The sequence below is a fragment of the Somniosus microcephalus genome, chromosome 9 (genome assembly GCF_052327205.1).
Source record: "Somniosus microcephalus isolate GS21.2 chromosome 9, FLI_Smic_1.0, whole genome shotgun sequence".
Lineage (NCBI taxonomy): Eukaryota > Metazoa > Chordata > Chondrichthyes > Squaliformes > Somniosidae > Somniosus > Somniosus microcephalus.
In genome coordinates this window covers 227,337,546-227,409,634 of record NC_140995.1, presented here as the reverse complement: position 1 = coordinate 227,409,634, position 72,089 = coordinate 227,337,546, and positions in this window count along the sequence as shown.

The window sequence follows — 72,089 nt, the reverse complement described above, 5'->3', positions numbered from 1 at the left end:
ACTAAGATGTCGCTTGGATTTGCTCAAACCAAACATAAGACGAGATGTTGAGAATAAGCAGTTCCAGCACATAAATGAGAAGCCAATCAGGAGCTTCAAGATAGGGCAACCAGTCTTGGCCCACGACTACCGAACAGAAAAATGGCAGCCTGGAACGATATGCACACAGCAGGGACCACTAATGTACACAGTGGACGTTGGAGAGAGCATCGTGAGACACCATGCTGACCAGATTCTAGAGTCACAGGAACAAGCCAAACCTATACCACAAGCAGGTGCACCTGGTAATGAGCCCGCAGTACAGATTGCGCCTACCTCAGAAGCAGGGGTATTGGAAGCTGACGAACCAACCGATGACAATGAGCCAGAATTGACTCCACCGCAAGAACAGGATACTCGAGAAAGGCGCTATCCAGTCAGGATCAGGAAACCTCCTTAAAGACTGAACTTATAAATGACTATTTCAGTTGATGTATATAGTACCGAGAAAATTGTAATTGTAATTAGTTATTATTTAGTTGTTAAATGAATGTTATGTACTGTTTATCTAAAAGGGGAGGAATTGTTGTGTATGTACCTTTAAGGGAATAACTGGTCTCAGACTGCAGTACCGGCAGTGACCACCCCTGTATAAAAGGCCCTAGCAGGCTTCTGTATTTCAGCCTGACGTTGCCTCCTGTTCAGTAAAGTACCTGTTAAACTGTTCTCCCAAAGTCCGTGTATTATTGAGGCGCGGACTTTACACGGGCCAACTAGTTGGACTTTGGTCTTTTATCATCCAGCAATTCCGATGTTCCTATATTTCTCTGAACCTTCTCCTCTTGTTCCTCCTAAGCTATAGATACTTGGACCTACATATATTTCCTCCCCCTTTATCCTCACAGAGCTGAAACCAAGGACCTTTGCATCATCTCCTACTCTAATTCGATTGTTCCTGGAACCTCAAATCTACATGAGCCTTTGTTCCTATCCTCCTACAATCTCCGTCCTTTTAAAGCCCAACCTTGATGTCAGTTAACCACAACTCATTCATTCTACTTTAACTTTCTTCCAACTCTGTGTGAGGAGATCAAAAAAGATATAAAGACATTTAAGATAGAAAGTGGGGAGATAATTGAAAACTAATCAGACATAGAGAGGATAAAACCCTGGTACATAGATACATAGATACATAGAAGATAGGAGCAGGAGTAGGCCATTCGGCCCTTCGTGCCTGCTCCGCCATTCGATGAGATCATGGCTGATCCTTTAATTCAGTATCCCGTCCCCGCCTTCTCTCCGTAACCCTTAACCCCTTTTGCCCGTAGAAATATATCTAATTCCCTCTTAAATATATTTAATGAGCTGGCGTACACTGCCCTCTGTGGCAATGAGTTCCACAGGTTCACCACTCTCTGAGTGAAGAAATTCCCCCTCATCTCTGTCCTAAATGGTTTAGCCCTTATCCTTAAATTATGTCCTCTAGTTCTGTTCTCACCCGCCAAGGGAAACATTCCTTCTGCATCCAGTCTGTCTAGACCTGTCAGAATTTTATACACTTCTATGAGGTCCCCTCTCAATCTTCTAAACTCCAGTGTGTACATCCCTAAACTACATAGTCTCTCCTCATAGGTCATTCCCGCCATTCCTGGTATCAGCCTGGTGAATCGCCGCTGCACCCCCTCCATGGCAAGAACATCCTTCCTCAGATGAGGCGACCAAAACTGTACACAGTACTCGAGGTGTGGTCTCACCAGTGCCCTGTACAGCTGCAGCAAGGTATCCCTGTTCCTGTATTCTAACCCTTTTGCTATGAAGGCCAGCATACCGTTTGCCTTCTTGACCGCCTGTTGCACCTGCATGCTCGCCTTCAGTGACTGGTGTACAAGAACACCCAGGTCTCTCTGTACTTCCCCCTCTCCCAATCTATTGCCATTTAAATAATAATTTGCCCTCCCGTTCCTGCACCCAAGGTGGATAACTTCGCACTTGTCCACATTATAGTGCATCTGCCATTTATCCGCCCAATCGCCCAGTCTGTCCAAATCGCTCTGGAGCTTCCTGGTCTCTTCCTCTGAGCCCACCCCCCCTCCTAGTTTAGTGTCGTCTGCAAATTTGGAAATGCTGCATCCGACTCCCTGATCCAGGTCATTAATGTAAATTGTGAACAGCTGGGGGCCCAGGACAGATCCCTGTGGTACCCCACTTGTTACTGCCTGCCATTCAGAAAATGAGCCGTTTATTCCAACTCTCTGTTTTCTATCTGACAGCCAGTTCCCTATCCACGCCAAAACTTTCCCCTTTATCCCATGAGCCTCAATTTTCCATGCTAATCTTTTATGTGGGACCTTATCGAAGGCCTTTTGGAAGTCCAGGTACACCACATCTACTGGCTCTCCCCCATCTATTCTACCAGTTACTCCCTCAAAAAATTCCAATAGATTAGTCAAGCACGATTTACCCTTTGTAAATCCATGTTGACTCTGTCCTATCCTGTCCCCATTTGCTAAGTGCTCCGCTATTTCATCCTTAATGATGGACTCCAGCATTTTGCCCACAACTGATGTAAGGCTTACAGGTCTGTAATTACCTGCTTTTTCCCTACCCCCCTTTTTGAATAGTGGGGTAACGTTAGCTACCCTCCAATCCATCGGCACTGTTCCCGAGTCTAATGAATTCTGAAAAATCATCCTTAGTGCATCCGCTATCTCTAGGGCCACCTCCTTCAGTACCCTAGGATGCATGTTATCAGGCCCTGGGGATTTGTCCACCTTCAATCCCTTTAGCTTCCTTAACACCATATCCTTAGAGATAGGTCTGGCACATATTAAAAGAAGTTAGGGAAGAGATAGCAGAGGCACTATTACATATATAGAAAATGTCATTAGAAAAGGGAATAGTGCCAGAGGGCCGATGAACAGCGAATGTGATTCTTGGATATAAAAATTGAGATGGAGCAAGTGCAGGGAACTATCAACCAATTAGCTTAACATTGGTGGTAAGAAAGATATTGGAATCCTTACTCAAAGATAAATAGAAAAACAGAAAATATAATAAAGAGTAGTCAGCACTGATTCCAAAAGGAAAGGTTATGATTGACCCACCTTATTGAATTATTTGAAGAAGTAACAGAAAGGGTAGATAAAGGTAATGCAGTAGATGTAATATATTTGGATTTCCAAAAAGCCATCGATAAGGTACCACATAGTAGACTCATGACTAAAGTCAGAACATGTGGAGTCAGGGGGCAAGTAGCAGAATGGATAGCAAGCTGCCTATAAAACAGAAAACAGAGAGTAGGGGTTAAAGGTAGTTACTCATATTGGCAACTGGTGGGAAGTGGTGTTCCACAAGGATCAGTGCTGGGACCACTGTTGTTCACCATTTACATAAACAATTTGGACTCAGGAATTGGAAGTACAATTTCAAAATTTGTGGATGACACCATATTGGGAGGCATAGTTAATACAGAGGAGGACTGCAACAAAATACATGCAGACAATAATAGACTTGCACAATGGATGTGTAATTGGAAAATTAACTTCAATATAGATAAGTGAGAGGTAGTACATTTTGATAGGAAGAATAAGAAGGCTGTGGTGGAGCCACTGAATGACTCTGGGCAACTGTATATAATTCCCTTTAACGATGTTCTAACACCAGCCTAAGCCGGTACCATTGTGTTAGACATTACTGTGTTTTGTATACAATGTTTGTATGTACGGGGCGTGGCCCCTTTAAGAGCGCGGGAAAACGCAGCAAACGCGATGACGTCACGTCGCAAACCACGTGACTGCCGAGGCAGTCCTCGTGGAATCTCCATCTTGTTAAGACCTGTTTTCGTGGTTCTCCTGTATCGATCTCAACAAACGGTTCGAACTCGTTTAGTCTTACATTAAAGACCTGTTTGTTTGATCTCCTGAGTCGACCTCAGTTATTAGTTAGGAATTCGACGATTCCTACATTGGTGACCCCGTTTTTTGTGAATGTTTTTTGCAAAAAGAACACAACATGGAGGCCAACGCCGTTTCGCTGAAGCTACCGCAGTTCTGGGAGCAGCAAGCGACCTCGTGGTTCATTCAGGTCAAGGCCCAGTTCGCCCTGAGGGACATCGTTGCGGATCAGACCAAATATCTCGATGTGGTCTCCGCACTCGACAGCTCTACCGCCTTGCGGATCATCAGCCTCCTCGAGAACCCTCCAACAGAAAAAAAATATGAAACCCTCAAGGCGCGGTTGCTGCAAGTTTTCGGGCTCACTAAATTGGAGCGTGCCCGTCGATTGCTCGCTATGCCTGGGCTCGGGGACTCCAAGCCTTCGGAGTTGATGAGCCAAATGCTCACACTCCTGGGCTCAGAACCGGAATGCTTCCTTTTCCGTGAACTATTCCTCAGCCAGCTGCCTGAGCAGGTGCAAGCTGCCCTGGCCAGATCCGAGGTGGAAGACTGCGCGGCACTCGCGGCAGAGGCGGACAAAATTTTCGCGGTAACGCAGCAGGACTGCACCGCCACTAGGCGCCCATCCCCCACAGACGCCGCCCCAGCTCATCAGCCTGCTGGGCTGTGTTTCTACCACGCGCAGTTCAGCACGAAGGCGAGACGTTGCCGCGCTCCCTGCAGCTTTCCCCAAACAAAAAAACAACCGCGACTACTGAGAAACGGATCCAACGGGCGCCCCGCGGCCGCCATGGCGATTGGCAACGCGGGCAAGTTGCTTTTCATCACCGATACGCTCTCCGGTCGTCGCTTTCTGTACGACACCAGAGCGCAGTGCAACATTTTACCTGCGTCCGCCCTCGATGTGCAGGCAGGGAATCACGGCCTCGCCCGTGAAGCGGCCAAGGGCGGAGCAATTCAGACCTTCGGCAGACGGCGAGTGGAGGTGTGCTTCAGGGGGCAACGTTTTCACTGGGAGTTTGTTACGGCCAAGGTTTCTCAACCCATTCTCGGCGCGGATTTCCTGTGTGCCAACAGCCTCCTGGTCGACGTGAAGAACCGGCGGTTGATCAACGTGGCAACTTTCAATTCTACCGCTTGTTACCGCAGTAACACTACGTCGCGCACCGTCACCTGTGCTTTCCCGACTCCTGACGAGTTCGCTCGTCTGCTCGCCGAATTTCCCGACCTGACAAGATCCAAGTTCTCCTCCACAGTCACGAAACATGGTGTTGAGCACCACATCACCACCAACGGCCCCCCCGGTCTACGCGCGAGCCCGGCACCTGGAACCTGGCAAGCTGGCGGTCGCTAAGGCGGAGTTCGCGACCATGAAATGGTTAGGGATTATTCGCCGGTCGAATAGTCCCTGGTCTTCACCCCTCCATATCGTCCTGAAGCCTGGTGGTGGATGGCGACCATGCGGCGACTATCGACGCCTAAATGACGCCACCACTCCTGATCGGTACCTGATCCCCCACATCCAGGATTTCACCACCCATTTGGCAGGGAGCATCGTCTTCTCGAAAGTCGACCTCGTACGGGCTACCACCGGGTCCCAGTGCACCCACAGGACGTCCAGAAGACCGCAGTCATCAACCCATTCGGCCTCTTTGAGTTTTTGCGAATGCCGTTTGGGTTAAAGAACGCCGCCCAGGCTTTCCAACGCCTGATGGACTCCGTGCTGTGGGACCTCAAGTTCCTCTTCATCTACCTGGACGATATTCTCATTGCCAGTCCTACTAAAGAGGAACATATCTGTCACCTACGCACCCTTTTTCGACGCCTCAGCCAACACGGCCCGATTATCAACCCGGCCAAGTGTCAGTTTGGCCTGCACCAAATTGATTTCCTGGGGCATCGCATCACCGCAGAGGGAGCGGTTCCTTTACAAGCGAAGGTAGCGGCAGTGATATCGTTTCCACGCCCGCAAAACATTAAGGCCCTGCAGGAATTCTTAGGCATGGTAAACTTTTACCACCGTTTCGAGCCTAAGGCAGCACTACTCATGCAGCCCCTGTACGAGGCCCTCAAGGGCAAGACTGGCAAGAACCCGGTAGACTGGACGGATGACATGGCCCGAGTGTTCGCCGACACCAAAAGCGCCTTAACCAGCACGACCATGCTGGCGCACCCGCTGCCAGGAGCCACCATCGCCCTCACCACCGACGTGTCAGGCTACGCAATCGGCGCTGTGCAAGAGCAGTGGGTGAACGGGACATGGCAGCCATTGGCATTCTTCAGCCGTCAACTACGGCGGAACAAGAGAGCATATAGCACGTTCGACTGGAAGTTGCTCGCTCTTATTCTGGCCATCCACCATTTTCGCTTCCTCCTGGAAGGACGTCCTTTCACCGCCTTTGTGGACCATAAGCCATTAACTTATGCCATGGCCAAGACCGCCGAACCGTGGTCATCCCGACAGCAACGTCAACTGACCTACATATCCGAATTCACCACGGATATGCAGCACGTGGCCGGTAAGGACAACCTGGTGGCAGACTGCCTCTCCCGCGCGATCGTCAATACGGTTCATTTGCGCATTGATTACGCCCTCATGGCAGCGGACCAAGCCTCAGACCCAGAAGTCCAAGCCTGCAGAACGGCCGTCACTGGCCTCCGGTTGGCTGATGTCAAGTTCCATTCGGCAGGTACCACGCTGTTGTGTGACGTCTCCGTACAGGACCCTCGCCCGGTCGTGCCGGTCGTCTGGCGCCGTAAAGTGTTCAACGCCATACACGGGTTGTCACACCCAGGAATGAAGGCCTCTCAGAAGCTGATGTCAGTGAAATTCGTATGCCATGGCATGCACAAGGATGTCCGTGACTGGGCCAAAACCTGCGTGGTCTGCCAAAAGGCCAAAGTACAGCGCCACGTCAAAGCTCCGTTGGCCACCTTCACAGTTCCGGAGCGACGTTTTGACCATGTCAATGTGGACCTGGTAGGACCACTCCTACCCTCCCACGGTTTTTCACACATCCTGACCACGGTTGACCGCACCACCAGATGGACGGAGGCGGTTCCCCTGTCCTCCACTACTTCGGCGGACGTGGCCAGGGCGTTCATTTCCACCTGGGTCGCCAGTTTCGGAGTGCCAGCAGATATTTCTTCCGACAGAGGTGTTGTGTATGCACCTTTAAGGGAATAACTGGTCGTAGGCTGCAGTACCGGCAGTGACCACCCCTGTACAAAAGGCCCTAGCAGGCTTCTGTAGTTTCAGTTTCAAGCTGCCTCTTGTTCAGTAAAGTACCTGTTAAACTGTTCTCCCGAAGTCCGTGTATTATTGAGGCGCGGACTTTACAGTGGCGACGAGTAAGTTCGAACTCACCTGCAGTGTGGCATCATCTCACGGGGATCTCGCCTGAAAGGAAGGTCCTGGAAGGTCGTAGTCTGAGCAACGGGCGTCGACCAAGGGCAACCGCCCAAAGAATCCATCGGTGTTTGGAGAATTGCGGGAGAGACTGTGGTTCCAGTGAATCGTGCTGGTAGCAGGTAGCGCGCTGACCCTTCCGGACTGCGGCGGGCTCAAGCTCGATCGAGCGGCTCTACAAATCGGGCCACGCAGCGTCGCCGGGAAAAGAAAACAAGAGAGAGAGGGTGGAGCGCACAGGGCGCGGTTGGTGCTCGAGTACAGGACAGCGGAGAGAAACTAAACGGGGGGGAAGGAAAGCGAGACGCGCCGAAGCTGCGGGTCGCCGCCATTACCCCGTAGAACGCTAGGAGCAGCGTGGCAGTACGGGGAAGAAGCAAAAGCGCGGGAGGCGCCGTTTTATCCCGTTGGGGAAGAAGCAAAAGCGCGGGAGGCGCCATTTTATTCTGTTGGGGAAGAAGCAAAAGCGCGGCAGGCGCCATTTTAAATCGCCCAAGATGCCGAAAAGTGGCAGTATCACTGCTTTCGACAACGAGGTAGAAGACTGGACCACGTATGTAGAAAGAATTGAAATGTACTGCAAGGCAAATGAGGTGGCTGATGGAAAGAGGGCGTCGGTATTATTAAATCTGATGGGTGCGAATACGTACGGCCTATTGCGGAATTTAATTACCCCAGCTAAACCAATGGAGAAAAGTTTTGAGGAGATTGTTCATATCTTACAGGAACACCTAAGCCCGACACCACAGCTGATAGCAGAAAGATTCAAGTTCCATAAAAGAAACCAGCACAAAGATGAGAGCAATGCTGACTATCTTACGGAACTACGCAAGTTATCGAAGCACTGCCAGTTCAGAGCAGGACTGGCAGACACCTTACGGGATAAGTTTGTCTGCGGGCTCCAGAATGAAGGAACCCAGAAACGACTACTTTCAAAAAAGAACCTGACGCTAGAACAGGCTTTCAGCGTGGCAGTATCCTACGAAGCAGCAGCACGGGGAGCTGCGGAAATACAACAGAAACCACAAGAATACAGCGCTAACGAAATGGCGTATGGAGCCGAAAAGTGCTATCGCTGCGGCAGAACAACCCATGAGCAGAAGGACTGCTGGTTTAAAGACAAAATATGCAGGCAATGCGGGAAGGTGGGACATATAGCAAGAGTCTGCAGGTCGGGAAAGAAGACCAACACGACAAGGACTACTAAGGAACAGTACAGGAAAGTAAAGAAACTGACACATAGTAGTTCAGAAGATCAGGAGAGTGATAAGGACTCCGGGAGCAGGCGATTAAGTTGTTTAAAGCTACACAACGTGATCGCAAAAGAGGATCACCGAACCATTTGGTTCACCCTCATGATAGCAGGGTCCCCAGTGAAGACGGAATTGGACACAGGATCAGCCCTAACTGTCATGAATCGACGAGACTATGAGCAGCTATTCTCACACATACCCTTAAAGGACACGTCCATTGTATTGAAGACATACACGGGGCAAAAGGTCTACCCCAGAGGAAAAATAAGGGTGCCAGTTGAATATAACGGAAAGGAAACACAGAAACTATACATGTATATACTACGAGATGGAGGAGCACCATTATTGGGACGTGAATGGATCCGAAGACTACAATTGGATTGGCATTCCGTTCTGGCACTAACTGTGACTGACAAAAAAGATGATGACGTCGCACCTGGACGTTTGTCACAAATTCTATCTGACGCGGAACAGGTGTTCCAACAAGGACTTGGGACTCTAAAAGGAGTAAAGGCAACCATAAAGATGGAGGATAACGCAACCCCAAAATTTTTCAAGGCCAGACCGGTGCCATACGCGATACGCCCAGCTGTGGAAGCTGAAATGGAGAGTCTGGAGCATTCGGGGGCGCTGTCTAAGGTGGACTGGAGCGAGTGGGCCACACCCATCATTCCTGTAATGAAGAAAGCATTGAGCAGCACGCCTGGGAGCCAAGGAAGGTTCGCATCTGTGGGGACTTCAAGGTGACTGTGAACCCAGTCCTGCACTGTGGTAAACCACTGTTTGTATTCCTGTTTGTCCTGTTTGTATTCCACTGTGTACATGCCTGGACATGCCTCGGCTGACTCCTCCCACAGGTCCTAGTATAAAGGTGACTGCTCCCCAGCCCTTGTATCCTGGACTGGTCGACCACTCGAGGCAGACCTCCATTCTGTTGTTAATAAAAGCCTTTGGTTACTCTTCTAACTCTCAGTCTTTTATGAGTAATTGATAGCGCATCAATTTTATTAACAACATTTTTATAATGGAGAAGATCCTCACACCAGCATGCCTGGACTTAGATCATCGGGAGGCGGACTCATCCACCAAGTTTACTCACTGGCTTAAGTGTTTCGAAAAATTCCTGACCGCCTCCGAAGCAATCAAATCGGACGAGGACAAACTGGATGTCCTGACCTCCAAAGTGAACCACCGAGTGTACTCGGTCATCCAAGACGCGACCTCGTACGCGGATGCTATCAAGCTCCTCAAGGACCAGTACACGCGCCCAGTGAACGAAGTGTACGCCAGGCACCTCCTGGGGAGTCGTAAACAACAACCTGGGGAATCGACCGTGGAATACCTTCAGGCACTGTCTGTGCTTGGCCGGGCCTGTGGTTGTAAGGATGTAAAGGCCGCCGTGTACACAGAGGAACTTATCCGGGACGCTTTTGTAGCGGGCCACAGATCCAATTACACACGACAGCGACTGTTGGAGCAGAGCAACCTCGACCTCAACAAGGCCTCTGAACTCGCACTATCGTTGGATGCAGCCTACCAGGGCATGGATGCCTACTCCTCTGCACCGTGGACGCCGCGGGGAATGACAGCCTGGGACACGGTAGGACCGCCTCATAGCGCCGTGCCACCCCAGCCACACCCCAACAACGGCCCAACTACCGCAGCAGTGTCCCAAGGCCAGACAGCAGTGCCCCAAGGCCAGAAATGCTACTTCTGTGGCCAGGCAAAACACCCCAGAGCGCGCTGCCCGGCGAAAAACGCGATCTGCTCGGGCTGCGGGAAGAAGGGACACTACGCTAGCGTCTGCAGGGCCAAAGCCACCCCGAACCCCAGCAGCGCCGCGTGTGGGCCATGCGGGCCGCCATTTTGGACCTCCCCGGCCGTGTGCGAATCACCGGTACAGCAGCCATTTTGGACGCCTCCAGCCACATGGGGATAATGGACGCCGCCATCTTGGACGACAGCCGGGACGCAGCAGGCCCCCGACACCGCCTCATCTGATACCCGCAGCGACACACCGACCCCTACGCTGGCATCCGTTACACTGGACCAAGCAAGACCGCACCAACTGGCCAGTTCCACAATGGACATTAAGGTAAATGGTCACGATACAATCTGCCTTTTTGACTCTGGGAGCACGGAGAGCTTCATCCACCCCGACATGGTGCGGCGTTGCTCTCTCCCAGTCCTGCCTGCGCAACAGCGGATTTCTATGGCCTCCGAGTCCCAGTCGGCGGACATCGGCGGCTACTGCGTGGTGACACTCGTAGTAGACGGGACCGTGTACGATCATTTTAAACTTCTGGTCCTGCCTGACCTCTGCGCTGCCGTCCTGCTGGGGTTAGATTTTCAGTGCCACCTTAAAAGTGTTACGATGGCGTACGGTGGACCCCTACCCCCACTCACAGTCCGCAGCCAGCAGCTTCCAAATTGCCCGCCGCGCACCAGGTGCAACCTCTCCACACTCAGAGTCACCCCCCCGCACTGTTTGCTAACCTCACCCCCGACTGTAAGCCCATCGCCACAAAGAGCAGGCGATACAGTGCCGGGGACAGGGTTTTCATTAAAACCGAAGTGGAGCGGCTCCTGAAAGAAGGGATTATTGAGGGCAGCACCAGCCCCTGGCGAGCCCAGGTTGTGGTCGTTAAGACCGGCGAGAAGCAGCGCCTGGTCATCGACTACAGCCAGACAATAAATCGCTACACCCTGCTGGACGCCTACCCACTCCCCCGTATAGCTGATATGGTCAACCAGATCGCGCAGTACCGCGTCTTCTCGACCATTGACCTGAAATCAGCGTACCACCAGCTCCCCATCCGCCCTGAGGACCGCCAGTACACTGCCTTTGAGGCAAACGGCCGCCTCTATCACTTCCTTAGGGTTCCCTTTGGCGTCACCAACGGGGTCTCCGTCTTCCAAAGGGAGATGGACCGGATGGTAGATCAAAATGCGTTGCAGGCCACTTTCCCATATCTGGACAATGTGACCATCTGCGGCCGTGACTTGCAGGACCATGACGCAAACCTCGAAAAATTCCTCCGCACCGCCCAACTCCTAAACCTGACATATAACAAGGAGAAGTGCATATTCCGCACAAACCGCCTCGCCATCCTTGGCTGTGTTGTGGAACACGGAGTCATCGGCCCCGACCCCGACCGGATGCGTCCCCTTATGGAACTTCCACTGCCCCACTGCCTCAAGGCCCTGAAGAGGTGCCTAGGGTTTTTCTCCTATTACGCCCAGTGGGTCCCCTACTATGCGGACAAGGCCCGTCCGCTGATCAAGTCCACCTCTTTTCCCTTGACGGCAGAGGCCCGCTTAGCCTTCCACCGTATCAAGGAGGACATTGCCAAAGCCACCATGCACGCAGTGGACGAATCCATCCCCTTCCAGGTGGAAAGCGACGCGTCCGACTTTGCCCTGGCCGCTACCCTCAATCAGGCGGGGAGACCCGTGGCCTTCTTTTCACGAACCCTCCAAGGCCCGGAGACCAGACACTCCGCTGTTGAGAAGGAGGCCCAGGCGATTGTGGAGGCTGTGCGTCATTGGAGGCACTACCTGGCCGGAAAACGATTTACCCTGCTCACTGACCAGCGTTCAGTTGCTTTTATGTTTAACAACAAGCAGAGGGGCAAAATCAAAAATGACAAGATCTTGAGGTGGAGAATCGAACTTTCCACCTACAACTACGAGATCTTGTACCGGCCCGGGAAGCTAAATGAACCCCCGGATGCGCTATCGCGTGGCACCTGCGCCAGCGCGCAGATCGATAGACTACGGGTCCTCCACAATGACCTCTGCCACCCGGGGGTCACCAGGTTCTTCCACCTCATCAAGGCCCGCAACCTGCCTTACTCTATTGAGGAGGTCAGGACCATGACCAGGAACTGCCAAGTCTGCGCTGAGTGCAAACCACACTTTTATAGACCAGACAGGGCCCACCTGATAAAAGCCACTCGCCCCTTCGAGCGCCTGAGCGTTGATTTTAAAGGGCCTCTCCCCTCCTCCGACCGCAATGTGTACTTCCTCAATATTATTGATGAGTACTCCCGTTTCCCGTTCGCCTTCCCCTGCCCGGACATGACCAGTGCCACGGTCATTAAATGTCTGAACAACCTCTTCACCCTGTTCGGCTTCCCCAGCTATATCCATAGCGACCGGGGCTCATCGTTTATGAGCGACGAACTCCGTCAATACCTGCTAACTAGGGGTATTGCCACAAGCAGGACCACCAGTTACAACCCCCGGGGGAACGGACAGGTGGAAAGAGAAAATGCGACAGTTTGGAAGGCCGTCCTGCTAGCCTTAAAGTCTAGGGGCCTTCCAACCTCCCGCTGGCAGGATGTGCTCCCCGATGCGCTCCACTCTATTCGGTCACTGCTCTGCACTGCCACTAACGCCACCCCTCATGAGAAAATGTTTGTCTTCCCAAGGAAGTCCACATCAGGGACGTCGCTACCGCCATGGCTGACGTCCCCAGGGCCGGTCCTACTGAGAAGACACGTGAGGACCCATAAAACGGACCCCCTGGTCGAGAGGGTCGACCTCCTCCACGCCAACCCCCAGTATGCTTACATCGCATACCCGGACGGGCGGGAGGACACAGTCTCCATAAGAGACCTTGCACCCTCGGGGACCACAGTAACCCACTACCCACTACCACCCCCCCCCACGATCCGATATCCAGCCCCAGCAGACGGCAGGCCTGGGCCCCGCGACCCGCTCGACATCTACGAGGACGACACGCCTGTGCCACAGCCTACGCTGGACTCGACGCCGGAAGCTTCACTACCCCTGCCGTCGCCACGCCGATCACAGCGGCAGACAAGACCTCCGGAGAGACTCCAATACACTAACTTTTAATACACTTCACCCCGCCGGACTCAATTTTAAACAAGGGGTGAATGTGGTAAACCACTGTTTGTATTCCTGTTTGTCCTGTTTGTATTCCACTGTGTACATGCCTGGACATGCCTCGGCTGACTCCTCCCACAGGTCCTAGTATAAAGGTGACTGCTCCCCAGCCCTTGTATCCTGGACCGGTCGACCACTCGAGGCAGACCTCCATTCTGTTGTTAATAAAAGCCTTTGGTTACTCTTCTAACTCTCAGTCTTTTATGAGTAATTGATAGCGCATCAATACTCCCGTTTCCCGTTCGCCATCACCTGCCCGGACAGGACCAGTGCCACGGTCATTAAATGTCTGAACAACCTCTTCACCCTGTTCGGCTTCCCCAGCTATATCCATAGCGACCGGGGCTCATCGTTTATGAGCGACGAACTCCGTCAGTACCTGCTAACTAGGGGTATTGCCACAAGCAGGACCACCAGTTACAACCCCCGGGGGAACGGACAGGTGGAAAGAGAAAATGCGACAGTTTGGAAGGCCGTCCTGCTAGCCTTAAAGTCTAGGGGCTTTCCAACCTCCCGCTGGCAGGATGTGCTCCCCGATGCGCTCCACTCTATTCGGTCACTGCTCTGCACTGCCACTAACGCCACCCCTCATGAGAAAATGTTTGTCTTCCCAAGGAAGTCCACATCGGGGACATCGCTACCGCCATGGCTGACGTCCCCAGGGCCGGTCCTACTGAGAAGACACGTGAGGACCCATAAAACGGACCCCCAGTGGGCCACACCCATCATTCCTGTAATGAAGAAAGCATTGAGCAGCACGCCTGGGAGCCAAGGAAGGTTCGCATCTGTGGGGACTTCAAGGTGACTGTGAACCCAGTCCTGCACACAGTACAGTATCCGCTTCCGCGGATAGAAGATATTTTCGCCTCACTATCTGGAGGGAAACGTTTTACAAAGATTGACCTGGCTCAAGCGTATCTACAAATGGAGGTGGAAGAAGCATCTAGGAAATACCTCACGATAAACACTCACAAAGGCCTTTACCAGTACAATCGACTGGTATTTGGGGTAGCATCGGCCCCGGCTATGTGGCAGAGGGCAATGGAACAAGTCCTGCAAGGGATCCCGGGGACCCAGTGTTATTTGGACGACATCCTGGTTACTGGCGAAAATGACAATGAACGCCTTGCCAACCTGGAACAGGTGCTCACGAGATTGCAGGAATATGGGCTACTAGCCAACCGTCCCAAATGCGAGTTCTTCAGGAGACAAATCTTGTATTGTGGCCACATGATTGATGAGGAAGGGTTGCATAAGTCGCTGGACAAGATTGAGGCTGTAGTCAAGGCTCCAGCACCAGAAAATGTGTTGCAACTGAGGTCGTTCCTCGGGTTGGTGAACTACTACCATAAGTTCTTGCCGAATTTAACTACAATTCTGCACCCACTGAACGCCCTCCTTCAAACTGGTGTAACATGGAAATGGAGTGATGAGTGTAAGCGTGCCTTTCAGGAATGTAAATGCCAAATCACTTCAAAAGAATTATTGGGCCACTACAATCCAACACTACCGATTCGGTTGGCATGTGATGCGTCACCTTACGGCATTGGAGCGGTGCTGTCACACAAATTCCGTGACGGTTCAGAGAGGCCAATAGCCTTTGCATCACACTCGCTAACCTCAGCCAAGCGTAACTACGCCCAGATTGACAGGGAGGCCCTCAGCCTGGTGTGGGGGGTGAAGAAGTTCAATCACTATCTGCACGGGCAGAAATTCGCCCTACTGACTGATCATCAACCCCTGGTCTCAATTTTTAACCCAAAGAAGGGCGTTCCGGTGATGACGGCGCAACGGCTGCAAAGATGGTCACTTTTTCTAGGGGCACATCAGTATGACATAGAGTACAAAGATACGAAACAACATGGAAACGCTGTTGGGCTGTCGCGCCTACCATTGCCTACGGCGGAAGAAGCACCTGTAGTGGACCCTGTGGAGATATTCCATGCGACCATAGTCGAATGTTTGCCTGTTACAAACGCAAGTATTGAGAAGGAAACTCGAAATGACCCGACACTCTCTTGGGTCTATGATTTGACGGTGAAGGGAAAGGACCAGCATATGGCGACTCACTGTTGCCAGCATTCTCGCCAAGGAGGGAACAGCTGTCAGTGTGCCGGGGAACCTTGATGTGTGGATCCCGAGTGGTAATTCCACCCAAGTTGAGAGATAGAGTACTGAATGAGCTTCACGAGGGTCATCTGGGAGGGGTAAAAATGAAGAGCCTAGCCAGGGCGTTTGTGTGGTGGCCAGGAATCGATAAAGAAATCGAGGATATGACCAAGAGATGCACAGGATGCCAGAAGGTCCAAAACGCTCCACCACAGGCCCTGCTGCATCCATGGGAGTGGCCCTCATCTCCATGGCAACGGGTACACATTGATTTCGCCTGTCCATTTATGGACTCAATGTTTCTAATCGCTGTGGACGCCCATTCGAAATGGCCAGAGGTCATTAAAATGTCCTCCACCACCACGGAGAAAACTATTGCAGCCCTAAGGACCATCTTCGCCAGGAATGGGTTGCCAGAACAGATCTGTTCCGACAATGGCCCACAGTTTGTGTCTGAGGATTTCCGGAGGTTCCTGAAGAATAATGGGGTGAAACATTACACATCTGCCCCATATCATCCAGCCACAAATGGATTGGCTGAGAGGTTTGTTCAGACCTTTAAAAAGGCCATAAAGGCAATGTATAATGACGACATACCACTGCAACACAAGGTGGATAACTTTCTGTTTGCTTACCGGAATGCGACACATGCAGTCACCAACCAAACTCCAGCCGTACTGTTTTTCAACCGAAGACTAAGATGTCGCTTGGATTTGCTCAAACCAAACATAAGACGAGATGTTGAGGATAAGCAGTTCCAGCACATAAATGAGAAGCCAACCAGGAGCTTCAAGATAGGGCAACCAGTCTTGGCCTGCGACTACCGAACAGAAAAATGGCAGCCAGGCACGATATGCACACAGCAGGGACCACTAATGTACACAGTGGACGTTGGAGAGAGCATCGTGAGACGCCATGCTGACCAGATTCTAGAGTCACAGGAACAAGCCAAACCTGTACCACAAGCATGTGCACCTGGTAATGAGCCCAAAGTACAGATTGCGTCTACCTCAGAAGCAGGGGTGTTGGAAGCTGACGAACCAAACAATGACAATGAGCCAGAATTGACTCCACCGCCAGAGCAGGATATTCGAGAAAGGCGCTATCCAGTCCGGATCAGGAAGCCTCCTCAAAGACTGAACTTATAAATGACTATTTCAGTTGATATATATATTACTGAGAAAATTGTAATTGTAATTAGTTATTATTTGGTTGTTAAATGAATGTTATGTACTGTTTATCTAAAAGGGGAGGAATTGCTGTGTATGTACCTTTAAGGGAATAACTGGTCGTAGGCTGCAGTACCGGCAGTGACCACCCCTGTATAAAAGGCCCTAGCAGGCTTCTGTAGTTTCAGTTTCAAGCTGCCTCTTGTTCAGTAAAGTACCTGTTAAACTGTTCTCCCGAAGTCCGTGTATTATTGAGGTGCGGACTTTACAAGAGGACCGCAGTTTTCCTCCGAACTCTGGAATGCAGTGGCCCAAGGATTCAGTGTTAAATTGCACCGCACCACAGCCTACCACCCACAGGCGAATGGCCTCTGTGAACGCTTCCACCGATCACTGAAAGCCGCCCTGAGGGCCAGCCTCCAGGACGCTGGATGGGCAGACAAGCTACCGTGGGTCCTGTTGGGCCTTCGCATGGCCCCCAAGGAAGACCTTCACTCTTCATCAGTGGAGCTGGTGTACGGTCAGCCACTGCGAGTCCCGGGGGATTTCCTGCCAGCATCGACGAAGCCATAGCCTCGTCTGACCAGCTTACTAGTCACCAGGAGGCGGCCAGATGCTTCGCACCGGTGCCCACTTCGCATCATGGGCTGCAGAGTTCGCACGTTCCCCCCGGAGCTTCACAAGGCTGAGTACGTTTTTATTCACCACGATGCTCAAAGGGATCCACTCAAGGCCCCATATACTGGTCCCTTCCGCGTGTTGGAGGCAGGGGACAAAACCTTCACGGTAGATGTCGGTGGTAAACCGGACCACATTTCGGTCGATCGTTTAAAGCCAGCACATCTGGACCTCGACCGCCCCATCGAGGCAGCACAACCGCCGAGACGAGATCGGCCACCCATCGCCGTTACAGCACACCAAGTGCAACCGCCCGCCAGACCGCCAGCCGCCCAGCAGCCTCCACCTCAGGAGTACAGGAGTCGTTCCGACAGGCTCATCAGACCACCTCACCGTTTGACTTTGTCCGTTAAAGCGAATTCTGGGGGGGCGCATGTGGCGGAGCCACTGAATGACTCTAGGCTACTGTATATAATTCCCTTTAACGATGTTCTAACACCAGCCTAAGCCTGTACCATTTGTGGTAAACCACTGTTATTGTTATTCACTGTTGTTGTTGTTGTTACACACTGTTGTACCTATGCATGCCTCAACACGTCTCAGCATCACCATTGTGTTAGACATTACTGTGTTTTGTATATAGTGTTTGTATGTACGAGGCGTGGCCCCTTTAAGAGCACGGGAAAACGTGGGCAAACGTGATGACGTCACGTCGCAAACCACGTGACTGCTGAGGCAGTCCTCGTCGAATCTCCATCTTGTTAAGACCTGTTTTCTTGGTTCTCCTGTATCGATCTCAACAAACGGTTCGAACTCGTTAAGTCTTACATTAAAGACCTGTTTGTTTGATCTCCTGAGTCGACCTCAGTTATTAGTTAGGAATTCGACGATTCCTACAAGGCTATATAGTCCTTGGAAAATAAGAGTCTAAACAGGGTAGAGGTACAGGTACACAAATCAGTAAAAGTAGCAACATAGGTTAATACTAGCATAAAAAAGCAAACAAAACACTGGGGTTTATTTCTAGAGGGATAGAATTGAAAAGTAGGGAAATTATGCTAAACTTGTATAGAACGTAGTTAGACCACACTTGGAGCACTGTAAACAGTTCCATATTATAATAAGGATATAACAAAAACAAATTACATTTATAGAGCTCATTTAACATAGCAAAACATCCCAAGGCGTTTAACAAGAGTGATATTAATAAAAACATTTTTGACACTGAGTCACAGAAGGAGATATCAGGACAGATGGTCAAAAGCTTGGTCAAAGAGGTAGGTTTTGAGGAGCATCTTAAAGGAGGAGAGAGAGGGAGAGAGGCGGAGAGATTTAGGGAGGGAATTCCAGAGCTTAGGGCCAAGGCAGCTGAAGGCACAACTGCCAATGGTGGAGCAATTAAAGTCAGGGATGCGCAAGAGGCCAGAAATGGAGGAGTGCAGATATCTCGGGCGGGGTGGGGGGTGCATTACAGAGATAGGGAGGGGTGAGGCCATGGAGCGATGTCAAAACAAAGATGAGAATTTTATAATTGAGGTATTGCCAGACTCGGAGCCAAGGTAGGTCAGCGAGCACAGGGGCCACTCTGGCTTCAATGTATTGACCAGCATTCCAGCTCCCGTCCTTCTAAACGTAGCAGTTGGCGTCGACTCCATCATGACTTTTGCAAAGGGATTGCGAATCAGATCACTGCTGGCTAAGAAAAGTACCTCATATACAAAGCAGGACATCCCATTGGTTAGCCATGATGTCATCTTCTGGAATAGCCTCCCGTGCGACGTTGGCCTTTATTTTAATAATGCGCTGGACTTACTGAAAATGCAACACCATATCGGGGAAGTATTCTCAGAGTGCAGTACTGCTTAAAAGGAAGCCTTGTTCTTCTAAGAATGTTAGAAATTATTGCAAATAGTCCAGTGGGCAACTGATGCATCCTGACCAGTTGCTGCTGGGTTTGTGGCTGAATTTTGATGGTTTTCTGATGTGTTTTTAAGGATCAATGGTATATTTTTGGTGGTTTGCTGTTGTTTTCTTTTATTTGTTCATGGGATGTGGGTGTCGCTGGCAAGGCCACCATTTATTGCCCATCCCTACTTGCCCTTGAGAAGGTGGTGGTGAGCCACCTTCTTGAACCGCTGCAGTCCGTGTTGTTGCAGTTTGGTACAACTGAGTGGCTTGCTAGGCCATTTAAGAGGGCAGTTAAGAGTCAACCACATTGCTGTGGGTCTGGAGTCGCATATAGGCCAGACCAGGTAAGGATGGCAGATTTCCTTCCCTAAAGGACATTAGTAAACCAGATGGTTTTTTAATGACAATCTGGTAGTTTTATGGTTGTGTTATGGTTCATGGTATAAGACCGTGGTTAAGCTTCATCTAGAACACTGTGGTCCAGTTTTGGTCCCCTCACATGGTGAGGCCCTTGGAAAAGGCTCAGAAGAGTGGCATTAGATTGATAACTAGTTTAAAAACCCTTACTTGCCATGATATGCTTAAAGAGATATTCTAGGAAAGTGTTGATTTTGAGGAGATTTGACTGAGGCCTTTAAAATAATGAATGGATTTTAGACTCTGCCCATTTGAATTCAATGAGTTAGAGAGGACCAGGGGACATGCATATAAATTACATAGGTTAGATGTTAGAAGATCTTTCTTTTCACAGAGGGACTTCCAACTTGGCTGGCTTATGCAGGTAGTGCGAATTCACTGCAAATGTTCAGAAGGGGGCTGGGTGAGTTCCTAACTGTGGCTGACTTCACCAGATATAAGGAGCCTTAGTCAAACTGAAATCCATGGCGACCATGGGGTAAACTCTCCAGTGGCTGGGGTCGTTCCTGGCACAAAGGAAGATGGTTGTGGTCACTGGAGGCCGGTCATCTCAGCCCCAGGTTATCACTACAGGAGTTACTAAACTTCAGCTGCTTTATCAATGACCTTCCCTCCATCATAAGGTAAGAAGCGGGGCTGTTCACCGATGATTGCACAGTGTTCAGCTCCATTCACTATTCCTCAGATAATGAAGCAGTCCGTGCCCGTCTGCAGCAAGTCCTGGACAATATCCAGGCTTGGGCTGATAAGTAGCAAGTAAAATTACTTAAGAATTACATAGAATATACAGCACAGAAACAGGCCATTCGGTCCAAACTGTCCATGCTGGCTTTTATGCTTCACTCGAGCCTCCTCCTTATCTAACTTTTTCAGCATAACCCTCTATTCCCTTCTCCCTCATGCTTATCTAGCCTCCTCTTAAATGAATCTATACTATTCACTTCAACTACTCCCCGTGGTAGCGAGTTTCACATTCTCACCACTCTTTACCCAAAGAAGTTTCTGCTGAATTCCCTATTTGATTTCTTGGTGACTGTCTTATATTGATGGCCTCTAGTTTTTTTCTTCCCCGCAAGTGGAAACACTCTCTCTGTGTCTACTCTATCAAAACCTTTCATAATTTTAAAGACGTCTATTAGGTCACCCCTCAGCCTTCTGTTTTCAAGGGAAAAGAAACCCAACCTGTTCATCCTTTTTTGACAGTTATAACCTCACAGTTCTGGTATCAGTGTCAGCTGTGGCTCAGTTGGCAGCACCCTCTAGGTGGGAGGGGCTAGGAGTGAACAGGTGTTACTGGTTGCCTGATTGCAGCAGGGAGTTGGAGTGAGTTTGTAAAAAGTTGGTGGTGGTTTTTGTTTTCAGGTTTTAGGGCCTTTTTGGCCCATAAAAAACAGCCAGATGGCTGCTGAGGGGTCCGGAGCGCCGGGCCCCTCAGAGGACAGTGTTCGCAAGATTAATTTAATTAGGGAAGAAACTGTGGTTGGAAGGGAAAGAAAAAGGCCCAAAGATTTGGGCCGGGACCCCAGGAGGTTTGGAAAAGAAAACACGGTGGTGGTTCAGTGCGAGGATAAGGAGATACGAGCTTGGGATATTATCCAAGCGGTACACGAGGACTGTGCCATATTTATTCCAATGTTGGGAGGACTCGTAAAAATCAACATTTCATTGTGCAGTACACACGTCTGCTGCATATATGACAAATAAAAAATTGAATTGAATTGAGGGAAGCTGCTTTGCCTGCTGACCAAAGCCGAATGTTGGGTTCGAGGTGACAGTCAGTGGCCGAGAGGAGGTGGAAAGACTTTTACTCAGACTGAAAGTTGGCGATAAGTTCTTGGAGGTATCTCTGCTATATTCGGAAGAGGTGATGGTCTCATTCTTAAACTTGCCAGTTTATATTGAGGACGATGTGCTAATCAAAAAGTTGGAGTTGTGGGACATTAAAATTTGCTCAGCAATAGAGGAGGTACTATCCAGGAACACGGGTAGCAGATGGAACCTGTTATGTAAAGGTGCGGTTCCCAGAGGGGGTGAAGTCATTACCGTACAGCATGAAATTCGAGACACTGGAAGGAGTGCAGTACTTTCGAGTACTGCATGATAACCAAATTAAGGTTTGTTATTATTGTCTTGGACACGACCATCTTGTAAAAAACTGTCCAGACTTGTACTGTTATAATTGCGGCGAGTCTGGACACATCACTCAGAGCTGCACGGCAGCGAGCTGTGGGGTGTGTCACAAAGGCCCCACCCGCTGTGAGCGTGAAGCAGAAGGAAGCTCTATGAGTGACGAGGAGATGGGAGAAGAAGCAGGAGGTGTGAGTGGAATGACTGGAGGAGCGGAGGAGTTGGAGGACACAGCTGGTAAATTGAAGGAGAAAAGAGCACAGGAAGAGGCAGAAAATTGCGGAGCAGGGAACAGGATGGAGATGGTGGAAAACACACCAAGTACAGTGGAAAAGAACAAAGACAGCAGCGGGCAGCAAGGGTCGAGTGCAGACTCGAGCCTTAATATGGTTCAGCTCTCCCTAAAGAATCTGGTGTCCGCGGGGGAGAGGAGGCGGGAGCGGGGTGCGTGGTAAATGTAAGTACTCCAAAGAAAGACGGGGAGTCGGGCATCTCGGTGAGCAGGAGGGGGCAAGACAAGGAGAGGGTGCAAGACGCAGGAGCCTTAAAGGGGCAGCAGGACGGGATCAGCGAGACAAAGACGCCAGAAGGTAACAATATAGGTGCACCATTGTCCCAGAGAGAGAAGGATCAGGGAGCAAGGGTCAGAGGTGGAGATGAGGTCGAAGGGAGTGGCACTGTTGGAGAAACCATGATAGCAGGAAGACTCTCTATGGGAGATGACGTATCTGAAGGGGAGCAGGATTACGTATCTGACGGGGAGCAGGCACAGAGGGTTACAGAAGAGCTTGAGAGTGAGGAATTAGAGGGGGACAGAGACATGGAAGTGGGGGGTGGGGTGGCATCATGTGGAAAAGGAAAGGTTAGTGAGGGGCAGAAGGAGGGAGAAAGGGCAGTTCCCGGGCCCAAACTTAATGCAAGGAAGAGGCTGAAACAGCAGGGAGGGGTCAAACAGGAGGTGAAAAAGAGTCAGAGGCTGCAGGAAAAAGCAACAGCTGGCCGAAAAGTTGTGAAGAAGCATCTGAGGAGGGAAGGGCCAGAGATTAAATGATGGGGAGATTATCAGGCATACTTCCCTTCTTTGGAGCCATGATTACATTGGTCTCGATTAATGTGAACGGACTGAGGGGTGAGAAGAAATTGCAGCAGTTGTTGCAGGGTTTTAAAGGTGTGGACTTGTTGTGTCTGCAAGAAACCTTTTGGGATGAGGATATCCTAGAAAGAGTTCAGAAGGTTTGGAAGGGAGAGGTGTTTGCAAGTTGTGCAAACAATAACCGTAGAGGGGTGGCTGTTTTGTTGAGTCCATCCATAAAAGAGAACGTTGCCTTGGTGGACAAGGACACTGAGGGGAGATTTTTACGGCTAAGGGTAAAAATGGAGGAATTTAATTGCTATCTCTTTAATATCTATGCACCGAACAACCATTGCAAGCGTCGCGAGTTTTTTCGGGGGTTATTCACTGAAGCGGCAGAGATGGAAAATCCTTGTATAGTGGGGAATTTTAATGTATTTTTATCTCGGATGGACATTTCAGCCCAAATGACCTTTAAGGATAACTCCAGAGGGATGATTGTAAAAATGATGGCAAATTTAAACTTGAGAGACTTATGCAGGGACCGGAACCCCATAAAAAGGGATTTCTCCAGATCAGGTTGGGTGGGTGATGTTTTAAAACAGAGCCGAATAGATTTTGTGTTAATGCGGGAAGGGTTAAGTTCTGAGGTGATGGAGATTTATTATAAAAAAGTATGTTTTAGTGATCACTCGGCTTTGGTTCTTAGAATTAGGAACAGCAGAGTTAAGATCGGTTCAGGGGTGTGGATTTTAAACAATCAATACCTGAAAGAAATTGCTTATAAAGAAGGGATTTTAAATATAATAAATAATACTCAGAAGGAACCTTTGTTCTTGAAAGAAAGAAGAGTTTGGTGGGACAATTTCAAATATGAGGTAAAAGTTTTTTCGGTACGTTATGTGAAAAAGAGAGCGGCAGCTAACCGGCATCGAGAAAAGAATATAAACAAAAGGTTTACGGATGTCTGTAAAGCAGTTGACAGAGGGGATAAGGGAGCTGAGACTAAGTTCTGGGTGCTAAAGGAAGAGTGGGAATTATTGCAAGCTGAAAAATGCAAGGGGGCCATTCGCCGTGCAAAGGCTAGAGATGCATTGGAGGGCGAAAGATGCACTCGATATTTTCTAAAGCAAGAGAAGCTGCGACAGGGATTATCATTAATTGAAGAGTTGAAAGTTGGGGAGAAGATCATTCATGAAAGTGGGCAGATTTTAGAGGCGGCTAGCAGCTTTTATCAAGAGTTATATACAAAAGAAGACATTTCCAATTTGAAGGTTTTGGAAGCATTTGGTTTCAGGGAAAATTTCATTCAGTGGATAAGGATTTTTTATTCAAACATATTTAGCTGTGTTAAATGTAATGGTTTTTTATCCAAGTATTTTCCGATACAGAGATCAGTGAGACAGGGTTGTCCCCTGTCCCCATTGTTGTACACATTGGTAGCAGAACCATTAGGTTACATGATGCGAAAGAAACAAGGTGTAGTTGGGATTGTGGTTCCCAGTTCTGGGCTGGTGTCGGTGATACACCAATATGCAGATGACACAACCTTAACATTGAGAAATGGGGAGTCAGTGAGGAAAGCTATGGATGTCGTGGAGGAATATTGTAGAGCTTCAGGAGCCAGAGTGAATTATCGTAAGTCCCAATGCCTGGTTGCAGGAAGGGGTAGGGGGGAATGGTTGGGGGAAAGTCCCTTTAAGGTGGTGGAGGTTTTGGAAGTTCTGGGGGTGCATATGGCGTATATACCCACAGCTGGACTTCAACATGATTTGGAAGGAATGTGGGCGAATTTTAAATGTCCAGAATGGATTGAACTGGATTTCAAATTGGCTCATAGCCGGATCTTTACCGCGACGGTCTTGTGCAAGATTGGACGAGTGGAGGGGGCAACTTGCCCAGTGTGTGGGACACGGGATGAGACTCTGTCCCATTTACTGGTGTTATGTCCGCAGTTATATGATTTTAAGTACTATGTTCGACAGTTGTGTGAAGCATTTTTGCTGGGTGGGGACCGAAGAGCGAGAATGGGAATCCCGTGGGACTCAATTTTGAGATGGGGATTGCAGGAGAGTCTGCCCGAGTCTAGCGGAGCAGCAATTAATTTAATGTTCAGTTTGGCTAGATTTGTGATTGTGCAAAGAAGGAATGCTCTGTTTTTTAAGGGGAGGAGAATCAATCTAAAAGAGTATTTTAAATATAAGCTAAAAGATCATTATAAGGCTCTGTGGATGTTTTATTCAGAAAGGAATTTAAAGATAGTATTTTACAACCAATTTTTAAAGTACAATCGACTAATATATGTTACAGGAGACAAATTAAACTTCAGGTTTTGATGTTAAAATGTGGTGGCGGAATGGCTGTGCAGAGCGGCAAAATTGATTTGCATCATACAATGAAATGATCACGATGTTGTAAATGTTCTTAATGTTCAATAAAGTATATTAATTTAAAAAAAAGTGGGTAGCACTCTCGCCTCTGGAGTCCAAAGGTTGTGGATTCAAGTCTCACTCTAGGGTCTTGAGCACATAAATCTAGGCTGACACTCCAGCGGAGTGCTGCACTGTCGGAGGTGCCGTCTTTTGGATAAGACATTAAGCTGAGGCCTCGTCTGCTCTCTCAGATGGGTGTAAAAGATCCCAAGGCACTATTTTGAAGAATAGCAGGGGAGTTATCCCCAGTGTCCTGGCCAATATTTATCCCTCAATCAACATAACAAAAAACAGATTATCTGGTCATTAACACATTGCTGTTTGTGGGAGCTTGCTGTGTGCAAATTGGCTGCCGCGTTTCAATAGTGACTACACTCCAAAATTACTTCATTGGCTGTATAGTACTTTGAGATGTCCAGTGGTCGTGAAAGGCACTATATAAATGTAAGTCTTTCCCTCTTTATCATCCTTATAAATCTTTTTTGTACCTTCTCCAGTGCCTCTATATCCTTTTTATAATATGGCGACCAGAACTGCACACAGTACTCCAAGTGTGGTCTGACCAAGTTTAGCATAACTTCTCTACTTTTTAATTCTATCCCTCTAGAAATAAAACCTAGTGCTTGGTTTGCATTTGTTATGGCCTTATTAACCTACCTCGCAACTTTTAGTGATTTGTGTATTTGTACTCCCAGATCCCTTTGCTCCTTTACCCCATTTAGATTCTTATTTTTTCCAATATGTAACCTCCTTATTTTTCTTACCAAAATTTAATACCTCACCCATATCTATATTGAAATTAATTTGCCAATTATGTGCCAATTCTTCAAGTTTATTAATATCTTGTAATTTGTTACATTTCTCCTCAATGTTGACTATCCCTCCCAATTTGTTGTCGTCCGCAAATTTAGAAATTGTGTTTTTGATTCCAAAGTCTAAATTGTTAATATAAATTGTGAACAACAGTGGTCCCAGCATTGGTCCTTGTGGGACCCCACGTTCCACCTTCTGCCACTCTGAATAGTAACCCTTTATCCTTACTCCCTGCTTTCTGTCTTGAAGCCAGCTAGCTATCCATTCTGCTAATTGTCCCCTGACTGCATGCTCTGACCTTATTCATAAGTCTATTATGTGGTGCCTAGAAGGTGTTTGTAAATCTAGATACATTGGGTTCGATTTTGTTACTGGGGCGGGCTGGAGTCGTGTAATCCGCTTTTCATGTTAGCCACCCGATTCTAAATCGATGTGGGAGAATGATGCGATTTTAACTTAAGTGGGCAATTGAGTTCCAGCGTGTGGGAACCCATGGCCCAATTAGTTTTTTCAGTCTGAAACTTGCCTCCGATGATGTCATCATTGCTGCTGCATTTAAGGTCTGCAACAAGCCTTGCTTCTTCTGCAGACTGCCAACATTTTGGCCTTTCATATTAGAGGGACCTGGAGGCAGAATGACCAGCGAGGGACCTAGGTCTGCACCCAGGTTGGGTGGCGTCGCCCTGCAAGCTTTAGTGGAGGGAGCAAGAGCTAATAAAGAGGTGCTCTTCCCTTCTTCAGGGAGGAAGAAGCCTCCCCAGCAGACCAAGGCTGTGTGGGTCCAAGTGGCCCAGGAGGTCAACTCTTTGTCGATAACCCGCAGAACCTGGCTTCAGTGCAGGGAGAGGGTTCATGACCGTCTGCGCACTGGAAAAGTGAGTATGACTTTCCCATCACCCTCAATCTGATCTCCATTGCCTCTCCTCACCAGCACTCAGCTTTAGCAATCTCTTCCACCACATCCCACTTGACACTGACATCGATGCACCCTTACCCATTCCCTCTCTCTCTATGGTCACATTCACCTAACTATTCGACTATGCAGCCCTCACACTCCCTATCACTGTGACGCTATGAAAGCAACTTACAAAACACAGGGAGGGCCCTTGGTCTTGCCACCTCACTCCATCTTTGTCTCCTTCTAAGCATCTATGCTATGGATTCTCTACACTCAATCCTTCATTCTCACTCAAACTCCACTTGTCTCCCTCATTGCAGGAAAAGACAGCTCACAATAAGAGGGAAAGAGCGAGGACAGGAGGAGGGCCACCCTCAGTAGCCCAGCTCACCCCCTGGGAGGAGGCGGTCCTGGAGATCGTGGGAGTGGAGGACGATGCACAAGTGGGGGACAGACAGACGGGTGCATCACAGCAAGCTGGTGACAGAATAGTTTTCCATCTCTCTCATTGACATTGCATGAGTCGCTGATAATGATTTTGAAGCTCTAACAGAACGACTTATGATCATCTGCAATATGCAATGTGCATGTAACCTTGGCATCACATCTCTGACTCTTTCCTTTACTCCCCCACAGGACCATCGACAGCACCCATCCCCACTAGCCAGGAGGAAGAGGCTGAGCCCCACCAAAGTCCACACCCAACTGAGATCGGCGTCTCAACCCCTGCACAGCCGCAGGAGTAGCAGACTGTTGGTGAGCCCTCACAGGTTCGCAACCCCAGAGGACGCCTGCCAAAGGTGTCGAGACAGGAGCAGCAAGAAAGTGAGCAAGGGGCCTCCACATCTGCTGAAGCCACAGGGGAAGCACCACGTAGGAGCACGCATAAGAGAAAGATACTGCACAAATAGTCACAAGGGTAGTCACTTGGGTGAAATTTGATGTTTAATATTAAAAAGCCATCAGATGGTTGCTGTAAATAAAAAATCTGATGGCTACTGCTGCAGTTGTGGCGTGTGTCATTTTACTAATGGGACTTCCACATTGAGGGCTTAGGATTACTTGGTATATGCCTCAGTTGAGGAAGCGCTCAGTGAAGGTGGTGAGAGGGGTTTCCCAGGAGATCACACTGGAGATGGGTGTCAGGCTCCAAAGTTCCACAGCTGTGGTTATGCCTTCTAAAAGTTCCCCCAGACCTGAGACAACAAAGTCCTGCCGCCTGCAAATGATGGCTGATCAAATATCCTATTTAATGGTGGAGCTGCAGCTAATAGTCAGCAATCCAATTGTGCTCCCGCCAGGTTTCACCATCGTGTTTCAGAGCAGGCGTGCTTCACATCGGAAAAGGGTTAAAATCACCAAGGCCTTTCAAAATGGGATAATAGAGGCAATTTAGTGCTTGTTAAGGGACTTAAGGGCCTATCCCGCCTCTTGGAGGTGGGACGGAGAAGGGAGCAGTAAACACAAATTCTTGAAAATTGCTTGGAGGCGGGGTTGGGCCCACCCGCCACTCCCGCCACTTTTTGCAATTTTAACACCCCACACGCCTCCATTCCCGCCTCCATGGCCCTGTGAAATTCAAGCCCATTATGCCTACCGCATTACCCTTGTCTACTGTCTCTGTTACCTCTTCAAAAAATTCAATGATGTTGGTCAAGGAAGACTTTCCCTTTTGAAATCCATGTTGACTATTTATTACTATATTTTTGGTTTCTAGATATCTTTCTATTTTCTCCTTTTGTAAGGATTCCATTATTTTTCCTACTACCGATGTTAAACTGACTGGTCTATAGTTCCCTGGAGATGTTCTTTCTCCCTTCTTAAATATAGGTATAATGTTAGCTACCCACCAGTCCTCTGGCACTACACCTTTTTCTAACAAATTATTAAATATGTGTAATAATGCCTTTGCTATCTCTTCCCTAAATTCTTTTAAAATCCGTGGATGTAATCCGTCCAGACCAGGGGTTTTATCCTCTTTGTGTTTGATTAGTTTATTTAATATTTCTCCTCTGTTTATTTTAAATGCGGTTATATCATTTCTAATTTCATCTTCCAATGTCATGCCCACCTGATCTGATTCCCTGGTAAATACTGAAGCATAATAATTAACTAATATTTTTGCCATTTCGCTATTGCTGCCTGTGATATTATACTGATCGTCCCTTAGTGGCCCTATTCCCATCCCAACTTTCCTTTTTTTTAATGATGTGCCTGTAAAATATTTTACTATTTTGTTTTATGTTCCTTGATCATTTAATTTCATAGTTCCTCTTTTCCTTCCTAATTGTTTTTTTGACTTCTCTTCTACTCTCTTCATATTCTCCCTTATCATGCTCTCCCCTGCTGTCCATGTACTTAGTGCATGCCTCTTTCCTTCACCTCGATTTTTCCCTTAAGTCTTTATTCATCCATGGAGCCTCATTAGTGTTTAGTTTGTTCTTGTTTTATGGCGGAATATATTTTTCCTGGGCTCTGTTGAACACCGTTCCTGGGACTAGGGACAGGGTCACTGGCTAAGGCTTGGAAGCTAAGCAGAGCCAGGTCCTGGTTAGTACCTGGAGGGGTGACCATCAGGGAAGACCAGGTGCAGAAGGTCACGGAAGGAGCCCCGAGGAGGGGCGGTTGGTGAGAAGGTCATGGAAGGAGCCACGGGAGGAGCGGCTGGTGAGCAGGCCCGGGCGGTGGGCTGAAGATTGTCGGACAGGAGGAATGGTGGAAATGGAATGGCGGCGCGCACCGACGCAGCGGCTTTGCTTCTCCCAGTCATGGGAGCTTGCAAGATCACATTTCATTGTTCATGTACTTGTGCAATGACAATAAAGTTGAATTATTATTATTATTATTATGTTTCCCATTGTTATTCTACGTCATTGTTTGTCAATATTGTTCTCCATTTTATTTACCCAAGTTCTATTCTCACCTGCTCAAAATTAGCTTTTCTCCAATCTATTGCCCTGGCCTTTGTCATGCGTATGCACTTCACAGTTATTATCCTAAACCATGCATGGTGTATTTTGGTGGTTTGCTGGTGTAATTTGGTGGTTTGCTGGTATATTTTGGTGTTCTTTTTGTGGTAGTTTTTTCTGGTCTACTTTAAAAGCATAACTTGAACTGCTGTCCTACCACATGGTTGCAGCTGCACTGCGGTCTGGCTTGCTTTTAGTTCACGTTACAGGGTTAGCAAGCACACCCTTTGTATGTAATACCTGCCCGTTCCTGAGCAGAATTAATGGAAACCCGCTTCTCCACTTGACATTCCCTCGCTTATAGGAACTCTGCAGGGGTCACTGCAACACTAGTCAATACCAGCTGGCCAAACGCTCCTCTCCACAGGCTCCACAAGATGCTTCTGAAAGTTTAGACGCATCAGCGCATGGGCGGGTAAGTCCATCTCAAATTCTCTCATTACTAACGCAACGCTGGCTTACCTCCACCCCACCCCACCCCCACAGCCGAGGGTGGCCTCACTGTCTCTGTTTAAACCTATCTGTCTGTGTCCCATTACAACATCTCAGGGGATTACTTGGCGCCTTTTATCCAAACAGTGGGAGCTTGATCTCGCTAATTGCCCGTCGTGTTTGCCAAGGGATGGTTTTGCTGAGGGGGGTCAATATTTCTGTAAGCTGAAGGGAGGAATCAGCTCATTTTAATTTTCATTCTTTGTTGTGTCCTCAAGTGGACCATCTGTTTCAATCATTCGTTCAGCCATTGCCCAAAATTCAAAGACGCAATGCATCTCTTGCTGCAGTTGTTCACCTCTTGATTCCTGAAGGCAATGTCTCAACAGCAACAACTTGCATTTATTTCACACTTTTTAATGTCCCAAGGCGTTTCCTGCTTCATTACAGTGCCACGTGCGATGCCAGCACCTCGCCTAAGTGTTCATTATTCATACATGAGTCCAGGCAGTGACCGTCAGCCGGCTGTTCAACTGTGGGCAGCAGCAACTCCTCGATTTTACAATTCTCATCCTTGTTTTCAAATCCCTTCATGGCCTCGCCCCTCTCTAGCGCTGCAACCTCCTCCAGCCCCACATCTCTCTGAGATCTCCGTGTTCCTCTAACTCTGACCTGTCGTGCATCCCCGGTTTTCATCACTCCACCATTGCCGGCCGTGCCTTCAGCCATCTAGGTCCTAAGCTCTGGAATTCCCTCCCTAAATCCCTCCGCCTCTCTCTCCTCCTTTAAAACTGTCCCTAAAACCTACCTCTTTGACAAAACTTTTGGTCATCTATCCGAATGCCTCCTTCTTTGGCTCGGTGTCGTGTTATGTCTGATATACGCTCCTGTGAAGCACTTTGGGACATTTTACTACGTTAAAAGGCGCTATATAAATGCAAGTTGTTGCTGTCATGGCCAAGCCCAGTCCTCTCCGATTATCCATACAGGGGTATGTTCCAGCAGTGATCAGGGGAGGAAATCCCTGGCTGATGTTTCTCCTCCCCTGGGCTACTGAGGCCAATTGTAGAGGCTCCATCCACTGCCCCAGCTGAGAATAGCTAACTCAGCCTGGGCTGTGGATGCTTTCCAGGGCGCTCCTAGTTTCTGTAGCTCGGTTCCACACCAGGCCACACCATGTACCATCCGAGCCACTATGTGAGGGCCCCTCGTGAGGGCCCCGTTCATCCTCCCACCCTCCCAATCTATTAATCCGTGGCTCAGTTGATAGCACCCTCGCCCCTGAGTCATAAAGGTTGTGGGTTCAAGTCCCACTCCAGGGATTTGAGCACATAATCCAGGCTGACACTCCAGTGCAGTGCTGAGGGAGTGCCGCACTGTCGGAGATGCCGTCTTTCGGATAAGAAAGTTAAATGGGGACCCTGTCTGCCCTCTCCGTTGGACGTAAAAGATCCCATGGCATTACGTCTCAGGGGCGTTCTACCCAGTGTCCTAGCCAATATTTATCTCTCAACCAACATCACCAAAACAGATTACAGTGAACTCTTTCTTATCCGGCACCTATGAGACCAGGATGGTGCCGGTTGATGAAAAATTCTGGATAACAGAGAGGTATACCTACCAAGGCAATTTTTAACACAAACAAAAATAAAAAACCACTGACAAACTCGGCCACCGTGGGAGACTCGGACTCGGCAAAACGAGTGCTGGATGGATTCGGCAAGATTACCGCTTATCTATTTTGCCGGTTATTAAAGTATTCCGGATGATTAAGTGTCGTTTAAACAAGAGTTTACTGTATTTGGTCATTATCTCATTGTTGTTTGTGGAAGTTTGCTGTGCATAAATTGGATGTCGCGTTTCTGTAGTTACAACAGTGTCTATGCTTCTGAAGTATTTCCTTGTCTGTAAAGCGCTTTGGAACATCCTGAGGTTGTGACAGGTGCTATAAAACCAACAACAACAACAACTTGCATTTATATAGTGCCTTTAATATGGTAAAACATCCCAGGCAGCTTCACAGGAACGTTATAAAACAAAATTTGACACCGAGCCACATAAGGAGATATTAGGACAGGTGACCAAAAGTTTGGTCAAAGAGGTAGGTTTTAAGGAGCATCTTAACAGGAGGAAAGAGAGGTAGCGAGGCGGAGAGGTGCAAATCAATCTTTCTCTCTTTCTGTCTTGCTTTCTATCTTTGTCTCTTCTGTCGTTTTCTTTCTTTCTTTCTTACTTTTTCTCTCTCTCTCTTTCATAACCAAAATTTAAAATTTCAAAACAGAATTCTTGCAGGAGCCAGCATTGTCCCTTTAAGGTGCCCTGCTTCGGGTTGATAAACATCTCCCATTCACGGACAAGGAGCCGGTCATTAGCTGCTCAATATTTTTTCCATCAGCGTGAAACTGATCCGTTAGAAAGGGGAGGCCTGTCTCAAATGTCACCCGCACTGGACTAACACACAAGGACTGAACGAACCTCTGAGACAGACGCATGTAGTTAACAAGCTGAAAGAATTTATGAGGAGGGGGGGGCGGCGGGGGAAGCTGAATTCTCTGCTGCTCTCTAAAGATAAGATTGTTTAATAAATAGGGCTGTTTTTAATCTAATTACCAGGTGAAAGGTGAGATGATGCGAGGTTGGTTTGACTCTTGTCGCATTATTTGCCCAGGAGCCTGGGGGCAGGGTCAGGATGGTGGTCTTCGAGTCCCTCTATTGTGTGTCTATCAGCGACTCCGACCACCGAGGTCGGGTCAAGGCAACTGGAGCCAATTGCAGTTTCTATTTTATCAGTCCCCTGGGCCATCAATCTGTCACTGCGCTGGTCCGAACAAGTGCACATATGTTTTGAAAGAGTGAATGAAAAAAGTATATGGAAGACCCCCCTCATTCAAAGGAATGGGACTGGGAGGTGGAGTGTGGGTGTGGGGTGGGGGGAGAGGGTTAGAGTATACTCCAGCAGTCTCCACGGTCAACTGTAACCTTTCAGTCACTTGCTTGCCTTGGGTACACACCTTGCCTTAAAACTCTTTAAACATTTTCTTGTAGAGTGTCCGATATCTGAATCTAGAATGGGGGAGGTGGGGGTTGGTAGTGGAGGGGTGGGGGGGGGGGGAGGCTGGCAGGTAGGGAGTGAGACCCAGGACGCAGTGTTTCAAGGGTCACTGAGCCCAATATTTCTGACAACCTTGCACCAGAGCCACCTTTGTGCTGAGGCATTTTTTATTTACTTGTGAGGGCTGTGAGGGTCAAAGAAACAGAAGGGAAGGGGGTCGAACAGGATGAAGGCTGTGTTTTGGAGGATCTCACATGTGACGGTGGATTGCTGGTTGCAGAGGGGGTGCAGTGATTCAGGCCCTCCCGCGCCCCGCCAACCCACGCTTCCTTCGACTGAGTACAAGCCAGTTCCTCCTGTATTGTCAGGAGGTTATCAGATAATTCAAATTGGCTTCAACAGTGAGCTAGACTCTCCCCCGCTCCATTTACAGAATCAATTGGCAGTGATTATGATGGCATTTAACATCCTCTTTTTGGGGGGAGGTGCAGGGAGTTTTTATGTTCTTTGTGAATTTTGTTTTTGACCCAGCCTGGATAGTTCTGCAGCTGAGACTATAAGCAGACATCGACGTACAGTAAACACTTTCTTATCCGGCACCTAGGGGACCAGGATGGTGCCGGTTGATGAAAAATTCTGGATAACAGAGAGGTAGGCTATTTTTAACACAAACAAAAATAAAAACCACTGACTAATTCAACTCGGCCACCGCGGGAGACTCCGACTCGGCAAAACGAGTGCTGAATGGATTCGGCAAGATTATCGGTTATCTATTTTGCCAGTTATTAAAGAATTCTGGATGGTTAAGTGCCGTTTCAGGACAACAGGAGGTAATAAAGACTCCTCAAGGTTATGTTACGAGATGAGTAATCCAGAGAACCCAGTGAGTTCACATCCCACCATGGCAATCTGAGAATGTAAATTCAAGTTAAAACAAAATGTGGAAATAAAAAGCTAGCATCAGTGAAAGTGAGCATGAAGCTCCTCCAACCCTCCGAGATCTCTGCGCTCCTCCAAATTTGGCCTCTTGCGCATCCCTGATTTTAATCGTTCCACCATTGGTGGCCGTGCCTTCAGCAACCAAGGCCCTAAGCTCTGGAATTCCCTCCATAAACCTCTCCACCTCACTACCTCTCTCTCCTCCTTTCAGATGCTCCTTAAAACCTAGCTCTTTGACCAAGCTTTTGGTCATCTGTCTCATTATCTCCTTATGTGGCTCAGTGTCCAGCTTTGTCTGATTATGCTCCTGTGAAGTCCTATTACAACATCTCAGGGGATTACTTGGCACCTTTTATCCAAACAGTGGGAGCTTGATCTCGCTAATTGCCCGCCGTGTTTGCCAAAGGATGTTTTGCTGGGGGGGTGAAAGGATTCGCAAATTTCATGTCTCCCCCGAAGATTTACTTTTGGCTTATTGAAGAAACCCTGGCTGGACTGAGTTTAAAATCCAGGGCTCCAGGGCTCAACAAGATGGCTGCGGTCAACCTCATGGCCAAGGCCTGTAAGTTTCAGTTTGGGCTGACTGTGAGAAGGAACTTTCCAGAAATTCCAATGCAGGCAGACCTTCTGCATTTATGCATGAGGAGCAAACCCTGTGGCATTCGGGCCTCTGATTAAAGCCCATCAAGGTCGTTTGCACAGACAGTCAATATGTAATAGCTGCATTCAGACCTTCGTTAGAGGACATCAACACTGTGGGCAAACGATCAACGGGGCATTCAAACTGGAATGGCCCCATCACGAAACCAGTTACACAAAGGGGAACACTGGTGAGACGTTTAAAACCGATTAACCGGCCATCCAGGTCAATGGGCCCAGATCGGTTTCCTTTGTATGAGCTTCAACACGTCCAGGTCAGACAAAGAAATAAGCTGATCTGGCGGGAGATAAGGGCTACCAGGAAGGGTATAACTAGTCCCATCTCTCTCTCTCTCCCGCCTCGACTCCGGTGCCCTGCCTTACCATCAAGAGGATCATCGACGAGGAGCCCGTCCAGGGAAGCAGGATACCCGCAGTTACATTTAAATCACTGGGGTATCTCTGCTTTGGGGCGGTGAAAACCATAAAGACATCAGCAGGCAACGGGGCATGGAGCAGGTGTTTCAACATCCTAGACTGGTGAGCATCAATTTTCTGATCCATCACAAGATAACCTAGATAGGTGTAAAGGGTGGGAGCTAAGGGGATTGCTAAAATTGTCATTTTAGTCATTTTCCCTCGATGTGTCCGTTTCTCCTCCCCCGCTAAGTGTAATTGTGTTGCATCCATAGTGATTTTCTCTGTATAGTAATTGTTTCTCTATTTTAATAAACATTGGTTTTCTTTGCACCGAACCACTGGTCTCGTTTGTCTATATCGCTACTTGTAAATAAGTCCGGTGCTCAGAACTAAAAGGGGGAAGCAATTCGAACCGCATGGGGCTGGAGCAGCTCAGACATGACTGACTGGCCAGACACAAACCCAAAACCAAAACCCCCTACAGAAATGGCGAGCCAGGTAGGAGCATCGGCGACAGTATGCGATATGACAGATAGTGGTGCGGAGGGAGAAACCGCAATGGAAGAGAGGTTGTCCACTTATGTGTGCAGAAAGGTCAATATTGCCAAGAAATGGGTGGGTGCCATGTTAAAGGCCAAGCGTCCCATAGACGCCGCCGCCCAGTGGACGGCGAGTAAACAGCATAAGAGGGCAATTGAAAAGGCAGTCTGGTTAATGTGTTATAAGAAACAAGTCCTAGTGCTGGACAGTGTTGTAGCAGCGCAGGTTGCCAAGCTCAAGAAATTGGCCCTAGAAATGCAGGATAAGGTTTTAGCGGAAGAGAAGGTGCTAGTGGCGCTTCAGGCATTAAGCCAAGAAAGAGCGCAGACGGCCAAGGAACACCAGGCAAAGATAGAGCGCCTGGAGGCCCGGGCCATCGAGGTGCAATAGGAACATCAGGCAAGGGTAGAGCACCTGGAATACCAGACCGCTGAAAGTAAAGCCAGCGCTAGGCACAAGATGGAGCACTTAGAATACCAGGTCAGAGAGGCAAGGGGCAGCGAGGTAAGGCTGCAGGACACGATTTGCGACCTCACCCAAAAATTAAAAGAGCAGGAGGAGAAAGTAAGGGAGGTAAAGGCAGCATATAAGCTAGCCTGCGACCGGGGGTTCGAGGAGGCAGATCACAGGCCCTGTAGGGAGGAGATAGAAAGCTTGGGCATGGCCTTATCGAGGGCGAAGGGGGTGATATGCCTTATCAGCCCAAAGGCAGGCCAGTTGGACTTTACCGGCAACCCAAACAGAACCGTCCCACAGGCAGGACCCAGAACAAAGTTGGCTAGGGAATCAGAGGTCCCACGGCCGCCACCCATAGCTCCGAGCTTTCAGGAGTTCTGGCAGCAAGGGGGGGTGGAGGATGAAGTGGTAGGGGAAGCACAGCAGGCCCCGCTAGATAGGCCGGGACCAGGACCGGTGTACCCCCTCCGACAACGGCGGTACGGCCCGCCCGTTGACGACGAGGACCCAGGGGCCATCCAAAATCAGTTTGTGGTGCCGCATGGCACCCAACAGCTCAGGGCCATGGTTAACCACATTCCCAAGCTCACCGAAAAGGGAGACCCCTCTCTGCACTTCAGGGAGATAGAACAGGCAGCGTGCGTTAATGACTGCGATTACGCAGAGCAAGCTAAGATGCTGCTGTTTTCTCTGGGGAGTGATCTCCTCCAGACCCTATCTGATGAATGTAAGAAGGGGCAGAAAAATTATGAGGATTTGAGGAACGAGATATTGGAGGCCATGGGACTCAATGACGGTAGTCCGTTCGCCCGGGTGGAAAAAACGGTACAGCTCCCAGGGGAGTCCCCGCAGGCGTTCGCAGACAGGCTGTGGCCAGTCTACTGGAGCGCATGCCCGGGAATGCCAGCGCGGACATTACTGAACCAAGTCCAATTGACCCACTGGCTCCATTGTCTAATGACAAACTGCCTGCCCCAAATCCGAGCCCAGGCTGCGGCCTGGTTTGACCCCAGTAGCCCCCAGACCACCGAGGAAACGGTGATCCACCAGCTCACGATAACATTAAAAAATATAAGTGGTATCGAGACGCCCCAACCCAAGGGGAAAGTCCATGAGGTTAAACCTGGGGGCCAGAATAAGAAAGAATGGCACCAGGAGGGGAACCGTCCCTCCCAGACTAAGTTAAGCTGTTACGGGTGCGGGAAGGACGGCCACTGGTGCAGGGATTGTAAAAATCCATGGAAAGACAATAAAGTAAAGAACTCCACAGCCCCAGCCCAGAAGGCAGAGCCAGGTATCCCTTCCGCTGCGATCGAGCCACTCTTGGAGTCGATACGATCTCTCCTCCTGACCAGCCAGGGGAGAATAGCAGCCACCACCAGTGCTTTGACCCCGTCTGCCCCATCCCACGCCCAGCAATGACTAGAACCAACGCAGCCTGTCGGCCTGTGTCCCCACAAAAATGCTGAGGGGAGCAGGCCCTATGTTAAGATGGGGGTGAAGATGGTGCAGGGGAGATATTCAGTGGACACTGGAGCTTCCATCACGGTGGTCCATTCAGAAGAGCTGACCAATTCACCCCGGTCTAACAAGGTCCCATTTAGCTTAATGGGATCCACAGGGAACGAGCAGGCTGGGGAAAGGTCAAAACCTTTGGCCATAGGTTTAGGATCCCTCCATACCACGTGGGAGGGTAACCAAAAGACCGACAAGGTGGCCAAGCAGGGGGACAGGGATGGAGAGTTCTGGGACCCCTGTAGAGCAGGCCCGGTAGCAGCAATCCGGGACAAGGGAGGCACACAGGGGATAGCTTTGGCCCCGGACCAAAAGCAGGTCCAAGCCCAAGATTCCGCCTTTAAGGCCGCCCTGGTAAGGAGAAAGAATTTAGAACAGGGTTACTGGCAGGCTGCTAGTTATATTAAACGATGTAAGTTGTTTAAACCCGAAAAGAAAGGGCAGACAGTTGGGACAAGGTCTGAGGATAGCGATCCTCAGCCCGCAGCGGGTACAAGCTCACAGGCTGCACAGGCAGGCGCTGTGGCTTGTGTCATGGGAGGAGCCATTCCGCCCACCGTTCAGGACACTCCCCCAATCCTCTGGGATTCAGATGGGGAGGAGTCCGAGCACGAGAATCCCGACACCGACCCAGGTTTGGAAGCTGGGGGCGGAGACTCACAGCCTGCTGCAACAGGCGGCGAAAGGTTACCTGCCCTCAGCCCAAGTTTGGGAGAGGTGAAACCTGAGGGAGAGGACCCCCAGCCAGCGGTCGTGGAAAACCCACAGACCGCGCTAGCAAAGGCTGCGGTCCGAGCCAAAGGTCCACCCGCCAAGAAAACCTAGATAGGTGTAAAGGGTGGGAGTTAAGGGGATTGCTAAAATTGTCATTTTAGTCATTTTCCCTTGATGTGTCCATTTCTCCCCCACTAAGTGTAATTGTGTTGCATCCATAGTGATTTTCTCTGTATAGTAATTGTTTCTCTATTTTAATAAACATTGGTTTTCTTTGCACCGAACCACTGGTCTCGTTTGTCTATATCGCTACTCGTAATTAAGTCCGGTGCTCAGAACTAAAACGGGGAAGCGATTCGAACCGCACGGGGCTGGAGCAGCTCAGACACGACTGACTGGCCAGACACAAACCGCAAACCAAAACCCCCGACAGGGTCAATATTTGTGGAAACTGAAGGTAGGAATCAGTCAATTTTAATTTTCATTCTTTGTTGTTTCCTCAAGTGGACCATCTGTTTCAATCATCTGTTCAGCCATTGCCCAAAATTCAAAGACAAAATGCATCGGTTGCTGTAGTTGTTCACCTCTTGACTCCTGAAGGCAATGCCCCAACAACAACAGCAACTTGCATTTTTATAGTGCCTTTTAATGTCCCAAGGCGTTTCCTGCTTCATTACAGTCCCATGTGCAATGCCAGCACCTCGCCTAAGTGCCCATTATTCATATGTGAGTCCAGGCAGTGACGGTTAGCCGGCTGTTCAACTGTGGGCAGCAGCAACACCTCTACTTTACAATTCTCATCCTTGTATTCAAATCCCTCCCTGGCCTCGCGCCTCCCTATATCTGTAACCTCCTCCAGTCCTACAACCCTCCGAGATCTCTGCGATCCTCCAACTCTGACCTCTTACGCATCCCAGATTTTAAATGTTCCACCATTGGCGGCCGTGCCTTCTGCTAGGCCCAAAGTTCTGGAATTCCCTCCCTAAGAATCTCCGCCTCTCTACCTCTCTCTCCTCATTTAAGATGCTCCTTGAAGCCTACTATTACGTCCGTGTAATAATAAGAAAAGGACTGCAGAGAACGGTACAACAGGTGTTTACTCAATGTGGTTCAAACTGCAACTGAAACAACAGATTACTACTCAGCGTTATATACAGGTGTGGTCACTGCCGGTACTACAGTATACATGAGCTGTAGAAAGTAGTTCCCCCCTTAAAGGTACATACATTACAATTCCTCCCCTTTTAGATTAACAGTACCATAACACTCATTTAACAATTAAATATCAAACTAATTACAATTAACACTTTTAACATGCAACATTAGCTGAAAATAGTCTATTTATAAATTCAGTCTTTGGGGAGGCTTCCTGATCCTTTCTGCATAGCGCCTTTCCCGAGTGTCTTGCTCTTGGTGCGGAGGCGATTCTGGCCCCCTGTCGTCGGTTGGTTCATCAGCTTCCGATGCTACTGTTTCTGGGGTAGATGCTACCTGTACGTCGGGTTCATCACCAGGTACGTATGGGCGAGGCATGGGGTTGACTCGTTCCTGTGACTCTCGGATCTGGTCAGCATGGCGTCTCACGATGCTCTCCCCAACGTCCACTGTGTACATTAGTGGTCCCTGCCGTGTGCATATCGTTCCTGGTTGCCATTTCTCTGTTCGGTAGTCGCGGGCCAAGACTGGTTGCCCTACATTGAAGCTCCTTGTCGGCTTCTCATTGATGTGCTGGAATTGCTTACTCACAACATCTCTTCGTACATTTGGTCTGAGCAAATCCAGACGAGATCTCAACCTTCGGTTAAAGAACATCATGGCTGGGGCCTGTTTGGTGACTGCATGTGTCGCATTTTTGTAGGCTAACAGGAAATTGTCCACCTTATGCTGCAGTGGAATTTTGTCATTGCACATGGCCTTTACTGCTTTTTTAAAGGTTTGTACGAACCTCTCAGCCAATCCGTTTGTGGCTGCATGATACGGGGCGGATGTGTAATGCCTTACCCCATTCCTTTTCATAAATCTTCTAAACTCTTCGGACACAAACTGTGGTCCGTTATCAGAGCAAATCTGCTCTGGCAAGCCGTTCCTGGCAAAAATGGTCCGTAGGACTGCAATAGTTTTCTCCGTGGTGGTGGAGGACATTTTGATCACCTCAGGCCATTTCGAGTGTGCATCCACGGCTATTAAAAATATTGAGTCCATGAATGGACCAGCAAAATCAATATGCACCCATTGCCATGGAGATGAGGGCCACTCCCATGGGTGTAGAGGGGCATGTGGTGGTGCATTTTGGACCTTCTGGCATCCTGAGCAGCTCTTTGTCAGGTCCTCGATTTGCTGATCGATCCCCGGCCACCACACATAAGCCCTAGCAAGGCGTTTCATTTTTACCCCTCCCAGATGACCTTCGTGAAGCTCATTGAGCACTCTCTCCCTTAACTTGGGTGGAATTACCACTCGGGATCCACACATCAAGGTCCCCTGGCATACTGACAGCTGTTCTCTTCTGGATGAGAATGCTGGCAACAGTGAGTCGCCATGTGCTGGCCATCCCTTCATCGTCAAATCATATACCCGAGACAGTGTCGGGTCATTTCGGGTCTCTTTCTCTATACCAGCGGTAGTTACTGGCAAGCATTCAATTATAGTCGAATGAAATATTTCGACAGGATCCACTGCTGGTGCTTCCTCCGCAGTAGGCAGTGGCAGGCGTGATAGCCCATCAGCGTTTCCATGCTGTTTCGTGCCCTTATACTCGATTTCATATTGGTGCGCCCCTAGAAAAAGGGACCATCTTTGTAGCCGTTGCGCAGTCATCACCGGAACGCTCTTCTTTGGATTAAAGATGGAGACAAGTGGTTGGTGGTCAGCCAGCAAGGTGAACTTCTGCCCGTGCAGATAGTGATTGAACTTTTTCACTCCCCACACTAGGCTGAGGGCCTCCCTGTCAATCTGGGCGTAGTTACGCTCGGCTGAGGTTAGTGACCGAGACGCAAAGGCTACTGGCCTCTCCGAGCCGTCCGGGGATTTGTGCGACAGCACCGCTCCAATGCCATAGGATGATGCATCACACGCCAACCGAATTGATAGTGCTGGGTTGAAATGAGCCAACACCTCTTTTGATGTGACCAATGCTTTGCTCTTCTGGAAAGCTCGTTTCGTCACTCCACTTCCATGGTACCTCCGTTTGCAGTAGGGTGTTCAGTGGGTGTAGTACGGTAGACAAATTCGGCAAGAACTTATGGTAGTAGTTCACCAGCCCGACGAACGACCTCAGTTGTGACACATTTTCCGGTGCTGGAGCCTTGACTACTGCCTCAATCTTTTCAGGGGACTTATGTAACCCCTCTTTATCAATAACGTGGCCACAATACGAGATCTGCTTCGTGAAAAACTCGCATTTGTGGCGATTAGCTCGGAGCCCATATTCCTTCAATCTAGTGAGCACCTGCTCCAGGTTGGCGAGGTGATCACTGTCATTTTTGCCCGTGACCAGGATGTCGTCCAAATAACACTGGGTCCCTGGAATCCCTTGCAGGACTTGTTCCATTGCCCTTTGCCAAATAGCCGGAGCTGATGCTACCCCGAACACCAGCCGGTTGCATTGGTAGAGACCTTAATGAGTGTTGATCGTGAGGTACTGTTTCGAGGCTTCTTCTACCTCCATTTGCAGGTACGGCTGGGCCAGATCAATCTTAGTGAAGCGTTTCCCTCCAGATAGCGAGGCGAAAATATCTTCAATCCGCAGAAGCGGATATTGTACAGTGTGAAGGACTGGGTTCACTGTCACCTGAAATTCCCCACAGATGCGAACCTTCTTTGGTTCCCCAGGCGTATTACTCAACGACCTCTTCATTACAGGAACGATGGGTGTAGCCCACTTGCTCCAGTCCACTTTGGACAGTACTCCTGAACGTTCTAAACCTTCCAGCTCTGCTTCGACGGCTGGGTGGATCGCATAAGGTACCGGTCTGGCCTTAAAAAACTTTGGGCTTGCATTTTCCTCTATTTTGATCGTCGCTGTTATGCCTTTTAGTGTTCCGAGTCCCTGCTGGAACACTTCTTGTGCATCAGTTAGCATTTTTTGACAGTCGTCCAGGTGTGACGTCATCATCCTTTTTGGCATCTACAGTCAGTGCTTGTATGGAATGCCAATCTAGCTGTATCTTCCAGATCCATTCACGTCCTAGTAGTGGTGGTCCTCCATCTGGCAATACATATAGGTCCATTTTTGGTGTTTCCTTGCCGTTATATGTAACGTTCACCCTTATTTTTCCTTTGGGGTAGACTGTTTGCCCCATGTACGTCTTCAAGACAATCTTTGTATCTCTCAAGGGTATATGTGAGAATAGCCGCTTGTAGCCCCTTCGGTTTATGACTGTTAGGGCTGATCCTGTGTCCAATTCCATTTTAACTTGGACTCCTGCTATCTTGAGCGTGACCCAGATAGTTTGGTGATCCTCCATTTTGATCACATTATGTCGTTTCAGACAACCCAGCTCCTTGCTTCCGGAGTCTGTATCACTCTTCTGTTCGTCTGAACTACTCTCCGTCACCTTATGTACCTTCTTGTACTTCTCCTGTGGAGATTTCTTGCTGCTGGTTTTCTTTGCAAACCTGCAGACTCTTGCTATGTGTCCTACTTTTCCACACTGTCTGCACACTTTGTCCTTGAACCAGCAATCATTATGGTCGTGTGTTGTTCTGCCGCAGCGATAGCACTTCACTGTTCCGTATGACATTTCATTGGTGCCATATTCTTGTGGTCTCCGTTGTATCTCTGCAGCGCCCCGTGCTGCTGCTTCGTGTGATACTGCAATGCTGAAAGCCTTGTCCAGCGTAAGATCCTTTTCTGATAGAAGCCATTTCTGGGTTCCTTCACTTTGAAGCCCACACACAAACTTGTCCCTTAAGGTATCTGCTAATCCTGTTCCAAACTGGCAGTGTTTTGATAGCTTTCGCAGTTCCGTTAAATACTCAGCATTACTTTCATCTTTATGCTGGTTCCTTTTGTGAAACTTAAATCTTTCTGCTATGAGCAGCGGTGTGGGGTTTAAGTGGTCCTGTAGGATTGACACTATGTTTCCAAAATCCTTTTCTACTGGCTTCTCTGTGGTTACTATGTTTCGTAGTAAGCCATACGTTTTTGCACCCATTGAATTCAACAATACCAGTGCTTTCTTGTCATCTGGCACTTCATTCGCCTTGCAGTATACTTCTATGCGTTCGACATATGTCGTCCAATCTTCGACTTCATTGTCGAACGCTGTGATACTGCCACTTGTAGTGATCAATAGCATGTCATTCTACAGTGGACACTAGGTGGAGCTGTGTAGAGCTGTATATAGCTGTATGTTTAAGACTACATTACCCATGAGGCACTAGGCTACCCAGAAGGCAACAGTCAAGATGGCAGCCTGCACACAGGAGCACACATGGAAGCCTCTACAGATACTGTACCTAGAGAACGTGTACTGAATAAATAACTAGCTAGAAGCTAGCTGTGTTCATAATAAGAATGTCTAGTTATTGGTGAACATAACATGGTACCAGGGTGGTGAAGATCTGCTGAAAATTGTGAAAAGCGACATGGAGAATTTGAAGCCACCACGAGGTTTGAATCTCGAGGGAAATGTCGACTACAATTGACGGATTTTTAAACAACAATTTGAACTCTACATTGCAGCCATCGGATTCGGTACGAAGCCAGACCCAAGGAAGATAGCGTTGCTGCTTACGGTTGCAGGCCCACAGGTGATAGAGGTATTTAATACATTTGTATTTAATCCAGCAGAGAACAGAGAAAAATTAGAGGATGTGCTAAAAAAAATTTGATGCACATTGCTCTCCCAAAAAGAATGAGACGTATGAAAGATACATCTTCCGTTCTCAGACACAGCAACAAAATGAGACTTTTGTTAGCTTTATAACTGATCTGAAACTGAAAGCACAGACATGTAATTTCTCTGAGCTCAAAGCATCCATGATTCGTGACCAGATTGTGTTTGGTATTCATGTTAAAAAAGTCAGGGAACGTCTGTTGAGAGAAACCGAACTAAATTTGGAAAATGCAGTGAAAATATGCAAAGCCAGCGAGCTAGCTCGAAATCACGCGAAGACTTTCAGTGAAATCAATAATGATGCGAATGTAATGAGTGATAATGCTGCTGTCGGTGCTGTGTCCTACAAGGGGAAGAAATGTGGGCAGGGCAGAAATGAAAAGCATTCGGAGGATGAAATTTTTAATTGTAAACGCTATGGTTACAAACACCAGTTAAGACAATGCCCAGCGTTTGGGAAAATGTGCACAAAGTGTAATGGAAAGAATCACTTTGCCAGACAATGCTTTTCAAAAGTAAAAACGACGAAAGGGCAACGAGTTAATGTGATTGAGGACACTGATGTAAGTGAGACATTTTTTGTAGGAATGGTGTCATGTGACGATATCAAAAAAGATACAGAAAATGTGCAGCCCTCAGAAATAGACAATGCTGAACATAAAGTTAATGCAGTAAAAGAGGCCAAATGGATGATCCCACTGCAGATAAATGGAGCATTAGTTACATTAAATCTGGACACTGGAGCAAAAGCAAACTTAATCAGTATGAGTGACATTAACAATATGAAAGAAAAGCCCAAAATACAGAAAAAGTCAGTACTACTGAAGGACTATAATGGACAGAAAATAGATAGCTTAGGTGTATGCAGACTTAAAGTGACAGTCAAAGACAAAGTGCATCATCTCATGTTTTCTGTTGTGGCTGAAAGGCTTGATTCACTACTGGGTGACAAAGCTTGTGAGGACTTAGAACTGGTCAAAAGAGTCTACCGTATAAACTGTGCCATAAGCAGACCAGATGACTCGGTGGATTCTGTAGTGAATAATTTCCAGGATGTGTTCAAAGGATTTGGAGTTCTACCATTCACTTACAAGATCCAGCTAAAGCAAGATGCTCAGCCAGTGGTACATGCTCCATGAAGGGTTCCAGCACCCCTGCGTGACCGGCTCAAGAATGAACTGGATAGAATGACCACACTAGGAGTCATCAGGAAAGTCGAAGAGCCAACAGACTGGGTTAACTCCATGGTATGTGTAAAGAAAAAGAACAATGATCTAAGAATATGCATGGATCCAAAGGACTTAAATGCAAACATAAAACGTGAACACTACCAGATTCCCAAGCGAGAAGAAATCACCAGTGAAATGTCAGGTGCCAGATACTTTGAAAATGTGTTGACTGTTTTGAAAATGTTTATGTTTATAGAGCACTAACAAAAGTGTTACTGATATTATCTTTATTGTTTTCTTGGAAGTTGATTGATATTGATTTTTTTAAACCTCAAAGAAAGGGGGATGTAGTGATCAATAGCATGTCATTCTATAGTGGACACTAGGTGGAGCTGTGTAGAGCTGTATGTTTAAGACTACATTACCCATGAGGCACTAGGCTACCCAGAAGGCAACAGTCAAGATGGCAGCCTGCACACAGGAGCATACATGGAAGCCTCTACAGATACTGTACCTAGAGAACGTGTACTGAATAAATAACTAGCTAGAAGCTAGCTGTGTTCATAATAAGAATGTCTAGTTATTAGTGAACATAACACCACTCTTCGGCATTTTTGGGTGTGGTTAGACTGGCTTAAAATGGCGTCTCCCGCGCTTTCCTTTCTTCCCCGCTGCGGCTTAAAATTGCGTCTCCTGCGCTGCTACCAACGCTGCTCTCGGCGGTCCTCGTGGCAAATGGCGACGCCCTGTGGGTTTTGTGTGCTGCTCCTGCGCTGCTGCCAACGCCGCTCTCTGCGGTCCTCGTAGCAATGGCAGTGCCTCGCGTTTTCATGCGCGCCTCTCTCCCCCGTTGATGCTGCTCGGCCCTTGACCACCGGCTGCGCTCTGCTCTCTCTCGCCTCTCTCTCCCGTTGATGCTGCTCGGTCCTGAATACCGGCTGCGCCCTGTGCGCTCTGCCCTCTCTCTCTCCCCCGTCGACGCTGCTCGGCCTTTTCTGTGCCGCTCGGTCGGGCTCTAGCCCGTCGCTGTCCGGGAAGGGTCTGCACAGTACTTGTTGCCAGCCCGTTTCGCTGGACCACCATGACTGGAAAGCCAAGCCTGGCTCTCGACAGCCTCCCCTGCGATGCTCAAATCTCCGCTGGATGACTGGGCGGTTGCCCGTGGTCGACATCCGTGCTTCTGGACTCGACCTTCTTCCACTGTTCCCCAGGAGCGAATCCCTGGGAGGTGATGCAGAGTTGCGGGTAGGTTCGAACTTGCTCATCGCCACTGTTACGTCCGTGTAATAATAAGAAAAGGACTGCAGAGAGCGGTACAACAGGTGTTTACTCAACGTGGTTCAAACTGCAACTGAAACAACAGATTACTACTCAGCGTTATATACAGGTGTGGTCACTGCCGGTACTACAGTATACATAAGCTGTAGAAAGTAGTTCCCCCCTTAAAGGTACATGCATTACAAAGCTTTTGGTCACCTGTTCCAATGTCTCCTTATGTGGCTCAGTGTCAAATTATGTCTGATTTATGCTCGTGTGAAGCGCCTTGGGACATTTTACTACATTGAAGGCTCTATATAAAAGCAAATTGTTGGAGTTGTTGTTGTTCATGGATGTCCTTTAGTCAAGGAAACCTGCCGACCTTACCCGGTCTGGCCTATATGTGACACCAGTTCCACACCAACATGGTTGACTCTTAACTGCCCCTTAGCAAGCCACTTAGTTACATCAGGAAGAAGGCTCACCACCACTTTCTTAGGCAACTAGGGATGGGCAATAAATACCGGCCTTGCCAGTGACACTCACATCGCAAGCATGAATTTTTAAATAAAGATGGGCTTGATTCCAGCCTTTGGTTTCCCTGCTCTCCACTTGGCATGGCTGAGAGGGGAAAATGACAGGAGTGTGAACTTAACTGACTTTTGACATCTATTGCCTGGCTTGGAGTGCTTGTGCAGTATGGCCTAGGAGTGGTGGCAAGGCTGGAATCTAACCGAGGGTGCGCATTTCTAGAGAGTCCTGCCGTTTTCAATTTCTACATTAAAAAATGGTGCTCTCTGATTCATTAAAAAAAATTCACTTCACAATTACTAGGTTTTGAATTAATACCTGGAGTGGCCTTCTGGGTAAGTTGGTGGAAGGGAATCCTCTGGAATCATTGACGGAACATGAGAATTGCTAGACAATGAAAGACCAAGGTCCATCTAGTTAAATCCCCCACCCACGCTCCTCCCGATCTCCCCCTCCCTCCCCCAACCCACCCGATCTCCAGCATCCCCCACACCCGATCTTCCCCCTCTAGAGAGACTAGGCCTATATTCTCTAGAGTTTAGAAGAATGAGAGGTGATCGCATTGAAACATACAAAATTCTTACAGGGTTTGACAGGGTAGATGCTGGGTGGATGTTTCCCCTGGCTGGGGAGTCTAGAACCAGGGGTCACAGTCTTAGAATAAGGGGTCGGCCATTTAGCACTGAGATGAGGAGAAATTTCTTCACTCAGAGGGTGGTGAATCTTTGGAATTCTCTACCCCAGAGGGCTGTGGAGACTCAGTCGTTGAGTATATTCAAGACAGAGATCTATAGATTTTTGAATATTAAGGGAATCAAGGGATATGGGGATAGTGCGGGAAGGTGGAGTTGAGGTAGAAGATCAGCCATGATCTTATTTCTTATGTTCTTATGTTCTCCCTCCCAGTCCTGAACTCCAGCCCCCCCCCTCATTCTCCAGCCTCTCCCCCCCAAATCTCCAGCCTTCATCCTCCCCTGATCTCCAGCCTCACACTCCCCCCCCCCGCCGCCCCCCCCCACCGCCCCAATCACCAACCTTCCCCCCACCACTCCCGATCGTGGCCTGGAACTGATGCTCCATTCTGAATTGCGGGGTCCGTCACTGCTAGCTCTCTATCCAGCCCACCGGCCAGGCTGTCAGTTTGGGCGGCTGCCGGGCAAGACACAGCCCAACAATATTCTAAAGAGGTGATGCCGCTAAGGTGAAGAGAGAGTCAGCGAAAGAGGGGGAGAGGGGTGAGGGTCCAGTCACGTGTGGTCTGTTCCTGAGAACTGAGCGGCGGCCGCACTTTGGAACAACACAGGTGGAGGCGCAGCACATGTACAATGGCTGCTGGAAGGAGGCTAAAGCAAACAAGTTTTAGGCCCGCGGTCAAATAAAAATGAGAAAAAAAAAATTAAAATTGGGGAAATTGTTTAAAGCAGGAAAAAAGTACGGGAAAGCGATGTTGAATGTCGCGCGGTAAGTTCCAGTTAAATTTTGCCAGGTGTTGTCCCCTTTTTGAAAGAGTTTATTGGGGTTATTTAAATCATGCTGTGAGAGAGGGGGAAAAAGCTTGTGCCCCCATTTGTACCTCAGAGTCTGTGAGAGACAGAGGGAACGGCAGCAGAAAAAGAGGAAACAACTTCTCCAAAACTGATCCCAACTCATCGCCAAGGCTGGGGATAGATAACCTCACCGCCTTCTTAGGAAGTTTACCCACTTTATTCACTTTCTCATTTGAGCTCTGTTTGGAATTAGAGTTTATTTTTGTTGTATGTTTAACGACAGCATTGAAGAGGGAAAGAAAAACTTGGAGCAACTTCTCCTGTCAAAGCTGCAATGAGACTTGAAAGAATTTAAAGATATTTAATGAACTTTTCACAAAAAATGAGTGTTAAAAACAGTTTTTCCCCCTAAGTTTCGAATATGATTTTGGAAGAAACAGAAACAAAATCAATTTTCCCCTCATCTAAACAAGTTTCAACCAAGTCTTGGAGTCCTAATGCTTTTAAAGAGGCTCTGAAATGCTTAAAATATTTTAAAATTGAAATTTTGCAATATTTGATTTTGAACGATCGACCGAAGTGAGTCTTTACACAAACATGCAACCATGCTGTTGAGGAGGGGGAGGACAGGGGAGGATTTGTAGGAGTTACATCTTACTTTTTATTGACTTTAAAAAAATATATCATTAAGACGTTTAGGAAGAGAACCAAAAAAGGGGAAAAACACAAACCATTTTATGCTGTTTGTCATTCTATAGTCCTAAAAGTCCCAGGAATAATGTAAATATAGATTTCCTCTTAAATGTTCAGTGGAGTGTTAATAGACACACGAGTTAAGTAATGATGTATAAAAATTGCAGGAAGCTACTTTAGAAGAAACCACTATTTGTTTATTGAGAAAGACACAGAAAATACTTTGATTAAACTGATAATGTACAATTTCAATTTGGTATAAATGTTTGAAATAGGAGGTTAAAAATTGAGAGTACAATGAAGTTTGTTTCCCGCTATTTAATTGCGAAGTACCTAAAATAATTCAACACTTTTCGTGATAAGAGCAAGGATTAATATTGTGGAGAATGTTTGAGAGAAAAACATTAAAAGTGAAATTCGTAACTTAACATCTTTACGTCAACATATTAGTAAACATTTCCAAGTCAGTCTGATTGGTTCTCCTGTCCAGGAAGAAAGATGAATGTTTATTTCTGTTAAATCAGAGCCTTTCCTGCTTTTTGTTTTTAGTTCAGTGACGCAAATTGTGTATGTGTTTTTCTGCACTTGTGAATAAGTGCAGCATTTCTGACATGTTACATGGGTGTGTGCTGGTTCAAGAAGACGTTTATTAATGGAAGTGATTGAAGTTGGAAATACGGATACCCGTTTTTGTTCAATTGTTTTTACTACTGTGAACTAACAAACTACAGAACCTTATATTTGTTGGCTGTCTGCTTGCATTGTGATTAAAATTCTAATCACTTATGTAGACGCACAGCACGTCAGGGCCATAGGAAAGCTGCTGCTCCTACTGCTTTTGCAGCCATTGCTGTAGTGACATGAGGGATGGGCTAATACGCTGAAAGCTTTAAAATTAATACAAACTGCACGAATAGATATGCCTCTTTCAGCTCACCTTGGGCTTTTGGATTGTTTGTCGATACATAACCGTGTAACTGAGTGACGTTTCTGAAGTGTTAATGCATTATTATGCAGTTCTTTCATATCCCAGTCATTTCGGACAAGTAATTTTAAAAAATAGAGTTTGTACATGACGATCTGAAAGATTTTAATTAATTCTGCTGTGGCATGGCCCAACAATATTCTAATGAGGTGCTGCCATTAAGATCGGCAGGGCCTCCACGTTTCCGGCCTTACCGTGTTCATCACCCGAGTACAGGCTCCTACGCACCCTCCCCATTAATATCTGGATCAATGCTTCTGCAGGTTAGTTTTCTGCAGCTACTGATCTGCTCAACCACACCCTCATCACCACCTTTGATGCCCTAGTCCCTATTAAAACAATTACTCTCTCTCACCTTGGACGTTACCCCTGGTACGGCCCTCATCTTCACTCCCTTAAGTCAAAAGGACGCAGACTTGAACGGATATGGCGGACAACTGGTTTAGCCATTCACCGCCAGATCTGGCTGGACCACTTAAAGCATTATTGGGTCCTGCTCTCGTCTGCCAAAATTGCTGACTGTTCCAGAATCATTCTGGAATGCAAAGATAAACTCCGGCTTCTATTTTCCACTGCTAGCTGTCTACTTAAGCCCCTCTCCTCTGTCCCACAAGTGTGAGGAGCTCAGGGACTTCTTTGTCTCTAAGATTGAGACCATCCGTTTAGCTGCCTCTGCCACTTCCCTTCCTTCCTCTAGCCCACCGGGTCAAACCTCCTCTAAGGTTCCCCCTGCCCTAGCCCTGAACTCACATCTTTCCCCAGTTTCTCTCCAATCTCCCCTCATGACCTCTCCGCGCTCACCTTGTCCATGAGACCCACTTCCTGCTCCCTCGACCCTATTCCCACCAAAGTGCTGACCACCCCATTTCCATGTTAGCTGACATTGTTAACAGTTCTCTCTCCTCAGGTACTGTCCCCCTCCCTCAAATCTGCTGTCATCACCCCTCACCTCAAAAAAACAAGCTTTGACCCCTCTGTCCTTGCAAACTACCGCCCCATTTCCAACCTCCCTTTCCTCTCCAAAGTCCTTGAACATGTTGTCACCTCCCAAATCCGTGCCCATCTTTCTCGCAACTCTATGTTTGAATCCCTCCAATCAGGTTTCCGCCCCCTCCACAGTACCGAAACGGCTCTCATCAAAGTCACAAATGACATCCTTTGTGACTGTGACAAAGGTAAACTATCCCTCCTCGTCCTTCTTGATTTGTCTGCAGCCTTTGACACAGTTGACCACTCCATCCTTCTCCAACGCCTCTCCACCGTCGTCCAGCTGGGTGGGACTGCACTCGCCTGGTTCCATTCTTATCTATCTAATCGTAGCCATTGAATCACCTGCAATGGTTTATCTTACTGCTCACGCATCGTTGCCTATGGTGTCCCCCTCCTATTTCTCATCTACATGCTGCCCCTTGGAGACATCATCCAAGAACATGTTTCCACATGTACGCTGATAACACCCAGCTCTACCTCACCACCACTTCTCTCAACCTCTCCACGGTCTCTAAGATGTCAGACTGCTTGTCCGACATCCAGTTCTGGATGAGCAGAAATTTTCTCCAATTAAATATTGGGAAGACTGAAGCCATTGTTTCCGGTGCCCGCCACGAACTCCGCTCCCTAGCCATTGACTCCATCCCTCTCCTAACACTTATCTGAGGCTGAACCACACTGTTCACAACCTTAGTGTCGTATTTGACCCCAAAATTAGCTTCTGACCACATATCTGCGGCATAACTAAGACCACCCAATTCCACCTCGGTAACATCGCCTGTCTCTGCCCTTGCCTCAGCTCATCCATGCATTTGTTATCTCTAGACTTGACTATTCCAACGCACTCCTGTCTGGCCTCCCACATTCCACTCCACACAAACCTGAGGTCATCCAAAACTCGGTTGCCCATGTCCTAACTTGCACCAAGACCCATTCACCCATCACCTCTGTGCTCGCTGACCTACATTGGCTCCTGGTTAAGAAGCGCCTCGATTAAAAATTATCATCCTTGTTTTCAAATCCCTCTATAGCCTCACTCCTCCCTATCTCTGTAATCTCCTCCAGCCCCACAAACCTCTCCCCCCCCCCCGAGATATCTGCGCTCCTCTAATGCTGCTCTCTTGAGCAGCCCTGATTATAATCGCTCAACCTTTGGTGGCCATGCCTTCTGCATTTGACAGCTCACCCATGGGGTCCACGCTGGTCGTGGATCATGTCTGTCAAGTTGAGGCGGGAGTTCAGTGGCCATTGAATCAGCTGTTGAGTTAACAGCTTCAAATGTACAGTAAAAGCTCCCACCTTACAGAGATATCTTCCTTCAGCCACAAACTGTTCCTCACTGCATTTCTACAACAGATTCACCATGCTGAAAGTCATTACACAAGTCTCCATCCAGTCTGACCTTTTTACCTCTCTCACCATTGACAGATTGCTTCTATCATCTCTACTTCACCTGCCATCTATTCCATCAGCATGGTACTCCCACAGTGCTGTTAGGGAGGGAGTTCCAGCATTTTGACTCAGTGACGGTGAAGGAATGGCGATATACTTTTAAGTCAAGATGGTGTGTGACTTGGAGGGAACTTGGAGGTGGTGGTGTTCCCATGCGCCTGCTGCCCGTGTCCTTCTAGGTGGAAGAGGTTGCAGGTTTAGGAGGTGCTGCCGAAGAAGCCTTGGCGAGCTGCTGCAGTGCATCTTGTAGATGGTGTAATGTATGTACCTTTAAGAGAGGAACTATCTTTTACAGCCCCTGTATACTGCAGTACCAGTAGTGACCACACCTGTATATAACACCGTGTAGTAATTTGTACAGTTAGTTCCAGCATACCCTCTGTTCAGTAAACACCTGTTATTACCGTTCTCCTGCAGTCCGTGTGTTATTGATACGCGGACACTACAGTGGCGACGAGCAGGTTCAAACTCACCTGCAGTACTGCATCACCTCACGGGGATCCATCCCTGAAAAGAAGCTTCTTGGAGGTCGAAGCCAGAGAAACGGGCATCGACCGTGGGCAACCGCCCAGTGATCCATCGGAGTTCAGAGAATCGCAGGGGAAGCTGTGGAGAGCTGGGCTTGGTTCTCCAGTCAAGGTGTTCCAGCAAATCGGGCTGGTAGCAGGTAGTGCGCTGACCCTTCCCGGACTGCGGCGGGCTAGAGCTCGATCGAGCGGCTCTGCAAGGTGGCTGAGCAGCGTCGTCGGGAAGAAAAAGAGAGAGAGAGGGTGGAGCGCACAGGGCGCGGCCGGTGCTCAAGAGCCGGGCAGCGTTAAAGAAAATAAAAAAGGGGGAAGGAAAAGAGACGCGCAGTGGACAGCGTCGAAGAAGAATAAAACTAAGAAAATTAATTAACAAAAGAGAGACGCGCAGAAAGCCGCGGGGCACCGCCATTACTATTTAGAACGCTAGGAGCAGCATTGGCAGCAGCGGGGGAAGAAGGAAAAGCGCGGGAGGCACCATTTTAATCCATTGGGGAAGAAGGAAAAGCGCGGGAGGCGCCATTTTAAACCACCCAAGATGCCGAAGAGTGGCAGCATCACTGCTTTTGGCAACGAAATAGAAGACTAGACCACGTATGTGGAAAGAATTGAAGTGTACTGCAAGGCAAATGAGGTGGCCGATGAAAAGAAGGCGTCGGTATTATTTAATTTGATGGGCGCGAGAACGTACGGCCTATTGTGGAATTTAATTACCCCAGCTAAACCAATGGAGAAAAGCTTTGAAGAGATTGTCAATATCTTACAGGAACATCTAAACCCTGCATCGCTGCTGATAGCAGAAAGATTCAAGTTCCATAAAAGAAACCAGCACAAAGACGAGAGTAATGCTGACTATCTTACGGAACTACGCAAGTTATCGAAACACTGCCAGTTCGGAGCAGGACTGGCAGATACCTTAAGGGATAAGTTTGTCTGCGGGCTCGAGTGAAGGAACCCAGAAACGGCTACTTTCGGAAAAGGACCTTACGCTAGAAAAGGCTTTCAGCGTTGCAGTATCCTACGAAGCAGCAGCACGGGGAGCTGCGGAAATACAACAGAAACCGCAAGAATATAGCACCAATGAAATGGCAAATGGAGCAGAAAAGTGCTATCGCTGCAGCAGAACAACCCATGACCAGAAGGATTGCTAGTTTAAGGACAAAGTATGCAGGCAATGTGGAAAAATGCGACACATAGCACGAGTCTGCAGGTCGGGAAAGAAAACCAACACTAAAAGAACTACTAAGGAAAAGTACAAGAAAGTACAAAAGATGACGGACAGTAGTTCAGAAGATCAGAAGAGTGATAATGACTCCGGGAGCAGGAGACTAAGTTGTCTAAAGTTACACAACGTGATCGCAAAGGAGGATCACCGAACCATTTGGGTCATCCTCATGATAGCAGGGTCCCAAGTAAAGATGGAATTGGACACAGGATCAGCCCTATCAGTCATGAATCGACGAGACTACGAGCGGCTGTTCTCACACATACCCTTGAAGGACACGTCCATTGTCTTGAAGACATATACAGGGCAAAAAGTCTACCCCAGAGGAAAAATAAGGGTGCCCGTTAAATACAACGGCAAGGAAACACAGAAACTGTATCTATATATAATATATACAAGATGGAGGACCACCATTATTGGGACGTGAATGGATCCGAAAAATACAATTGGATTGGCATTCCATTCAGGCGCTAACTGTGGCTGACAAAAAGGATGATGACGTCACACCTGGACGACTGTCAAAAATTCTAACTGCCGCGAAAGAGGTGGTCCAGCAAGGACTAGGGACTCTAAAAGGTGTAATGGCAACGATAAAAATTGAAGATAACGCAAACCCAAAATTTTTTAAGGCCAGACCGGTACCATATGCGATCTGCCCAGCCGTCGAAGCAGAGCTCGAGAGTCTGGAGCATTTGGTTGTGCTGTCCAAGGTGGACTGGAGCGAGTGGGCCAAACCCATCGTTCCTGTAATGAAGAAATCATTGAGCAGCACGCCTGGGGAGCCGAAGAAGGTTTGCATCTGTGGGGACTTTAAGGTAACTGTGAACCCAGTCCTTCACACAGTACAATATTCACTTCCGCAGATAGAAGATATTTTCACCTCACTATCTGGAGGGAAACGCTTTACGAAGATTGATCTGGCCCAAGCGTATCTACAAATGGAGGTAGAAGAAGCATCTAGAAAATACCTCACGATAAACACTCACAAAGGTCTTTACCAGTACAACTGACTGGTAGTCGGGGTAGCATCAGCTCCGGCTATTTGGCAGAGGGCGATGGAACAAGTCCTGCAAGGGATCCTGGGGACCCAGTGTTATTTGGACGACATCCTGGTTACGGGCGAAAATGACAGTGAGCACCTTGCCAACCTGGAGCAGGTGCTCACTAGATTACAAGAATATGGGCTATGAGCCAACCGCCGCAAATGTGAATTTTTCAGGAAACAAATCTCGTATTGTGGCCACGTGATTGATGAAGAGGGGTTACATAAGTCCCCAGACAAGATTGAGGCAGTAGCCAAGGCTCCAGCACCGGAAAATGTGTCGCAACTGAGGTCGTTCCTCGGGTTGATGAACTACTACCATAAGTTCTTGCCAAATTTGTCTACAATTCTGCACCCACTGAACACCCTGCTGCAAACTGGAGTAGCATGGAAATGGAGTGATGAGTGTAAGCGTGCCTTTCAGAAATGTAAATGCCCAATCACTTCAAAAGAAGTATTGGCCCACTACAATCCAACGCTACCAATTCGGTTGGCATGTGAAGCGTCTCCCTACGGCATTGGAGCGGTGCTGTCGCACAAATTCCTTGACGGTTCAGAGAGGCCAACAGCCTTTGCGTCACGCTCGCTAACCTCAGCCGAGCGTAACTACGCCCAGATTGACAGGGAGGCCCTCAGCCTGGTGTGGGGGATGAAGAAGTTCAATCACTATCTGCACGGGCAGAAATGCACCCTACTGACTGATCACCAGCCTCTTGTCTCCATTTTTAACCCAAAGAAGGGCGTTCCGGTGATGACGGCGCAACGGCTGCAAAGATGGTTCCTTTTTCTAAGGGCACATCAATATGAAATAGAGTATAAGGGCACGAAACAGCATGGAAACTGTTAAGTCTGTGTGTTATATTGAGAATTACTACACAGACCACAAGAGTAAATTTTAACAGGTCTTTACTAGTCGAAGGTCAGGGCGGAACATGCCCAATAAATCATTACACAGCACTTATATACCGGTGTGGTCACCGCCGGTATTACAGTATACAGCAGCCAAGATAAAGTAGTGCAACTCTTAAAATAGTTCTCTTAAAGGTGGAACGGTTACTAAAATAGTTCTCTTAAAGGTGGAACGGTTACATACACTACAATCCTCCCTTTTTAGCTTAACAGTATATATATTCCCCATTAAACATAACATCATAACATATATATACAACTTCATGTAAAAACAGTTCACAGATTCAGTCTCTGCGGTGGCGCCTCCTGCGCTTCCTGACTCGGTCCGGATAACGCCTCGGTGGTGTAGTAGTTTTCGATGGTGTAGTAGGTTCTTGTTGCTGGGGTGACTCATCTAATAGTCCTTCACTGGACTTAACAGCTTGAACTTTCGTAACTTCAGAACCAGCATTGCTGACTTCTAAAGGCTCGAGTACCTTGGGAAGTTTTTCTACTTCCAGACTGATTTGGCTCAGCTCAGAGGGACCACGTGCGTGACCTGGTAGGGGTGATAATGGTTCAGATGAGTCATCATCTTCTGCTTCTTCTCTATTGTCTTCTATTTCCTCCATCACTTCAGCTTTTGCCTCTGCCACCAATCCCCTGAGTCGCTTATTACTGCTGACACTGCTCACAAAAGGGTGCTCTTTCTTCTTAGCTTTCAACTGATCGATGAATTTGACATATTCCCTTTCTTGCTCAGCTTTGATTCGTTTGGCCTCATCGCGCAGACTGTTTGTGTGTTCCTGTTCCATTTTCTCAATCAGCTGCTTCTGCGGTCTTCCCAGATTCTCCCACTCTGTGTCAAAGAACTTTTTCTTTGCATTCATCTCTTGCTCAAAACGGCGAATCATTTGTTCTAATTGTTGTTGTAGTTTGAAATGGAGTTGAGTTCGAGCCCGGTGTTCCTCAGAAATGTGCATGTCTGTAGACTGGACAGACTCAGAATTCTCTGTCAAACTATGTTGTTGTTGTTCAGTGGAATTCTGTTCTGATACTTTGTTCTCTTCTGAAGCATTTATGCACTCCTTCATTTTTCCATCATTAGTCTGCAAGTCCATTTTAGACTTGTCTTTTGCACATGGGCTGGTCTTACCATCATCAGTTCCAGAGTCTGAGCTGATTGTCTTCACCGAGTTCTCACTCTCTGCTTTGTCACTGTCACTGCTGCATATGCCCTCATCCAGTACTCTGGACAATCGTTCAGGTTTGACATCTTTTCTTTTTCCGGAATCTACCGTCATTGCTTTTAGGGGGTGCCAGTCCATATTTATTTTCCTGATCCACTCCCGTCCCAGAAGTGGTGGACCTCCCTCAGCTAGTACATATAAGTCCATTCCTTTGTGTTCTTTGCCCTTGTGTCTCACCTTGACTTTTATCTTTCCGATGGGGTATACTCTTTGCCCCGTGTATGTCTGCAATACTACCTCTGTATCCCGTAGGGGAATATGTGTGAATAACTTTTTGTAATCTTGCTTATTCATGACCGTCAACGCCGATCCGGTGTCCAATTCCATCTTCACGTGGACTCCTGCTATCTGCAGTGTGGCCCAGATAGTTTGTCGGTCAGCTTCCTTACTCACATTGTGAATTCTCAGACTACCCAGTTCCTTGCTGTTGGAGTCTGAATCCGAATTCTGTTCATCCAAACTCTTCTCAGCCACCTTATGTACCTTTCTGCACTTTTCCTGCGGTGGCTTTTTGTTGTTGGTCTTCTTTCCTGACCGGCATACTTTAGTTATGTGACCAAGCTTGCCACATTTTCTACATTCCTGGTTTTTAAACCAGCATTGGTTCTGATCGTGTGTTGTCTTTCCACAACGATAACATTTCGTTGTACCCAAAGCCATTTGATCTACGCTGAGTACCGCTGCCTTCAGCTGCATTTCCGCAGTGCCTCTCGCTGCGGCTTCGTGCGATGCTGCAATAGTGACAGCCTTATCAAGTGTAAGATCATTCTCTTCAAGCAGCCGCTTTTGTGTTCCTTCTTTCGACAATCCACACACGAATTTGTCTCTCAGTGCCTCTGTCAGACTTTCCCCAAACTGACAGTATTTCGCCAGCTTACGCAGTTCAATTAAATACTCCGCGTTGCTTTCCTCTTTCCGTTGCGTTCTCGCATAAAATTTAAATCGTTCCGCTAACATCAGCGGTGTGGGGTTCAAATGATTTCTCAGGACAGCAACAATATTAGCGAAAGTCTGATCCGCCGGTTTAGCTGGTGATAGAAGATGCTTCAATAGCCCGTATGTCTTCGCACCCATTGAGTTTAGTAAGGTTAGTGCTTTATCATTCTTTGATATTTTATTTGCCTTACGATATATCTCTATGCGTTCTACATACGTGGTCCAATCTTCAACATCGGGATCGAAATCGTTGATGTTACCACGCTTAGGCATCCTCGCAATCTTCTTGAGAAACAAAAAGAAGTTTTTCTTTTATTTATTTTTTTTTTTTTTCAAAATGGCGGTTTCCCGCGCTTGTCTTCTTCCCCGCCTACGAAAATGGCGGCTTCCCGCGTTTGCCTTTCTCCTCCGCTGGCTGTAATGGCGATTGCCATATTGCTGCGTTTGCCCTCCCCAGCGGTTTTCAAATCGTGCCTCCCAGCCCCTCTTGCAGTCCGGTCCTTCCCCCCCCGGCTGTGGCTGAGTTCTCCGCGGTTTTTAAAAAAAAAATTCTCCCGCACCTTACGATCGTGCCTCCCAGTCCCTCTTGCAGTCCGGTCCTTTCTCCCCCGGCTGCGGCTGAGTTCTCCGCGTTTTTTTTTTAATTTTCTCCCGCGCCTTACGCTGTCCCGGTCGCTGCGCCTCGCGGCCTCGGTAGCTGCCCGGCCTTTTTCACCGGTCGTGGTCGAGCTCTCTCTCGACGCTGTTGCGTCTCCCAGCCCGCTTGTAGCCCGGTCTCGCACACCGGCTGCGTTTGCATTCACCGCGGCTTCCGTGCCTTACGCTGCCCCAGTCTCAGCGCCTCTGGCCCCGACTTCTGTTCGGCTCTTTTCCCCGGCCGTGGTCGAGTTCTCCGCCCTTATATCCTCCGTTTGTCCCTCCCCTACTTCACAGCCAACGTGGCCGACTTGCTGCTCGTCGCTGATCGGCTTACCCACCACCGTGATAGAAGGGATGATCACTGCCTGTTGCTGATGGAAGGCTTCGTGTCAGAATTCTTCCTTTGCTCTGCAGACCCGAGTCTTCTCTCAGCAGAATGATGAGGGCGGATGTCTCTTCTCGACGCCCGTCAACTGCCTTGGATGTATCTCTGCCGCAGGGTAAGATCGTACTCGTCGCCACTGTTAAGTCTGTGTGTTATATTGAGAATTACTACACAGACCACAAGAGTAAAATTTAACAGGTCTTTACTAGTCGAAGGTCAGGGCGGAACATGCCCAATAAATCATTACACAGCACTTATATACCGGTGTGGTCACCGCCGGTATTACAGTATACAGCAGCCAAGATAAAGTAGTGCAACTCTTAAAATAGTTCTCTTAAAGGTGGAACGGTTACTAAAATAGTTCTCTTAAAGGTGGAACGGTTACATACACTACAGAAACGCTGATGGGCTGTCGCGCCTGCCGCTGCCTACGGTGGAGGAAGCACCTGCAGTGGACCCTGTTGAGATATTCCATTTGACCATAGGCGAATGTCTACCTGTAACAAACTCAAGTATAGAGAAGGAAACCCGAAATGACCCGACACTCTCTCGGGTCTATGATTTGACGGTGAAGGGATGGCCAGCACATGGCGACTCACTGTTGCCATCATTCTCGCCAAGGAGAGAACAGCTGTCAGTGTGCCGGGGGACCTTGATGTGTGGATCCCGAGTGGTAATTCCACCCAAGTTGAGAGATAGAATGTTCAATGAGCTTCATGAGGGTCATCTGGGAGGGGTAAAAATGAAGAGCCTAGCCAGGGCGTTTGTGTGGTGGCCGGGAATCGATAAAGAAATCGAGGAAATGACCAAGAGATGCACAGGATGCCAGAAAGTCCAAAACGCTCCACCACAGGCCCCGCTACACCCATGGGAGTGGCCCTCATCTCCATGGCAACGGGTACACATTGATTTTGCTGGTCCATTTATGGACTCAATGTTTTTAATCGCCGTGGATGCACATTCAAAATGGCCAGAGGTCATCAAAATGTCCTCCACCACCACGGAGAAAACTATTGCAGTCCTACGGACCATCTTCGCCAGGAATGGCTTGCCAGAACAGATTTGCTCCGACAATGGACCACAGTTTGTGTCCGAGGATTTCCGGAGGTTTTTGAGGAATAATGGGGTAAAGCATTACACATCCGCCCCATATCATCCAGCCACAAATGGATTGGCTGAGAGGTTTGTTCAAACCTTTAAAAAAGCAATAAAGGCGATGTATAACGACAACATACCACTGCAACACAAGGTGGATAGTTTCTTGTTTGCTTACCGGGATGCGACACATGCAGTCACCAACCAAGCTCCAGCCATGATGTTCTTTAACCGAAGGTTAAGATGTCGCCTGGATTTGCTCAAATCAAACATAAGACGAGATGTTGAGAATAATCAATTCCAGCACATCAATGAGAAGCCAACCAGGAGCTTCAAGATAGGGCAACCAGTCTTGGCCCGCGACTACTGAACAGAAAAATGGCAGCCAGGAACGATATGCACACGGCAGGGACCACTAATCTACACAGTGGACGTTGGAGAGAGCATCGTGAGGCGCCATGCTGACCAGATTCTAGAGTCACAGGAACAAGTCAAACCCATGCCACGATCATACGCACCTGGTGATGAACCTGAAGCACAGATTGCATCTACCTCAGAATCAGTGGTATTGGAAGCTGACGAACCAGCCAATGACAATGAGCCAGAATCGACTCCGCTGCAAGAACAGGATACTCGAGAAAGGCGCTATCCAGACAGGGTCAGGAAGCCTCCTCAAAGACTGAATTTATAAATGATTACTTTCAGCTGATGTATGTAGTACAAAGAAAATTGTAATTGTAATTAGTTATTATTTAATTGTTAAATGAATGTTATGTACTGTTTATCTAAAAGGGGAGGAATTGTAATGTATGTACCTTTAAGAGAGGAACTATCTTTTACAGCCCCTGTATACTGCAGTACCAGTAGTGACCACACCTGTATATAACACCGTGTAGTAATTTGTACAGTTAGTTCCAGCATACCCTCTGTTCAGTAAACACCTGTTATTACCGTTCTCCTGCAGTCCGTGTGTTATTGATACGCGGACACTACAGATGGTACACACTGCAGCCACGGTGCGCCGGTGGTGGAGGGAGTGAATGTTTAAGGTGGCAGATGGGGTGCCAATCAAGCAGGCTGCTTTGTGCTGGATGGTGTCGAGCTTCTTGAGTGTTGTTGGAGCTGCACTCACCCAGGCAAGTGGAGAGTATTCCATCACACTCCTGACTTGTGCCTTGTAGATGGTGGCAAGGCTTTGGGGAGTCAGGAGGTGAGACACTCGCTGCAGAATACCCAGCCTCTGACCTGCTCTTGTTGCCACAGTATTTATGTGGCTGTTCCAGTTAAGTTTCTGGTCAATGGTGACCCCCAGGATGTTGATGGTGGGGGATTCGGTGATGGTAATGCCGTTGAATGTCAAGGGGAGGTGGTTAGACGCTCGCTTATTAGAAATAGTCATTGCCTGGCACTTGTGTGGCGCGAATGTTACCTGCCACTTATCAGCCCAAGCCTGAACGTCATCCAGGTCTTGTTGCATGCGGGCATGGACTGCTTCATTATCTGAGGAGTTGTGAATGGCATTGAACACTGTGCAGCCATCAGTGAACATCCCCATTTCTGACCTTATGTTGGAGGGAAGGTCATTGATGAAGCAGCTGAAGATGGTTGGGCCTAGGACACTGCCTTGAGGAATCCTGCAGCAATGTCCAGGGACTGTGATCATTGACATTCAATCACCACAACAATCTTCCTTTGTGCTAGGTATGACTCCAGCCAGTGGAGAGTTTTCTCTCCGACTCCCATTGACTTCAGTTTTACTAGGGCTCCTTGATGCCACACTCGGTCAAATGCTGCCTTGCTGAAGGGAGACTTTACGTGCAAAGTAGCCTGGGATAGCTTCTCCTGAGGCCAACAATAGACTTGTTTATTGGGGGGGCAATTTTAACCTATCCTGTCCAGCGAAGTGCTGATGGGATCAGATCAGATGCCCATTTTACCTACGGTAGATACAGAGAAAGTGTTTCCTCTGCCGGGGGAGTCCAGAAAAAGAGGATGTGGACTTAAAATTAGTGCTAGGCCGTTCAGGGGCAAAATCAGGAAGCACCTCTTCACACAAAGGGTGGTGCAAATGTGGAACTCTGCACCACCTGGAAAGCTGTGGATGCCGGGGGTCAATTGGAGCTTTCAAGACTGAGATCAAAAGATTTTTGGGTAAGAATATCAAGGGATGTGGAGCTAAGGCTGGAAAATGGAGTTGAGGTGCAGATCAGCCATGATCTAATTAAGAACATAAGAACATAAGAAATAGGAGCAGGAATAGGCCACTTGGCCCCTCGAGCCTGCTCCGCCATTCAATAAGATCATGGCTGATCTTGGGCTCAAAGCCACTTCCCCGCCCGCTCATAAGAACGTAAGAACATAAGAAATAGGAGCAGGAGTAGGCCAATCGGCCCCTCGAGCCTGCTCCGCCATTCAATAAGATCATGGCTGATCTGATCCTAACCGCCAATCCACTATCCCCAATAACCCTTCATAATTGCATTGAAGGGACAGGCTTGAGGGGCTGACTGTCCTACTCTTGTTCTCATATTCTTATGTATTTTACATCCCACTGCCCAAACAAACAAAATATTTGCAGAGGACTTTGTTTTTGTGAAGACACAGCGCTTTTAAAACATTCTTTGGCTGTTCTTTTTACCAACCTGCCAGTCTTAATGACTTCCTTTCGGAAAAACGAAAGAATTTGCATTTCTAAAGTGCCTTTCCCGACTTCAGGACGTCCCTAAGCGCTTTTCAGCCAATGAAGTACTTTTGAAGCGTAGTCTCTGTTATAATGTAGGAAACGCGACAGCGATTTTCCACACAGCAAGGTCCCACAAACAGCGATGAAACTATGTAACTATGCATTCCCTGGGTGAAAGGGTGCCAACCCGCCATATCACAGAAATCACAGAAACCCCACAGTGCAGATAGAGGCCATTTCGGCCCATCGAGCCTGCACCGACACATATCCCACCCGATCCCTGTAACCCCCACACCAACACATATCCCACCCTATCCCTGTAACCCCACGTATTTAATCCCCCTAACACTAAGGGTCAATTTATCATAGCCAATCAACCTAACCCGCACATCTTTGGACTGTGGGAGGAAACCGGAGCACCCGGAGGAAACCCACGCAAACACGGGGAGAATGTGCAAACTCCACACAGACAGTCACCCGAGGCCGGATTCGAACCCGGGTCCCTGGCGCTGTGAGGCAACAGTGCTAACCACTATGCCACCGTGCTCTTCATTTTTACTAAAGTGTTCCCAAGCCTTGCACTTCCCGCCATTCAGAGGTTGAGCTGGAATCCTGCTTTCAGGCTTCTGCCATTATGGCAGAGTAAGTGTCCACTCGGTGACACATGCACACTGCACCTGGACAACAACAACTTCCATTTATATTGCACCATGAAGGTAGTAAAACATCCCAAGACACTTCACAGGGGCGTTAAAATTGGACACCGAGCTACATAAGGAGGTACTAGAACAGGTGACCAAAAGCTTAGTCAAAGAGGTCTTAAAGGAAGAGAGAAAGAGGTAACGAGGTGGAGGTTTAGGGAGGGAATTCCAGAGCTTAGGGCCTAGGTAGCTGAAGGCACAATCACCAACCGTGGAGCGATGAAAATTGGGGTTGCACAAGAGGCCAGAATTGGAGGAACCCAGAGATCCCGTAGAGTTGTAGGGCTGGAGGAGGATACAGAGATGGTGGGGGGTGGGGGGGCGGTGCATGGAGGGATTTGAAGACAGTAGGAGCTGCCGGGGAGCGCCCATTAACTCTACTTCCCTCTCTGTCGGAAGGCAGCTGACCTCCAGCTGACCCCCCCCTTCCTCACATCAGCATAATTGAGATTGATATTTCTCAATGTAAGGAATTTCAGCACGAAGCCAGACTGAGGGAAGATGACCTAATATTACATGGAGCATGCCCGTTCCCAAGTTCCTGAAGATTGTAGCAGTATTATAACCAAGTAAGGCACTTAGTCAAGGATGATTAACGTAGGATGTAAGGTTAGATAATGGTCTGGAGTTTTACTTGGTTTATCAGGCCGGCCGCTGAGCCAAGTTGTTGTTGTTGGCTCAGCTGGTAGCGCTCTTGCCTCTGAGTCAGAAGGTTGTGGGTTCAAGTCTCACTTGGGAGAGTTGAGCACATATTCTTGGCTGGTACTTCAATGCAGTACTGAGGGAGTGCTGTACTTTCAGATGAGACGTTAAACCGTGGCCACATCTGCCCTCTCAGGGGGACGAAGAGAAATCCCGCGGTGTGGCGGAGCCACCAAAGGACTCAGAGCGGTTGTACATAATTCCTTTAACAGCAATGTAGTTACTGTCTGTGCCTGTACCTTTAATTACACTGTTTGACTGTACAATGTCTAGTTACCTTTACAGCGCGGTTTCAACGTGATGACGTCATGCCGTTAGTCACATAATACCCCAATGGCGGGAAGAACGTGATGACGTCATGACATCAGTCTTCAGACCAGAGGATCAGTCCTCGTGCAGCCTTCAAGGAGAGCAGACCTGTATTCGATGTATTCCAGCAGTTTCCAGTTAAAACCTGTTTTGTTCCATTAAAGTTCATTGTTTTAATTGCCTGAGTCGAACTCAGTCTTTTTGATAGGAACCTCCGTTCCTACATTGGTGACCCCGAATTCTACGAACAATTTTCGTGGAAGATTCATCATGGACACAAACGCCGTCACGCTGAAACTGCCACAGTTCTGGGAGCAACAACCAGACGCCTGGTTTATCCAGGCTGAAGCCCAGTTCGCCATTAGAAACATCGTCGCGGATCAGACCCGTTATTATTACGTGGTCTCCGCCCTCGACAGCGCAACTGCATCACGGATCATCAGCCTCCTCGGTAGTCCTCCTACTGACAGCAAGTATGATGCGATTAAGGAGCAGTTGCTTCAGGTTTTTGGGATCTCAAAGTCGGAGCGCGCTCGCCGGCTCATCATGCTGCCCGGCCTCGGGGACTCCAAACCATCCGAGCTCATGAGCCAAATGCTCACGCTCTTGGGTGCCAAACCGGAATGCTTCCTCTTCCGGGAGCTTTTCCTCTATCAAATGCCTGAACAGGTTCAGGCTGCCCTAGCCAGATCCGACATTACAGACTGCGCCGAGCTTGCGGCCGAAGCCGATAAGATTTTCACGGTAACCCAGCAGTGCTGCGTGGCCACGAGGCGCCCATCCCCCACAGACGCGGTTCCAGCTCCTCCTACAGCGGGCTGGTGCTCCTACCACACCCGTTTTGGCGCGAAAGCACGATGCTGCCGTTCCCCCTGCAGTTTTTCGCCCCCCCAAAAAAACAACAAAGCGCCTGCGGCGTCCCTGGCGAAGGAGGACTGTGTCTAATGGGCGCTCCGCGATGGCGATGGCCGTCAGATCTACGGGGAAACTCCTTTATATCACCGATTCCCTATTGGGCCAATGTTTTCTTTGTGACACCGGCGCGCAGTGTAGCATTCTACCTGCGTCGAAGCTCGACATGCAGACTGGGAACCTCGGTTTTTCCCTCGTAGCGGCTAATGGCGCAGCAATTCGAACTTTCCGAAAGCGGCGGGTCGAAGTCTGTTTCGGCGGTCAGCACTTCTGTTGGGAATTCGTCACGGCCACAGTCTCACAGGCCATCCTAGGTGTGGATTTTCTGTGTGCCAACAGCCTCCTTGTCGATGTCCGGCACCGCCGGCTGATCAACGCGGCCACCTTCCACTCGATTCCGTGCTACCACGGTACCTCCATGTCGCGCTCTATTGCCTGCGCTTTCCCACTTCCGGATGACTTCACGCAGCTCCTTGGGGAGTTTCCGGAGCTGACAAGGCCCACTCTCTCCTCTTCGGCAATGAAGCATGGTGTCGAATATCATATCACCACTACTGGCTCCCCGGTTTATGCGCAGGTTAGAAGGCTCGAACCCGGCAAGCTCGTGGCTGCGAAGGCGGAGTTCGACACAATGGAGCGGCTCGGGTTCAGTCGGCGATCCAATAGTCCCTGGTCCTCGCCTCTCCATATTGTGCCGAAACCAGGCGGCGGCTGGCGGCCATGCGGTGACTACCGACGCCTGAACGACGCCATCACTCTGGATCGGTACCCGATTCTGCATATCCAGGATTTCTCGGCCCATTTGGCGGGAAATTCTATCTTCTCTAAGGTCGACCTTGTCCGTGGATATCACCAGGTTCCAGTGCACCCAAAAGACGTCCCGAAAACCGCAGTCATCACCCCTTTTGGCCTCTTTGAGTTCCTGTGGATGCCGTTTGGCTTAAAGAACGCAGCACAGGCGTTCCAGCATTTAATTGACTCCGTTCTTTGAGACCTACGCTTCATCTTCGTCTACCTTGACGACATTCTCATCGCCAGTGCCAGCAAGGAGGAGCACATCTCCCATTTGCGTTCCCTCTTTATGCGCCTCAGCCAACATGGTTTAATCATCAACCCGGCCAAGTGCCACTTCGGCCTGCAGCAGATTGATTTCCTGGGACACCGCATAACATCGGACGGCGCCGTCCCCTTAATGACGAAGGTGGAAGCGGTTACCTCTTTCCCGCGGCCGCCGACAGTCAAGGCCTTGCAGGAGTTCCTGGGGATGGTCAACTTCTACCACCGTTTTGTCCCCAAGGCGGCTCAACTTATGCAACCTTTGTTTGGGGCCCTCAAGGGCAAGTCCGGTAAAGATCCAATCAGCTGGACAGCCGAGATGGTCCAGGCATTCGGCAACACCAAGAGCGCTTTGGCCAACGCAACCATGCTGGCGCACCCACTTCCAGGTGCCACCATCGCCCTTACCACCGACGCGTCAGACTACGCCATCGGTGCAGTGCAATAACAGTGGGTCAACGGCACGTGGCAACCGCTGGCGTTTTTCAGCCGTCAGTTACAGAAAAATGAAAAAAAGTACAGCACCTTCGATCGGGAGCTACTGGCCCTTTTCCTCGCCATTCGCCATTTTCGGTTTTTATTGGAAGGGCGCCCCTTCACGGCTTTTGTCGACCACAAACCACTTACGTTTACCATGGCCAAGACCGCCGAACCGTGGTCCGCTCGTCAACAACGTCACTTGATGTTCATTTCCGAATTTACCACGGACATTCAACATGTGTCTGGTAAGGACAACCTGGTGGCAGATTGCCTCTCCCGTGCGACGGTCCACGCGTTGCACCGGGGGATCGACTATGCCCTCGTGGCTGCAGATCAGGCCTCGGACGCTGAGGTCCAATCACACAGAACTGTTCCCTCTAGCTTCCAAGCGACCGACGTCACTTTCCAGGCCGCAGGCGCCACGCTCCTTTGCGACGTCTCCATTGGCTTTCCATGACCTATCGTGCCAGTCGCATGGCGCCGGAATGTTTTTGATGCCATACACGGGTTGTCGCACCCTGGGATGAAGGCTTCACAACGGCTTATGTCGGCGAAGTTCGTCTGGAAAGGTATGCACCTCGATGTTCGTGACTGGGCTAATACCTGCGTCGTATGCCAGAAGGCCAAAGTCCAGCGTCATGTTAAAGCTCCAATGGCTGCGTTCGCTGTTCCGGAGTGTCGTTTCAACCACGTGCATGTGGACCTTGTGGGGCCGCTTCCGCCTTCTCAGGGTTATACTCATCTCCTCACCATGGTGGACCGCACCACTAGGTGGCCAGAGGCAATTCCTTTGGTTTCCACCACTTCGGCAGATGTCGCTAGAGCTTTCATCCCCTGTTGGGTTGCCCGTTTCAGGGTACTGGCGGACATCTCTTCGGACCGCGGGCCACAATTTTCCTCGGAGCTTTGGAACGCTGTGGCTCAGGGGCTCGGCACCAAACTTCATCGCACCACCGCCTATCATCCACAGGCGAACAGCCTTTGCGAGTGATTCCACAGGTCGCTTAAAGCCTCTCTTCGGGCCGGTCTTCAAGGTGCAGGATGGGTGGACAGACTTCCATGGGTCCTCTTGGGTCTTCGTACAGCGCCCAAAGACGACCTGCAATCGTCTTTAGCTGAACTCGTCTATGGCCAGCCGCTCCGAGTACCAGGGGATTTCCTCCCTTCTCCCACAGAGCCTTGGTCCGCCTCCCAGCAACACGTTAGCCACCAGGAAGCGGCCAGATGCTTCGCTCCGGTGCCTACATCCAATCACGGTTTGCAGAACTCCTACATGCCACCGGGACTGAAGAATGCTGAGTATGTATTCATCCGCCACGACGCTCACCGGGATCCGCTCAAGCCCCCTTAAACTGGTCCTTTCCGCGTCATCGAGCCAGGCGACAAATCCTTTTTGGTCGACGTCGGAGGGAAGCTGGATCACATCTCGGTGGACCGATTGAAGCCGGCTCACCTGGACCTGGACCACCCTGTCGTAGTCGCTCAACCACCCAAACGTGGCCGACCGCCCGCAGCCGCTGCACCAGATCAACCAAAGCCGCCCGCCAACTCGACCGCGCTCGCCGCGCCTTCTCAACTACAACCGACTGCCAACTCGACCACCGGTCATCAACTTCCTCTACCAGGGCATCGAAGTCGATCGGACAGACTTGTCAGACCTACTCCTCGTCTTACTTTTTATGTTAAAGACAATTCTGGGGGGGCGCATGTGTCGGAGCCACCAAAGGACTCAGAGCGGTTGTACATAATTCCTTTAACAGCAATGTCGTTACTGTCTGTGCCTGTACCTTTAATTACACTATTTGACTGTACAATGTCTAGTTATCTTTACAGCGCGGTTTCAACGTGATGACGTCATGCCGTTAGTCATGTGATGCTTTAATGGCGGGAAGAATGTGATGACGTCATGACGTCAGTCTTCTGACCAGGGGATCAGTCCTTGTGGAGCCCTCAAGGAGAGCAGACCTGTAGTTGATGTATTCCAGCAGTTTCCAGTTAAAACCTGTTTTGTTCCATTAAAGTTCATTGTTTTAATTGCCTGAGTCAAACTCAGTCTTTTTGATAGGATCCTCCGTTCCTACAACGGCACTATTTCGAAGAAGAACGGAGGTTTACTCACCGGTGTACAGGACAATATTTATCCCTCAACCATCATCACAAAAAAACAGATTATCTGGTCATAATCACATTGCTGTTGTGGGAGCTTGCTGTGCGCAAATTGACTGCCGCGTTTCCTACATTAAATCAGTAACTGCACATCAAAAAGTACTTAATTGGCTGTAAACCGCTTTGGGACGTCCTTATTACATCCGTGAATGATTGAGACACGGACAGCAGGAGTTGAACAAAACACGTCTTTACTGATGGAAGTCAATAGTGAAACTGAAAACAACAGATGCTCACTAGCGCCTTTTATACAGGGGTGGTCACTGCCGGTACTGCAGTCTGAGACCAGTTATTCTCTTAAAGGTACATACACAACAATTCCTCCCCTTTTAGATGAACAGTACATAACATTCATTTAACAACTAAATGATAACTAATTACAATCACAATTACGGTTGCTAGACACATTGGTTAAGTTTAAGCAATTATAAGTTTAGTCTTTGAGGAGGCTTCCTGATTCTGTCTGGATAACGCCTCTTTGGGGTATCAGGTTCTTCTGGCAATGTTGAGTCGGGATCAATGTCGTTGTTTGGTTCATCTGCTTCCAATATTACCGGTTCTGCGGTAGCTGCAATTGGAACGTCGATTTCATTACCAGGTGTATCAGATCGTGGTGTGGAGTTGACGTTTTCCAGTGACTCTAGAATCTGGTCAGCATGACGTCTTACAATGCTCTCCCCAACGTCCACGGTATACATGAGAGGTCCTTGTCGTGTACAAATCGTTCCTGGCTGCCATTTCTCAGTGCGGTAGTCCTGGGCCAAAACTGGTTGACCTATCTTAAAACTCCTGGTCAGCCTTTCATTCATATTCTGAAACTGTCTGTTCTCCACATCTCTTCGGACGTTTGGCTTAACCAAATCCAAGCGGCATCGTAGTCTTCGATTGAAGAACATCATGGCTGGAGTTTGATTGGTAACCGCATGTGTCACATTCCGGTAGGCAAACAAGAAGTTGTCCACCTTGTGTTGTAGGGGTATATCTTCATTACACATTGCCTTGATAGCTTTCTTGAATGTTTGGACAAACCTCTCAGCCAATCCATTAGTGGCTGGATGATATGGGGCAGATGTGTAATGCTTAACACCATTTTTTTTAAGAACCTCCGGAACTCTTCAGACACAAACTGTGGTCCATTGTCAGAGCAAATCTGTTCAGGCAGCCCATTCCTGGCGAATATGGTTCGTAAAACTGTGATAGTTTTTTCCATGGTGGTTGAGGACATTTTTATTACCTCTGGCCACTTTGAATGTGCATCCACCGCAATTAAAAACATCGAGTCCATGAAGGGACCAGCAAAATCAATGTGCACCCTTTGCCATGGAGATGAGGGCCACTCCCATGGATGCAGAGGAGCTTGTGGTGGGGCGTTTCGGACCTTCTGGCATCCTGCACAGCTCTTGGTCATCTCTTCGATTTCTCTATCGATTCCCGGCCACCACACAAACGCTCTGGCTAAATTCTTCATTTTTACCCCACCCAGATGACCCTCATGAAGCTCATTGAGCACTCTATCCGTCAACTTAGGTGGAATTACTACTCTGGATCCACACATTAAGGTCCCTCTGCACACTGACAGCTGTTCTCTTCTCGGCGAGAATGCGGGCAGCAGTGGTTCGCCATGTGCTGGCCATCCCTTCACCATTAAATCATAGACCCGTGATAGTGTCGGGTCATTCCGTGTTTCCTTTTCTATGTTTGCATTTGTCACAGGGAGACATTCGACTATGGTCGAGTGGAATAACTCCATTGGATCCACTGCAAGGTCTTCTTCTTCCACCGTCGGCAACGGTAGGCGTGACAATCCATCAGCATTTCCATGCTGTTTAGTTCCTTTGTACTCGATGTCATATTGGTGTGCCCCTAGGAAAAGGGACCACCTCTGCAGCCTTTGTGCTGTCATTATCGGTACGCCCTTCTGAGGGTTGAAAATGGAGACAAGAGATTGATGATCGTTTAGAAGAGTAAATTTTTGACCGTGCAGGTAGTGATTGAACTTCTT